Source organism: Oncorhynchus clarkii, chromosome 8 (assembly GCF_045791955.1).
Source record: "Oncorhynchus clarkii lewisi isolate Uvic-CL-2024 chromosome 8, UVic_Ocla_1.0, whole genome shotgun sequence".
Lineage (NCBI taxonomy): Eukaryota > Metazoa > Chordata > Actinopteri > Salmoniformes > Salmonidae > Oncorhynchus > Oncorhynchus clarkii.
In genome coordinates, this window is record NC_092154.1 from 14285684 (window position 1) to 14357772 (window position 72089).

The 72089-nt window shown below is 42.8% G+C and overlaps 1 protein-coding gene across 1 annotated transcript; it reads left to right on the top strand.

Moving 5' to 3' along the window:
- The first annotated feature begins 9868 nt into the window (after positions 1-9868).
- Positions 9869-58467, top strand: LOC139415537 (potassium channel, subfamily K, member 3a). The gene is made up of 2 exons (XM_071163643.1): positions 9869-10151; positions 57231-58467. Exons 1-2 carry the CDS (start codon positions 9869-9871, stop codon positions 58193-58195), a joined length of 1248 nt encoding a protein of 415 aa, XP_071019744.1. The 3' UTR covers positions 58196-58467.
- Positions 58468-72089: the final 13622 nt, after the last annotated feature.

A 72089-nucleotide genomic window follows, 5' to 3' on the forward strand; every position in this document is an offset into this window, starting at 1 on the left:
TTCTCCTACATTCCTTTCACATTTCCAGTATTTCCTTTCAAATGGTACCAAGAATATGCATATCCTTGCTTCAGGGCCTGAGCTACAGGCAGTTAGATTTGAGTATTTCAGGCGTAAATTGAATAAAAGGGGCAGATCCTTAAGAGGTTTTAAGATACAGTGCCTTGCGAAAGTATTCGGCCCCCTTGAACTTTGCGACCTTTTGCCACATTTCAGGCTTCAAACATAAAGATATAAAACTCTATTTTTTTGTGAAGAATCAACAACAAGTGGGACACAATCATGAAGTGGAACGACATTTATTGGATATTTCAAACTTTTTTAACAAATCAAAAACTGAAAAATTGGGCGTGCAAAATTATTCAGCCCCTTTACTTTCAGTGCAGCAAACTCTCTCCAGAAGTTCAGTGAGGATCTCTGAATGATCCAATGTTGACCTAAATGACTAATGATGATAAATACAATCCACCTGTGTGTAATCAAGTCTCCGTATAAATGCACCTGCACTGTGATAGTCTCAGAGGTCCGTTAAAAGCGCAGAGAGCATCATGAAGAACAAGGAACACACCAGGCAGGTCCGAGATACTGTTGTGAAAAAGTTTAAAGCCGGATTTGGATACAAAAAGATTTCCCAAGCTTTAAACATCCCAAGGAGCACTGTGCAAGCGATAATATTGAAATGGAAGGAGTATCAGACCACTGCAAATCTACCAAGACCTGGCCGTCCCTCTAAACTTTCAGCTCATACAAGGAGAAGACTGATCAGAGATGCAGCCAAGAGGCCCATGATCACTCTGGATGAACTGCAGAGATCTACAGCTGAGGTGGGAGACTCTGTCCATAGGACAACAATCAGTCGTATATTGCACAAATCTGGCCTTTATGGAAGAGTGGCAAGTAGAAAGCCATTTCTTAAAGATATCCATAAAAAGTGTTGTTTAAAGTTTGCCACAAGCCACCTGGGAGACACACCAAACATGTGGAAGAAGGTGCTCTGGTCAGATGAAACCAAAATTGAACTTTTTGGCAACAATGCAAAACGTTATGTTTGGCGTAAAAGCAACACAGCTGAACACACCATCCCCACTGTCAAACATGGTGGTGGCAGCATCATGGTTTGGGCCTGCTTTTCTTCAGCAGGGACAGGGAAGATGGTTAAAATTGATGGGAAGATGGATGGAGCCAAATACAGGACCATTCTGGAAGAAAACCTGATGGAGTCTGCAAAAGACCTGAGACTGGGACGGAGATTTGTCTTCCAACAAGACAATGATCCAAAACATAAAGCAAAATCTACAATGGAATGGTTCAAAAATAAATATATCCAGGTGTTAGAATGGCCAAGTCAAAGTCCAGACCTGAATCCAATCGATAATCTGTGGAAAGAACTGAAAACTGCTGTTCACAAATGCTCTCCATCCAACCTCACTGAGCTCGAGCTGTTTTGCAAGGAGGAATGGGAAAAAATTTCAGTCTCTCGATGTGCAAAACTGATAGACATACCCCAAGCGACTTACAGCTGTAATCGCAGCAAAAGGTGGCGCTACAAAGGATTAATTTAAGGGGGCTGAATAATTTTGCACGCCCAATTTTTCAGTTTTTGATTTGTTAAAAAAGTTTGAAATATCCAATAAATGTCGTTCCACTTCATGATTGTGTCCCACTTGTTGTTGATTCTTCACAAAAAAATACAGTTTTATATATTTATGTTTGAAGCCTGAAATGTGGCAAACGGTCGCAAAGTTCAAGGGGGCCGAATACTTTCGCAAGGCACTGTATAATGTTGTTTGTGTATGTAGGGAAGACAACTGACTGCTTGTATTCAACATTTTTGCAACATCAGAGCTTGCCATATTGGGTTAACTGAGCTTAGATGGCCCATCCCCCCTTCCACCTAGGCATTATTCTGGACTTTTTGAGTTTGTGTCACAATATTGATCAATTTACAAACTTTCATGTAAAATATTTTTTCACAACCATCCATTTAATAAATGGGAGACATTAGAGATGTGAAAAAACATGGTTGTGTTTTCTTCTACCTGGGTAGGGATATCTCAAAATCGAATCCCCTTTTTGAGGATTGGCCACTAGCCTATAAGGACTTCCTATCATCACCAATGAGAGGTGAGCATATCAGATTGATGTTTCCTTTGTTGATGGACTCTGCTGCATTTCAATTGAACTGAAATTAATCGTTTTTTGGGGGGATTTTGGATTTAAATTACTGCTTAGCTTTTTTCTGTGTTTGTGCATATTTAGATGCTCACTGTTTACATACTGTACTGCTTGCTATACTGCGGAAAGGTCAAGGGGTGAAATTATATCCTGCATGGTACCCAATCCTGCTTTAATTTAGCACATCTTTTCACGAAACAATGGGTCCTTTTGTTGTTCTACTTTTGGAGTGCTTGAAGGATCCCCACAAGAGCTTGGCCTAAGTTACACTTTATCTTGGCCAAAATACAGCCCGTAAATGTCTTGTCCTGGTTTGCACGACAGCACTCTCACTAATGTGAAAGTATTTACTGCGATGTGGACATTTTCGTGGTTTAAATTTATCACAATCGTCAAGGCTACGTGGAAAAACAATTTTTAAGAGGCACCTTTTTGGAATTAAATGTCATTGATTCATTGATCGTATCGACCGTTTCAGAGCCTGTGGTCTTTGGACCACAATGGAAAGGGCTCAGTCTCGGTTCAATACACTGAGCTGAATATTGAAGATAAAGCTATTTTTAACATGCCCCACATGTGCAATAAAACACTGACTGCACCAGGAACTGCCACAATGTTACAAAGACCATAGAGAATCAGTGTTTAAGATATGTTCTAATATTCTCTTCCATTTTTATGAATTCAGGTTTATTCCTGTTGCATTCCCAACATGCTGTGCGTGCGTCATTCATGATTGTTCATGAAATGCCTTGAGACACTAGCTAGATTCTAGGCGATGACACAGCAGGGGAAAAAAGTGTTTGTAAGCTATTATTCACTCCCAAAACTTATCGGTGCACACATCGAAATCGCCAACGTCACAGGACGAGATAAATACAGTGACATGGTGAAACAAAGGGGCAGGGGAGTGCACATCCTTATCGTAGCGGGAACAACATTAAATCAAAATGAGGACCAACAGGAAATAATAAAAGCTGATAAAGATAGCCTTCAGTTTCTATCTGAGCCCTCAGTCAGCACTCCCCTTGGGTTCAAATTGCATTTGAAATCATTACAAATACTTTAGCTTTGCTTATTTGAGCTTGCCTGTTGCAATACAACCAATAAAAATGTATCTAAAAAGTAAACCCTGCCCATCATGCACCACAGACAGGCTAAAGTAAACACTTAAAGTCTATTTGAGTGATTTCAAATGGCTTCCTTGGCAGTTGATTGAGCATCACACTCATCATCTATTGGTCCCCGGCTCCCATTGACGTATCACAGACCAGATTCTAGGATATGACACTGTGGATCCTATTTGATTGAACATTGTAATTATTCAATTTTTCTCCAACTCCCACTGACAAAGCCTATCAGAGAGCGAGAGATCCTAGGTTGTTATGACACAGTTTTTACTGGATGCTTATCTCTAACTGAACCTTCATAAGCATGACTGATGATCTTATTAACTTAGGAGCGGACTCTTAAATTGTTGGCTGATGCTTGTAGATGTACCTTTATTTGGCTTATAGACAACCTGCCAAGTACACATCTTCAACTTCCATGAATTACAAATGTAACAGAGTGGTCCAACCATTCACATATGACAATCCATGACCATCACTGTAAGTATAAAATAAAATAAAGTATGCATATCAAACAATGGCTAGTCATGTCTCTCACCCAGTGTACTGTATAGAGTTGCAAAGTGAGGCATTTCTACGAAATGTCTTGTGGATGAAATAATAGTTGACTGACATTTAGGCAGGTGTGAAATAGCCTTGAGCAAAAGCCAAGCCGAGCAGCAGGCATAAGAGATAAGAAATTACAGATTGCTTGTCAACAGGGACATGCCAGTACTGATAGCCTAGCTTTTTGTGTCTGTAGCTCTGCATGTTATGGAAGCTCATTCCTGCCACCAAAAAAGGACAATGTCAAATCAAATCAACTCAAAATTGTATTAGTCATAATAGCTGAATACAACAGTGAAATGCTTACTTACGAGCCCCTAACCAACAATGCAGTTTTAAAAAATATGGAAAATAATAAGAAATAAAAGTAACCAGTAATTAAAGAGCAGCAGTAAAATAACAATAGCGAGACTATACTGTATACAGGGGGGTATCGGCATAGAGTCAATGTGTGGGAACACCGGTTATTGGAGGTAATATGTACATTTAGGTAGAGTTGTTATAGTGACTACGCATAGATGGTAACAACAGAGAGTGGCTGCGGTGTAAAACAGTGGGAGGGGGGGAATGGAAATAGTCTGGGTAGCCATTTGATTGAATGTTCAGGAGTCTTATGGCTTGGGGGTAGAAACTGTTTAGAAGCCTCTTGGACCTAGACTTGGCACTCCGGTACCGCTTACTGTGCTGTAGCAGAGAGAACAGCCTATGACTAGGGTGGCTGGAGTCTTAGACAATTGTTAGGGCCTTCCTCTGACACCGCCTGGTATAAAGGTCCTGGATGGCAGGAAGCTTGGCCCCAATGATGTACTGGGCCGTTCGCACTGAGGGGTAATAGGTTTTGTCGTGCCCTCTTCACGAACGTCTTGGTGTGCTTGGACATGTTAGTTTGTTGGTGATGTGGACACCAAGGAACTTGAAGCTATCAACCTGCTCCACTGCAGCCCCGTGGATGAGAATGGGGGAGTGCCCAGTCCTCTTTTTCCTGTAGTCCACAATCAACTCCTTTGTCTTGATCACGTTGAGGGAGAGGTTGTTGTCCTTGCACCACATGGCCAGGTCTCTGACCTCCTCCCTATAGGTTGTCTTGTCGTTGTCAGTGATCAGGCCTACCACTGTTGTGTCATCAGCAAACTTAATGATGGTGTTGGAGTCGTGCCTGGCTGTGCAGTCATGAGTGAACAGGGAGTACAGGTGGGGACTGACCACGCACCCCTGAGGGGCCCCTGTGTTGTTACCTACCCTTACCACGTGGGGGCAGCTCGTCAGAAAGTCTAGGATCCAGTTGCAGAGGAAGATATTTAGTCCCAGGGTCCTTAGCTTATTGATGAGCTTTGAGGGCACTATAGTGTTGAACGCTGAGCTGTCAATGAATAAAATTCTCACATAGTTCCTTTTGTCCAGGTGGGAAAGGGCAGTGTGGAGTGCAATAGAGATTGCATTGTCTCTGGATCTGTTGGGGGCATTATGCAAATTGGAGTGGGTCTAGGGTTTCTGGGATAATGGTGTTGATGTGAGCCATGACCAGCCTTTCAAAGCACTTAATGGCTACAGATGTGAGTGCTATAGGTCAGTAGTCATTTAGGCAGGTTACCTTAGTGTTCATGGGCTCAGGCACTATGTTGGTCTGCTTAAAACATGTTGGTATTACAGACTCGGACTGGGAGAGTTTGAAAATCTCAGTGAAGACACTCGCCAGTTGGTAAGCGCATGCTCAGAGTACACATCCTGGTAATCCGTCTGGCCCCGCGGCCTTGTGAATGTTGACCTGTTTAAAGGTCTTACTCACATCGGCTGTGGAGAGCGTGATCACACAGTGTTCTGGAACAGCTGGTGCTCTCATGCATGTTTCAGTGTTATTTGCCTCGAAGAAAGCATAGAAGTAGTTTAGCTCGTCTGGTAGGCTCATGTCACTGGGCCGCTCTCGGCTGTGCTTCCCTTTGTAGTCTGTAATAGTTTGCAAGCCCTGCCACATCCAACGAGCGTCAAAGCCGGTGTAGTACGATTCAATCTTAGTCCTGTGTTGCCGCTTTGCCTGTTTGATGGTTCGTCGCAGGGCATAGTGGGATTTCTTATTCTTATTTCTTAGAGTCCCGCTCCTTGAAAGCGGCAGCTCTAGCCTTTAGCTCAGTGTGGATGTTGCCTGTAATCCATGGCTTCTGGTTGGGGTATGTACATACAGTCATCGGTGCACTTATTGCTGAGGCCAATGACTGATGTGATGTAGTCCTCAGTGCCATCGGAGGAATCCTAGTCTGTGCTAGCAAAACAGTCCTGTAGCTTAGCATCTGCTTCATCTGACCACTTTTTTATGGATCTTGTCACTGGTGCTTTCTGCATTAGGAGGATAGAATTATAGTCAGACTTGCCAAATGGAGGGTGAGGGAGAGCTTTGTATGCGTCTCGGTGTGTGGAGTAAAGGTGGTCCAGAGTTTTTTCCCTCTGGTTGCACATTTAACATGCTAATAGAAATTTGGTAAAACAGATTTAAGTTTCCCTGCATTAAAGTCCCCGGCTACTAGGAACGCCTCTTCTGGGTGAGCATTTCTTGTCTGCTTATGGCGGAAAACATCTCATTCAATGCTGTCAGCTTCGAAAAATACAGTTGAAAACTCTCTAGGTAGGTAGAGTGGTGGTAGATAGTGTGGTCTACAGCTTATCATGAGATACTCTACCTCAGGCGAGCAATAGCTCGAGACTTCCTTAGATATCGTGCACCAGCTGTTATTTACAAAAATGCATAGTCCGCCGCCCCTTGTCTTACCAGACTCTGCTGTTCTATCCTGCCGGTACAGCATATAACCAGTCAGCTGTATGTTGATAGTGTCGTCGTTCAGCCACGACTCCGTGAAGCATAAGATATTACAGTTTTGAATGTCCTGTTGGTAGTTTAATCTTCCGCGTAGGTCATCTATTTTATTCCCCAAAGATTGCATGTTTGCTAGCAGAATGGAAGGAAGTGGAGGTTTATTCGATCGCCTATGAATTTTCAGAAGGCAGCACGCCTTCTGGCCCCTTTTTCTCTGCCTCCTCTTCACGCAAATCACGGGGATCTGCGCCTGTTCCCGAGAAAGCAGTATATCATTCGAGTCGGGTTCATCAGACTTGTTAAAGGAAAAAAAGGATTCTGCCAGTCCATGGTGAGTAATCGCAGTCCTGATGTCCAGAAGTTTTTTTAATTCATAAGAGATGGCAGCGGCAACATTTTGTACAAAATAAGTTAAAAAAACAAGTTATCAACAACGCAAATAAACAAAATAAAAAACACAATTGTTTGGGGACACGTAAAACGTCAGCCTTTTTCTCCGGTGCCATTGTTACCTGTCAATACTATCTCAACATTTCGAGATACGTAAGGCCAAACATTTCGAGACACTTTCTCAAAATGTGGAGATGGTAGATCATACAGGATGTGTTGTTTTCATTTGTAGCATTGTGTGGGGATTTACATCTGTCCACGTTGCAGAGATCCTCACAGCAAGGCCAAAGGCAAAACATGTGGCGAGCTGACATTTGCCCCAGCACTCTTGATTTGGTTTAATAAAATATTTACAGAAAGAAAGAGGTTGTTAAGACTGTTAAGACTGATTTGCCTCATGATTTGTCAACTTGTGCACAATGAATATGTGCGTCTGTCTTATCAACTGAAACATACTGATAACAACCACAGAACAAATGTGGTATACAGTGCATTCTGAAAGTATTTAGACCCCTTGACTTCTTCCATATTTTGTTACGTTACAGCTTTATTCTAAAATTGATTAAAGAAATGTTTTTCCTCAATCTACACACAATACCCCACAGTGACAAAACAAAAACAGGTTTTTAGACATTTTTGCAAATGTATTTAAAATTAAAAAACAAAATAACTTATAAGTATTCAGACCCTTTGCTATGAGACTCAAAATTGAGCTCAGGTGGATCCTGTTTCCATTGATCATCCTTGATTAGAGTCCACCTGTGGTATATTTTATTGATTGGAAATTATTTGGAAAGACACACACCTGTCTATATAAGGTCCCACAGTTGACAGTGCATGTCAGAGCAAAAACCAAGCCATGAGGTCGAAGGAATTGTCCGTAGAGCTCTGAGACAGAATTGTGTCGAGGCACAGATCTGGGGAAGGGTACCAAAAAATGTCTGCAGCATTGAAGGTCCCCAAGTTTGGAACCACCAAGACTCTTCCTAGAGCTGGCCGCCTGGGCAAACTGAGCTATCGTGGGAGAAGGGCCTTGGTCAGGGAGGTGGCCAAGAAACCGATGGTCACTCTGACAGAGCTCTAGAGTTCCTCTGTGGAGACGAAAGAACCTTCCAGAAGGACAACCATCTCTACAGCACCACCAAGGCCTTTATGACTGAATGACCAGACAGAAGCCACTCCTCAGTAAAAAGAACATGAGAGCCCGCTTGGAGTTTGCCAAAAGGCACCTAAAGGCTTCTCAGACCATGAGACACAAGATTCTCTGGTCTGATGAAACCAATATTGAACTCTTTGGCCTGAATGCCAAGCGTCACATCTGGAGGAATCCTGGCACCATCCCTACAGTGAAGCATGGGGGTGGCAACATCATGCTGTGGTAATGTTTTTCAGTGGCAGGGACTGGGAGACTAGTCAGGATCGAGGGAAAGATGAACGGTGCAAAGTACAGAGAGGTCCTTGATGAAAACCTGCTCCAGAGTATTCAGGACCTCAGACTGGGTCGAAGGTTCAACTTCCAACAGGACAACAACCCTAAGCACACAGCCAAGACAACACAGGAGTGCCTTCGGGACAAATATCTGAATGTCCTTGAGTGGCCCAGCCAGAGCCCGGACTTAAACCCGATCGAACATCTCTGTGCAGTGACACTCCCCATCCAACCTGACAGAGCTTGAGAGGATCTGCAGAGAAGAATGGGAGAAACTCCCCAAGTCAGGTGTGCCAAGCTTGTAGTGTCATACCCAAGAAGACTTGAGGCTGTAATCGCTGCCAAAGGTGCTTCAAGAAAGTACTGAGTAAAGGGTCTGAATACCTTTTTTTTCATAGAAATTTGCAAACATTTCTAAAAAAACATTTTTGCTTTGTCATTATGAGGTATTACATGGCTGTAGCTTAACAAAATGTAGAAAAAGTCAAGGGATCTGAATACTTCCTGAATGATGTCATACCCTACAACTAGGGTCCAGAATTTTACCTTGTTAGGTTAGCCTACCAGATCAGGAAAAACTCTGGGTCCCAGGAAAACAAATCCCCCCCACCACTCTGGGATGCCACCTCTGTAATCACCACACAATGGAACAAATTAAGAAAGTTAGGTCTAATATCTTGTCATTTCCAGTCAGTATTATTACATTTTGATATAGGATCTCGCAATTTTGACTTACTTATCTCGAATTCTTTTGATATCTTGCAATTTGGACTTACCTATCTCGAAATGTTGAGATAGTATCTCACAATTTTGACTTACCATACCTATCTCGAAATGTTTTGATAAGTAAGTAAAACTTTTGAGCTACTGTCTACAAATGTAGAGATACATAAGTCAACATTTTGAGTATAAATATTTGGGGTGGCTTCAGTAGAATGTAGCTAGCTGTCTGTTCTGCATTAATTTGTTGCATGTGAGAGGGCTGCCTTATTTCTTAGCCTAAATTATAAAACGAATAATTGTGACACATATGTTTTTCCTTATAATGCATTTTCCAACAGCAGTACTATTTTAGCTAATGGTGATATTACCGTAAACTTGCCGTCTACAGTAGCCTCCCTCCCACTCTCTTCTGCATACAGACATACTGTACATACAAACGCACAGACCTTAGAACGCATTCAGGCGAGCACGCGGTGGGAGGGCGGTTGGAAGGGGTGGTGCTGAAACGAACAGCTCCGAGAGAAAATGTGCGCTTGGGCAAATAAAGTCATCAGAGAGCTTTCTGCGCGCCACTGTCCCTGTTGATAGAGCCAGCCTCGCAATGAACCAGCCGAGCTCCCCATCCTCAAGATTCGCTTTCACAATTTTGGAGTCCGTCTACTCACCCTGACCATGAAGAGACAAAACGTGAGGACCCTTGCGCTCATCATTTGCACGTTCATCTACCTGTTAGTCGGTGCGGCTGTCTTCGATGCCTTGGAATCTAAGAAGGAGACGACTCAGAAGAAGAAAGTGTACGACAGAAAACAAGAGCTTAGGAACAAATACAATCTCACTAAACTCAACTTCGATGAACTCGAGGAAGTGGTGTTGCAGCTGAAGCCTCATAAAGCCGGGTTACAGTGGAAATTCGCTGGATCATTTTACTTCGCAATCACTGTGATCACGACCATAGGTAAGATTTATTAAACAGTGACGTAAATCTTACCTGAATATGTTGCACTTGATTGTGCTTCATAAATCAAAGCAAAAACCTAGGTAGGCTATGCATAGGCTACGCTCCATCGCCTTGCAAGTTCGCTAAGTTATTTAAACTATTGCCTTTACGACCTTGTTGAAGATGACATCATGTTTCATGCTATTTTTAGTTGACAATCAATATTATTTGCTTCAGTCTATTAGAACACATTATTATTATTATTAGCAGAGGAATGGCTGAAGCAAACAGAGAAATACATTTAAAATGCATTTACAGTATATTTCTAAATGGTTGCATGAGAGTTTGCGTCAAGTTTGGGACTCGTTAAGATAAACTTTATTATTATCTGTGTAATAGTGAGATATCATCGCAAACGTGGTGTTTAATCGTGTTATGACCCTGCTGCTTTTTGGATGGACTTCACAAAACAGAACACTAACACTAAAGCTGTGGAGTATGTCTTACAAAGCAATCCGTCACAACCCTAGAACAAATGTGATCGTTAACAGGTTGCAGTCCTAATCCTCTCAAGAGCCGTTGGACTAATAATGGCTGTTCAGCAGCATCAGGTGCAAATGCTCAGCCTAACCAAAAGGTGGTCTTCTAAAAGTCTCTACGAATAATATTTTGTATGTTAATCAAAATCATCTCATCATAATATTTAAATTTGAACGTGCTAGTAAAAACCAGGCCCAGTGTATTATAAACTCAGTAGACAGGCTAATGTCAACTGCCCCCTTTGGATATTACCCCTAATGACATAAGGATAGGAACATTTTTGAAATAGAAGAGAATAGTCTGGTCTCCTTTTTCACAGACCAAGAATAAAAAGGAGTCAATCTTTGGAAAATTACTGGACATGTGTAACCATTAGGGGTCTTGCTACAGTATTTGTTTTCCGCGGGTGATTTGTTTTTACTGCCTAAAGACAAATGTAGCCTACATGATTAGGAAAATACACTCACCCTCATCCCCCACTCACCCTCATCCCTCACTCACCCTCGTCCTTCACTCTCCCACATCCCTCACTCATCCTCATCCCTCACTCCCACATTTCCCACTATCACCTGTTATCCATCAACCTCACTAACTCACTCACATTCTCTCTCATGCACACATAAGCTCACCCCTATCATCACCCTTTACCACCCTTATACCTCACCCTCACTTTTATTCCCCGCCTCACTCTCAAACCCCCCCTCCCTACCATCACCCTCACCCCCAGCCTGTCCCATGCCCTCATCCCAGTCCTCACTTCCACCTCAGCCTTCGCTCTGTATTGAACCTCTTGGGCCAGTTGTAGCTGGTGACCCAGGGTGGTGATGGTAACCCTACCATTACGGCATGCTGTAATTGTGAGCCCACCGGGCTGGCAATGACACAGTGTTTGGCTTTTCACTCCGCCATTAAATATTGATGGCAACACCAGAGCTGTAGTGTTTAACTGGCCTCTCATCCACTCTACTATATTGTGTTGTGTATACTGTAGTCACACAATGACACACAGTCATGACCCCTCTCACTGACACAATGACACACAGTCATTATGACCCCTCTCACTGACACAATGACACGCAGTCATCATGACCCCTCTCACTAACACAATGACACGCAGTCATCATGACCCCTCTCACTAACACAATGACACACTGTCATGACTCCTCTCACTCACACAATAACGCAGTCATGACCCCTCACACTCACACAATAACACTGTCATGACCCCTCACACTCACACAATAACACAGTCATAACCCCTCTCACTCACACAATAACACAGTCATGATCCCACACACTCACACAATAACGCAGTCATGACCCCTCTCACTCACACAATAACACAGTCATAACCCCTCTCACTCACACAATAACACAGTCATGACCCCACACACTCACACAATAACGCAGTCATGACCCCTCTCACTCACACAATAACACAGTCATAACCCCTCTCACTCACACAATAACACAGTCATGACCCCACACACTCACACAATAACAGAGCCATGACCCCTCTCACTCACACAATAACACAGTCATGATCCCACACACTCACACAATAACGCAGTCATGACCCCTCTCACTCACACAATAACACAGTCATAACCCCTCTCACTCACACAATAACACAGTCATGACCCCACACACTCACACAATAACGCAGTCATGACCCCTCTCACTCACACAATAACACAGTCATAACCCCTCTCACTCACACAATAACACAGTCATGACCCCTCTCACTCACACAATAACACAGTCATGACCCCTCACACTCACACAATAACGCAGTCATGACCCCTCTCACTCACACAATAACGCAGTCATGAACCCTCACACTCACACAATAACACAGTCATGACCCCTCTCACTCACACAATAACACAGTCATGACCCCTCTCACTCACACAATAACGCAGTCATGACCCCTCTCACTCACACAATAATGCAGTCATGACCCCACAAACAATAACACAGTCATGACCCCTCTCAATCACACAATAACGCAGTCATAAACCCTCACACTCACACAATAACGCAGTTATGACCTCACAAACAATAATACAGTCACGACCCCTCTCACTCACACAATAACGCAGTCATAAACCCTCACACTCACACAATAACGCAGTCATGACCCCACAAACAATAACACAGCCATGACCCCTCACACTCACATAATAACGCAGTCATGACCCCTCTCACTCACACAATAACACAGTCATGACCCCTCACACTCACACAATAACGCAGTCATGACCCCTCTCACTCACACAATAACGCAGTCATGAACCCTCACACTCACACAATAACACAGTCATGACCCCTCTCACTCACACAATAACACAGTCATGACCCCTCTCACTCACACAATAACGCAGTCATGACCCCTCTCACTCACACAATAATGCAGTCATGACCCCACAAACAATAACACAGTCATGACCCCTCTCACTCACACAATAACGCAGTCATAAACCCTCACACTCACACAATAACGCAGTTATGACCTCACAAACAATAACACAGTCACGACCCCTCTCACTCACACAATAACGCAGTCATAAACCCTCACACTCACACAATAACGCAGTCATGACCCCACAAACAATAACACAGCCATGACCCCTCACACTCACATAATAACGCAGTCATGACCCCACACACAATAATGCAGTCATGACCCCACACACAATAACGCAGTCATGACCCCACACACAATAACACAGTCATGACCCTGTGTGTAGTCACACCGAACCATATCACAGAAGACGTAGACACACAGCTACAACTATAGTGAAACCCCATAACCTGGACACAGAGCCCCAAGGCACATTTGTTAGTGTTTAGGAAACGGAGGAGACGAGCATCCAGCATGGTGGTGAAAACCTGTGCATTACACACTCTGCTCCTCTATTGTACATGCAATGATGTGCAATGATATCAGAGGGATATAAACCTAAACCTAACCTATTGTATGAAGTAATTTCTTTGTTCATTTATTTGCAAATGGATGTGGCAGTTTCAGCATTACTGATTCCAATTGTAAGATTTATTTAGTTGGTAAAGCCACAGTCTCTTTATATGGACTTATTGCGGTCAGGACCAAGCAAAAAAAATAAAAAAATGAAGATATAATATAATAAAAGTACATTTTTTATCTTTATTATTTTTATGCACTGATGAAAGAAACATCACATGATGCAAAATGTCTCACATTTCACAACTTTAATTAGTTAGTATATGTATGAGCAGTGTTGATATATATGCTGAACAAAAATATAAACGCAACATGTAAAGTGTTGGTCCCATGTTTCATCAGCTGAAATATAGATCCCAGACATTTTCAATACGCACAAAAAGTTGATGTCAAATTTTTTGCTAAAATGTGTTTACATCCCTCTTAGTGAACATTTCTCCTTTACCAATATAATCCATCCACCTGACAGGTGTGGCATATCAAGAAGCTGATTAAAGAGCATGATCATTACACAGGTACACCTTGTGCTGGGTACAATAAAAAGCCACTCTAAAATGTGGAGTTTTGTCATACAACACAATGCCACAGATGTCTCAAGTTTTGAGAGAGCATCCAATTGGCATGCTGACTGCAGGAATGTCCACCAGCGCTGTTGTCAGAGACTTGAATGTTAATTTCTCTACCTTAAGCCGCATCCAATGTTGTTTTAGAGAATTTGCCAGTACACTACTGTTCAAAAGTTTGGGTCCCTTAGAAATGTCCTTGTTTTTCAAAGAACATCCATTTTTTGGTCCATTAAAATAAAATAACATAAAATTGATCAGAAATACAGTGTAGACATTGTTAATGTTGTAAATGACTATTGTAGCTGTAAACGGCTGATTTTTAATGGAATATCTACATAGGCGTACAGAGGCACATTATCAGCAACCATCACTCTTGTGTTCCAATGGAACGTTGTGTTAGCTAATCCAAGTTTATCATTTAAAAAGGCTAATTGATCATTAGAAAACCATTTTGAATTTATGTTAGCACAGCTGAAAACTGTTGTCCTGATTAAAGAAGCAATCAAACTGGCCTTCTTTAGACTAGTTGAGTATCTGGAGCATCAGCATTTGTGGGTTCGATTATAGGCTCACAATGACTAGAAACAAAGAACTTTCTTCTGAAATCGTCAGCCTATTCTTGTTCTAAGAAATGAAGGCTATTCCATGCGAGAAATTGCCAAGAAATGTAAGATCTCGTACAACGCTGTGTGCTACTCCCGTCACAGAACAGCGCAAACTGTCTCTTACCAGAATAGAAAGAGGAGTGGGTGGACCCGGTGTACAACTGAGCAAGACAACAAGTACACAAAAATGTGCTTTTCTTTAAAAAATAAGGATATTTCTCAGTGACCCCAAACTTTTGAACAGTAGTGTACGTCCGACCGGCCTCACAACCGCAGACCATGCTTCACCTTTAACCACGCCTCACCTTTAACCACGCCTCACCTTTAACCACGCCTCACCTTTAACCACGCCTCACCTTTAACCATGCCAGCCCAGGACCTCCACATCCGGCTTCTTCACCTGCGGGATCGTCTGAGACCAGCCACCCGGGCAGCTGATGAAACTGTGGGTTTGCGCAATTGAAGAATTTCACAAACTGTCAGAAACGTCTCAGGGAAGCTCATCTGCGTGCTCGTCGTTCTCACCAGAGTCTTGACCTGACTGCAGTTCGGCGTTGTAACCGACTTCAGTGGGCAAATGTTCACCTTCGATAAGCCACTGGCACACTGGAGAATCATAGTTTCAACTGTACCGGGCAGATGGCAGACAGCGTTGTATAGTGGTGTGTGGGTGAGTGGTTTGCTATTGTCAGTGTTGTGAACAGAGTGTCCCATGGTGGCGGTGGGGTTATCGTATGGGCAGGCATAACCTACAGACAACGAACACAATTGCATTTTATCAATGGCAATTTGAATGCACAGTGATACCGTGAAGAGATCCTTAGGCCCATTCATGCCATTCATCCACCGCCATCACCTCATGTTTTAGCATGTCACAAGGATCTGTACGCAATTCCTGGAAGCTGAAAATGTCCCAGTTCTTCCATGGCCTGTATACTCACCAGACATGTCACCTTTTGAGCATGTTTGGGAAGCTATGGATTGATGTGTACGACAGCGTGTTCCAGTTCCAGCCAATATCTAGCAACTTCGCAGAGCCATTGAAGAGGACTGGGAAAACATTCCATATACCACAATCAACAGCCTGATTAACTCTATGCGAGGGAGATGTGTTGCAGTCCATGAGGCAAATGGTGGTCACACCAGATACTGACTGTTTTTTTTATCCACGCCCCTACTTTTAAAAAAAGGTATCTGTGATCAAGAGATGCAAATCTGTATTCCCAATCATGTGAAATCCATAGATTAGGGCCTGATGAATTTATTTCAATTGACTGATTTCCTTATATGAACTGTCAGTAAATCTTTGGAATTGTTGCATGGACTCTACAAGGTGTTTGAAAGCGTTCCATAGGGATGCTGGCCCATGTTGACTCACACATCTATTTAGGCGAGGTGCTGGCTAGCGGAGTAGAACACTTGAAAAATGAAAGGAGAGCCGCACACTCTAGGAGCTCAGATGCAATAATTGAATAACCTAATATCCAACGTTTCGACAGACAAGCTGTCTTCATCAGGGTATAATGGCAAACACTGCGGGGTGACTAGTTTATATAGTGTCAAAGGACACACACAGGTGTCTGTAATCATGGCCGGGTGTGGCCTGATATTATTGGTTATTTCTCAGATATAAAATAACATACCAAAAACATGAATGGATAGCATACGATCGTAGATACAATTTGGCTACAGAGGCCTACAAACAATCACAATAATCACAAGAATGGCTTCAGATTTAAAGTCTATGTTGAGACCGAAGGGAGCAAGGGTCTTTAAATTAAAGATCCAGGCAGCCTCTCGGTTTAACAATAAATTCTCGAGGTCGCCCCCTCTCCTAGGGAGGGTGACATATTAGATGCCGATATAACGTAGGGACGAAATCGAGTGGTTTGCTTCTAAAAAGTGGGCCGCAACTGGATAAGTTGAGTTTTTGCACCTAATGGTGCTACGATGCTCCGAGATTTGTACTTTTAATTCACACTTTTCACACTCTTTTTGCGAGACTGTCCTTGAAAAAGATCATGTCTCGGTTTGTTTAGGATTTTCTCAATGGCAGTATTAATCTGACCATTTTTGTATCCCCTCTCCTTGAATTTTCTTTGCGTCTCAGACAGATTTCTGTCGAAATCTGATTGTTTTTTTGCTAATTCTTTTGACTCTACCGAATTGGCTGTAGGGAAAACTGTTTTTCAAGGGAATAGGGTGACAGCTATCAGCCCTGAACAAACTGTTAAGATCAGTAGGTTTCCTGTAAAGATAAATGTATAGAACATTAACCTCACATAAACTCAGAAGATCAAAGAAACTGATTTGACGTGTGTCAGCTTGCATAGTAAATCTCAGATGCTCAGAACAGGAGTGAAGAAAAGCATGGAATGCCTGGAGCTGTTTTGCATCACCCCTCCATAGAACAAAAATATCATCAATATACCATTTCCAAATAATGATGTGAGGCAAGAAAACATTCACTGCAATGCTTCCCACAGTTGTCAAGTTGGCTGGATGTCCTTTGGGTGATTGACCATTCTTGATACACACGGGAACACACGGGAAAACCCAGCAGAGTTGCAGTTCTTGACACAAACCGCCTGGCACCTTCTACCATTGTCATGGTTCCACCTGTCAACAGAGGGCGGCAGAGACGGTCCTAGAGACATTAATTGACACTCAGGTGTGGTTTCCTTTGCAAAAGCTTGAATTGTTTACCGTGTTTGTTTGTTTCCTGAGTGAGTTTTTGAGATTAAGTGTTTGTTGTTTTTCCCAATGTACTGTGATCCTGTGGCTACTGTTTATCAGTGAAGTATTCATGTTTATCTTTAACCACTGATTCCTTGTCTGGTCTCTTCTCTGCACCTGGGTCCGACCTCACCACGTCACAACCATACTCAGTTCAAAGGCAATTCAATATTTTGTCTTGACAATTCACCCACTGAAGGACACACACACACAATCAATGTCTCAATTGTTTCAAGGCTTAAAAGTCCCTTTTTAACCTGACCCTCCTTTATCTACACTGATTGAAGTGGTTTTAACAAGTAACGTCAATAAGGGATCATAGCATTTACTTGGTCATGGAAAGAGCAGGTGTCCTTCATTTGTTGTACACTTTGGTCTGAATGCCAAGCGTCACGTCTGGTGGAAGCCTAGCACCATCCCTATGGTGAAGCATGGTGGTCGCAGCATCATGCTGTGGGAATGTTTTTCAGCGGCAGGGACTGGGAGATTAGTTAGGATCGAGGCAAAGATGAACGGAGCAAAGTACAGAGAGCTCCTTGATGAAAACCTGCTCCAAAGCGTTCAGGACCTCAGACTGGGGCGAAGGTTCACCTTCCAACAGGACAACGACCCTAACCACACAGCCAAGACAACGCAAGAGTAGCTTCGGGGCAAATCAAATCAAATGTATTTATAAAGCCCTTCTTACATCAGCTGATATCTCAAAAGTGCTGTACAGAAACCCAGCCTAAAACCCCAAACAGCAAGCAATGCAGGTGTAGAAGCACTGTGGCTAGGAAAAACTCCCCAGAAACGCCAAAACCTAGGAAGAAACCTAGAGAGGAACCAGGCTCTGAGGGGTGGCCAGTCCTCTTCTGGCTGTGCCGGGTGGAGATTATAACAGAACATGGCCAAGATGTTCAAATGTTCATAGATGACCAGCAGGGTCAAATAATAATAATCACAGTGGTTGTCGAGGGTGCAACAGGTCAGCACCTCAGGAGTAAATGTCAATTGGCTTTTCATAGCCGATCAAGTCTCTAAATGTCCTTGAGTGGGCCAGCCAGAGCCCAGACTTGAACCTGATCAAACATCTCTGGAGAGACCTGAAAATAGCTGTGCAGCAACACTCCCCATCCAACCTGATAGAGCTTGAAAGGATCTGCAGAGAAGAATTGGAGAAACTCCCCAAATACAGGTGTGCCAAGCTTGTAGCGTCATACCCAAGAAGACTCAATGCTGTAATCTCTGCAGAAGGCGCTTCCACAAAGTACTTAGTAAAGGGTCTGAATACTTATGCTAATATGATATATATATATATATATATATATATATATATATATATATATATATTTTTCCCTCATCAATCTACACACAATGCCCCATAATGACAATGCAAAAACGGATTAGATATATATATATATATATATATATATATATAATCCGTTTTTGCATTGTCATTATGGGGTATTGTGTGTAGATTGATGAGGGAAAAAAAATTCAATACATTTTAGAATAATGCTGTAATGTAATAACATTTGGAAAAAGTCAATGGGTCTGAATACCTTTCGAAGGCACTGTATGTACATGTGGACCAGTGGAATCTATACTGAATATAAATGCAACATACAACAATTTCAACGATTTTACTGAGTTACAGTTCATATTTTCATATATAAGGAAATCAGTCAATTGAAATAAATTCATTAGGCCCTAATCTATGGATTTCACATGATTGGGCAGGGGCACAGCCATGCGTAGGCATTGGAGGGAATAGGCCCAGCCAATGGGGCACAGACATGCGTAGGCATGGGAGGGAATAGGCCCAGCCAATGGGGCACAGCCATGCGTAGGCATGGGAGGGAATAGGCCCAGCCAATGGGGCACAGCCATGCGTAGGCATTGGAGGGAATAGGCCCAGCCAATGGGGCACAGCCATGCATAGGCATTGGAGGGAATAGGCCCAGCCAATGGGGCACAGCCATGCGTAGGCATTGGAGGGAATAGGCCCAGCCACTTAAAAAAAAAATATTTAACCTTTATTTAACTGGCAGCCAGTTAAGAACAAATTCTTATTTACAATGACGGCCTAGGAACAGTGGGTTAACTGCCTTGTTCAGGGGCAGAACGACAGATTTAACCTTGTCAGCTCGGGGATTTGATCTAGCAACCTTTTGGTTACTGCCCAACACCCTAACCACTAGGCTACCTGCCGCACTTGGGAACCAGGTCCAACCACTGGGGCACCAGGCCCAGCCAATCAGAATGAGTTTTTCCCCACCAAAGAGCTTTATTATAAGACAGAAATACTCCAGTTTCATCAGCTGTCCGGGTGGCTGGTCTCAGATGATCCCGCAGGTGAAGAAGCCGGATGTGGAAGTCCCGGGGTGGCGTGGTTACACGTGGTCTGCGGTTGTGAGGCCGGAGACCACGAATTCTCTAAAATGACGCTGGAGGTGGCTTTTGGTAGAGAAATTAACATTCAATTCTCTGGCAACAGATCTGGTGGACATTCCTGCAATCAGGTGGATGGATTATATTGGCAAAAGAGAAATGCTCACTAACAGGGATGTAAACACATTAATGCACAACATTTGAGAAAAATAAGCTTTTTGTGCATATGGAACATTTCTGGGATCTTTTACTTCAGCTCATGAAACATGGGACCAACCCTTTACACGTTGCCTTTATATTTTTGTTCAATACACATCACTATAAGGTTCAAGAGTTTGGAGGAAAAAGGAAAATGACACATGTGGTCCTTTGTAAATGCCTCTGAGAGAACATCTAAGGATGATCATGGAAAATGTTTCAGTGACCTCTCCACGGAACACAGAAGGATTCTGTGATAGAACCATACATCTGTGAAACCCCCCCAAATAACAGGGGGAGTGTCTTGCTCTCTTGAGTAAATCTCTGTTCCGCTCCCCCTTAAAGACCCATTTCTAAGAACTCCTTTATTAAATCATCCTGACATAGTATTAACCTGCTAAAGATAAGTATGTGTTTCCACCATTGGAAAGATTCAGTATCCACCTCCTGAGAAAGATTGGTTCCAGCATGTTACTAATAACTCAGTATAAATGCCTGTCTGAAGTGGGGAAGGGAGAGAAGACAGGAAAGGAGTAAGTCTAAGTAAGGCTGCTAGTAGGAATGAGTCTTCACTCTGACGATACTAAGAGAGGGGGAGGTGGTGTCCACTCATCTCCTGGGAAAGATTGTTTCGATGGAAGGAATCCCACAAGGGGAGAATAAATAAGCAGCCAGTTGGAAAGCACTCTGCGAGTCTCAGAAGAGCAGGAGAGAGCTGGGGAGAGAGCTGGGGAGAGAGCTGGGGAGAGAGCTGGGGAGAGAGCTGGGGAGAGAGCTGGGGAGAGAGCCGGGGAGAGAGCTGGGGAGAGAGCTGGGGAGAGAGCCGGGGAGAGAGCCGGGGAGAGAGCCGGGGAGAGAGCTGGGGAGAGAGCTGGGGAGAGAGCCGGGGAGAGAGCCGGGGAGAGAGCTGGGGAGAGAGCCGGGGAGAGAGCCGGGGAGAGAGCCGGGGAGAGAGCCGGGGAGAGAGCCGGGGAGAGAGCCGGGAGAGAGCTGGGGAGAGAGCCGGGGAGAGAGCCGGGGAGAGAGCCGGGGAGAGAGCTGGGGAGAGAGCCGGGGAGAGAGCTGAGGAGCGAGCCGGGAGAGAGCCGGGGAGAGAGCCAGGGGGAGAGCCGGGGAGAGAGCCAGGGAGAGAGCTGGGGCCTCTTGGCACTGGGACGGTTTTGATCAAGTCTGGGGGAACGTTCACATCATAAGCCCCCGCTGGCATCACAGAGCCATGCCAGGCTGTCATTCCCACATCACTTAACACTGGCTGGCTGAACACTGACTGAATGAACACTATTGACTGCCTATAAGCAACTCGGGCCTATAGAGCATCCATCCATCCATGAGGCTAGGAACAAACTGAACATAGCAAATAGCAGCGGTGTCGAAAGCAGAGCTGGTGCTTTGTTTCTTTTTACCCCCCCGTGTATTGTGTTACAATAGATGGCAGGGCTCACCTGCGACTGTGCCTATGATATAAAGGAGCTATGGCTGTGTGATAGAATAATTTACAAAAACAAGGTGATTCCAGGCCACAGACTCACTGGGTTATTCTCCCTGGGCAGCTGTCTCTGCTCTGCCTATCCCTTTGATATAGCAGTAATTTCATGCTCAGCAAAATGTGGAAGTAATTTGCATTTGTTTAATTAGGACAGTTTTTTTTATTGTGGGTAAGGCCTTTTCTGTGGTACATTATATGCAGAGACAGTAAATGGTTCATAATAAATGTAAGATGAAAACATCTCCACTGTGCTGCTTTTAATTCAGTGACGCTGATTCAAGGAAATTATCAAACCCCTATCCCCTCACCTTTGACCTTTTGTTTTGTCTTAGTAACAATTAGCATACAGAACCAACAAATTAGCCATGTAAATACACTCCACGTTTATTCATACATAAGTGTCACCGTGTTCATTTATCATCATAGAGCATAATGGATTGTTTCAAGTCATGAACTGAATTTAAATTATTGTTCTGAATATTCGGGAGTAATAATATAATAATATGCATTAATAATATACAGTAATAATCTACTATGTTGCTCATTTCACTTTAACTCATGGATAGACCAACTCTTCCATCCTGCATTTTGTTTTTACATGCAAGGTCCATTTCTATGTTAGTCTTGCACTGTGCATATGTTCTATGCTGTATATGTTAACTGTAATGTACATGGCTGAATACATCATGCTCAGATGTCTGTATGCTTTAGGTCCAGTGTACAGGAGTAACTGGTACCCTTTTGATCACATGACGGCTCAATATGTTAAGAGATTTCTGCCAATCAGAGAGATGCTGCTGTTGATCCATGACAATCTAGTCATCTGTTGAGAGATGAGAAAGAGGGACTGGGTCCAAGTGAAAACAGGTGGTCTGCTGAGGACTGGCAATAAGGACTGACAATGAGGACTGTTTAGGAATGTTTAGGTATGACGTATGATAACCTCTATCCATACATTGCTTTTGTTACATGTGTTATGTAAACTATACCAATTATTTAGCTTTTCATTCTTGGTTCCAAGTCATTATATTGATGGAGTATGCAGATCAAACATTTTCTGGGGGCCAAAAATGTTAATAATAGTGGCTTGTTTAGAAAAACAAAGTCGGGATTGCAGTCACTCTTTGTTCCTAGCCTGCTTTCAATGTAGGGCTATCTAAATATGTAATTTTCTCTAATCTATACTTTCAAGACTTTAAATGTTAAAAAAACACTTTCAGCGGTTCCATTTCGATGCCAGCACCTCACCCCATTAGCTGTACCATCCTCTTTCCTCCTGAATCACATCCAAAAGATGACAAGGCACTTATCCTAATTTCAGAAAATAAAATGATAACCGTGAGTACTTGCTGAGGCATGATGAGTGAGCATTATATTATCAGCTGTATTATTAAGAGCCGATAGTGGCCTCCTAGCCCTGGCTTCCTCAAGCCTTTACATAAAGTCAAATGAAAAACATAACAAATAACCTTGTTTAACCTGATGCTGTGCTCTCCAGCGAGGCACTGCCCCCTTTTGCTAATGATCAAGACACACTAAGATTAAAAGTGACAAGGCCTCAGGAGCTCTGAGTGTCAGTGGCACTAGGCTGGAGAAGAACCAGTCAGAGTCAGGCAGTACCCACTCCTAATACTGTACCAGCAACAAGCCTGGCATAGCCCTGGCATGGCAGAGAAGGGCCATCGTCAAATAGATGAAAACACATTCACACCATGGAGGGTCAAAATGACACACCTCTCATGTAACCCACTGAGAGCTTAAAGGAAATTAATCCTTGTCACCTCAGTATCTGATTTGTCAAAATATTTAATGGATTTTCAGTGTCATATTTTCAGTACAGTGGAGAGCGAAAAAATAATGAAATGATGCAGACTATTTTGGGCTGCGAAAGCTCGTTCTGCCGAGAGACACACGTGTGAAACTGAGTATATCTGGAGAATGTGCTCATGATCAGCTGACATGTTAGCAGAATGTCTGTCTGTTGTGTTTTTTCTTTCAACAAAGAATGAGTTCTTGATTACCTTGTTAAACAAAAAAAGGACCATGTTCATTCATAAGACTATGAGCTAGTGGGATCTGATCAGCTTTAAACTAGACAAAATAGGATCTAAATCTCTCTGAGACATTTACAAATTCAGGTTTGTTCAAGGGATAAGTAAATACAATGCATCAACTGCAGTCAGGCAAATCACCATAATATTGTGTCATTTTCTAGCCTTCCAGTTCAGTCTGTTTAATCCGATTTAAGAACTTGGTTTTCCATGTGGCGTTTTCTGAATGAAAAAACGGATATAATCTCATGGCCCCAGAATATTGAATTATGGGCCGCTCGTCTACCCAGAGCTTACACACACACTCTCTCTCTCTCTCTCTCTCTTAGTGACTCCTGGACAGGTATAGCTAGCGATATGATTTATGTGCTAATCCTTTGAGTGGAAATGTGATATTAAGAGAGTGCCGTCACAGAAACAAGATATGTCTAGAAAACGCAAAAAGTCAGTAAAGTACACCATGCGTTATATTATTTTCTGGGAAAAATAAAAACATTTGATTGATTTGATGGAGGGGGAGTTTTTTGATACCTTACAATAGTTTTTGGCAGGTAATGTCCTCTATAAACTGTCCTTCATGGAACGTAACTATATTGTACCTGAAAGTACAGTACAGAGCATTTAAAATATTAAACCCGTATCTCAAACTTTCCTTTGGATTTGTGTCGTAGATATTAGAATGTTTTAGTGTAAGTAGCCATTGATTGAAAGCCACTGAACAGAACATACCCTAGGGCTAGACAATGTAAGCCTTTTGTTGTCTGTCTGTCCAGCTACGCTCACAGTAATCAAATGACTGTCTTTGGGATAACATTTGGTTCCTCTGTAAAGTTTCTCCTCCTGTGACCTTAAATGGAAAGGTATTGGAAACTTATACAGTAGCTTACAGCCAGTAACAAATTGTAAGTAGCAACTGAGTAGAACAGTGTTTTAGGACAGTGTTTTCCACACGTTTTCTCGAGTACCCCCAGCCAGTTCCACAATTGAAGTATCAGCAGCACACCTGATTAAACAAACCAAGGGCTTGAGGATAAGTTGAGCAGTTGAATCAGGTGTGCTTGTAATACAACAACACAACACAACAGTGGTAGGCCTGATCACAGACAACGACGAGACAGCCTATAGGGAGGAGGTCAGAGACCTGGCCGTGTGGTGCCAGAATAACAACCTATCCCTCAACATAGCCAAGACTAAGGAGATGATTGTGGACTACAGGAAAAGGAGGACCGACGGGGCTGTCATGGAGTAGGTTGAGAGCTTCAAGTTCCTCGGTGTCCACATCAACAACAAACTAGAAGGGTCCAAACACACCAAGACAGTTGTGAAGAGGGCACGACAAAGCCTGTTCCCCCTCAGGAAACTAAAAAGATTTGGCATGGGGCCTCAGATCCTCAAAATGTTCTACAGCTGCAACATCGAGAGCATCACTGGTTGCATCACTGCCTGGTACGGCAATTGCTCGGCCTCTGACCACAAGGCACTACAGAGGGTAGTGCGTACGGCCCAGTACATCACTGGGGCTAAGCTGCCTGCCATCCAGGACCTCTACACCAGGCGGTCAGAGGAAGGCCCTAAAAATTGTCAAAGACCCCAGCCACCCCAGTCATAGACTGTTCTCTCTACTACCGCATGGCAGGCGGTACCGGAGTGCCAAGTCTAGGACAAAAAGGCTTCTCAACAGTTTTTACCCACAAGCCATAAGACTCCTGAACAGGTAATCAAATGGCTACCCGGACTATTTGCATTGTGTGCCCCCCCAACCCCCCCCAAACTCTCTTTTTACGCTGCTGCTACTCTCTGTTTATCATATATGCATAGTCACTTTAACTATACATTCATGTACATACTACCTCAATTGGGCCGACCAACCAGTGTTCCCGCACATTGGCTAAAAGGGCTATTTACATTGTGTCCCTCCACCCACCACCCGCCAACAACTCTTTTACGCTACTGCTACTCTCTGTTCATCATATATGCATAGTCACTTTAACCATATCTACATATACATACTACCTCAATCAGCCAGACTAACCGGTGTCTGTATGTAGCCTCGCTACTTTTATAGCCTCGCTACTGTATATAGCCTGTCTTTTTACTGTTGTTTTATTTCTTTACTTACCTATTGTTCACCTAACACCTTTTTTTCACTATTGGTTAGAGCCTGTAAATAAGCATTTCACTATAAGGTCTGTTGTACCTGTTGTATTCGGCGCACGTGACAAATAAACTTGTATTTTATTTGAATAGAACACATCAAGTACATGGATTTCTCTGGGGGAACTTGGGAAGATGTTTGGGAAACACTGGAGTAAGATAGATAGCAGTGGTGGAAAAGTACCGTATTGTCATACTTGAGTAAAAGTAGAGATACCTTAATAGAAAAAGACTCATGTAAAAGTGAAAGTCACCCAGTTAACTACTACTTGAGTAAAAGTCTAAAAGTATTTGGTTTGAAATATACAAAAGTATCAAAAGCAAATGTAATTGCAAAAATATACTTAAGTATCAAAAGTAAAAGTACAATTATAAATCATTTCAAGTTCCTTATAGTAAGCAAACCAGATGGTACCATTTTCAATTTACAGATAGCCAGGGGAACACTCCAACACTCAGAAATAATTTACAAATGAAGCATATGTGTTTAGTAAGTCTGCCAGATCAGAGGTAGTACAGTGCCTTGCGAAAGTATTCGGCCCCCTTGAACTTTGCGACCTTTTGCCACATTTCAGGCTTCAAACATAAAGATATAAAACTGTATTTTCTTGTGAAGAATCAACAACAAGTGGGACACAATCATGAAGTGGAACGACATTTATTGGATATTTCAAACTTTTTTAACAAATCAAAAACTGAAAAATTGGGCGTGCAAAATTTTTCAGCCCCCTTAAGTTAATACTTTGTAGCGCCACCTTTTGCTGCGATTACAGCTGTAAGTCGCTTGGGGTATGTCTCTATCAGTTTTGCACATCGAGAGACTGACATTTTTTCCCATTCCTACTTGCAAAACAGCTCGAGCTCAGTGAGGTTGGATGGAGAGCATTTGTGAACAGCAGTTTTCAGTTCTTTCCACAGATTCTCGATTGGATTCAGGTCTGGACTTTGACTTGGCCATTCTAACACCTGGATATGTTTATTTTTGAACCATTCCATTGTAGATTTTGCTTTATGTTTTGGATCATTGTCTTGTTGGAAGACAAATCTCCGTCCCAGTCTAAGGTCTTTTGCAGACTCCATCAGGTTTTCTTCCAGAATGGTCCTGTATTTGGCTCCATCCATCTTCCCATCAATTTTAACCATCTTCCCTGTCCCTGCTGAAGAAAAGCAGGCCCAAACCATGATGCTGCCACCACCATGTTTGACAGTGGGGATGGTGTGTTAAGCTGTGTTGCTTTTACGCCAAACATAACGTCTTGCATTGTTGCCAAAAAGTTCAATTTTGGTTTCATCTTACCAGAGCACCTTCTTCCACATGTTTGGTGTGTCTCCCAGGTGGCTTGTGGCAAACTTTAAACAACACTTTTTATGGATATCTTTAAGAAATGGCTTTCTTCTTGCCACTCTTCCATAAAGGCCAGATTTGTGCAATATACGACTGATTGTTGTCCTATGGACAGAGTCTCCCACCTCAGCTGTAGATCTCTGCAGTTCATCCAGAGTGATCATGGGCCTCTTGGCTGCATCTCTGATCAGTCTTCTCCTTGTATGAGCTGAAAGTTTAGAGGGACGGCCAGGTCTTGGTAGATTTGCAGTGGTCTGATACTCCTTCCATTTCAATATTATCGCTTGCACAGTGCTCCTTGGGATGTTTAAAGCTTGGGAAATATTTTTGTATCCAAATCCGGCTTTAAACTTCTTCACAACAGTATCTCGGACCTGCCTGGTGTGTTCCTTGTTCTTCATGATGCTCTCTGCGCTTTTGACGGACCTCTGAGACTATCACAGTGCAGGTGCATTTATACGGAGACTTGATTACACACAGGTGGATTGTATTTATCATCATTAGTCATTTAGGTCAACATTGGATCATTCAGAGATCCTCACTGAACTTCTGGAGAGAGTTTGCTGCACTGAAAGTAAAGGGGCTGAATAATTTTGCACGCCCAATTCTTCAGTTTTTGATTTGTTAAAAAAGTTTGAAATATCCAATAAATGTTGTTCCACTTCATGATTGTGTCCCACTTGTTGTTGATTCTTCACAAAAAAATACAGTTTTATATCTTTATGTTTGAAGCCTGAAATGTGGCAAAAGGTCGCAAAGTTCAAGGGGGCCGAATACTTTCGCAAGGCACTGTAGGTATGACCAAAGTTGTTTGCTTGATAAGTGTGCGAATGGGACCATTTTCCTGGCCTGTTAAGCATTCAAAATTTAGTGGTGTAAAAGTAGAAGTTGTCTAGTAAAGTACAGATACCCCAAAAAACTACTGAAGTAATACTTTAAAGTCGTTTTACTTATTAAGTACTTTACACCACTGATAGATAGAGATGGAGACAGACAGAGGTGGAGAAGGATGTGGAGATGGAGGTGGAGGAGAAGTGGAACTAGAGATAGAGGTGGAAGAGGAGGAAGTTGAGATAGTGCTGGAGATACCTAGTCAGTTGTCCAAATGTGTCTTCTGCATTTAACCCAACACCTCTGAATCAGAGAGGTGCAGGGGGCTGCCTTAATCAACATGCATGTCTTCAGCTCCTGGAGAACAGTGGGTTAACTGCCTTGCTCAGAACAACAGATTTTTACCTTGTCAGCTCAGAGATTTAATCCAGCAACCTTCCAGTTACTGGCCCAACACGTTAACCACTAGGCTATCTGCTACCAGGTGGAGAAGGAGATAGTGGAGATAGAGACAGATGTTTAAGTGGAGATGGAAGAGGTTGAGACAGTGGAAATAGAGGTGGTGGTAAGCAACCTAGTCAGTTGTCCAAATGTGTCTTCCACATTTAACCCAACCCCTCTGAATCAGAGAGTTGCAGGTGCCCAGGAAACGGTGTGTTAACTTCCTTGCTCAGGGGCAGAACGGGTGTTCGATCCAGACACTAGGCTACCTGCCGCCAGGCGGAGATAGAGGAGGAGGAGATAGAGGTGGAAATAGAGATATAGAAGTGGAGTTGGAGATAGTGAGATAGAGGTAGAGGTGGAGATAGAGGTGGGGTGGAGATGGAGGTGGAGATGGAGGTGGCGATAGAGGTGGAGGAGGAGATGGAGGAGGTGGAGTTGGACTTAGAGGAGGTGGAGATACAGGTGGAACTAGAGATTGAGGTGGAGATTGAGGTGGAGATAGTGGAGATAGTGGAGGGGGTGGAGGTAGAGATGGAGGTGGAGGTCGAGGTGGAGTTCGAGATAGCAGTGGAGATAGAGGTGGACATAGAGGTGGCGGTGGAAATAGAGGTGGAGGTGATTATAGAGGTGGAGCTGAAGATAGAGAGGGAGGAGGAGATAGAGGTGGAGGGGGAGATAGACGTGGAGATATATGTGGAGATAGTGGAGGAGGTATATATAGAGGTGGAGGTGGAGATAGAGATGATGATAGAAGTGGAGGTGTAGATAGAGTTGGAGATAGAGGGGACGTGGAGGTAGAGATGTAGGTGGTGGAGATGAGGTAGAGGAGGTGGAGATAGAGGTGGAGAGAGGTGGATATACAGATAGAGGTGCAGATAGAGGTGGAATTAGAGATGGAGGTGGAGATGAAGGTGGAGATAGAGGTGGAGATAGAGTGGAGGTGGTGGAGGAGGAGGTGCAGATAGAGGTGCAGATAGAGATAGAGGTGGAGATAGCGGTGGAGATGGAGATAGAGGTGGAGATAGAGGTGGACATGGAGGTGGAAATTGAGGTGGAAATTGAGGTGGAGGTGATTATAGAGGTGGAGCTGAAGCTAGAGAGGGAGGAGGAGATAGAGGTGGAGGTGGAGATAGAGGGGAAGTGGAGATGGAGGTGGATATGGAGGTGGAGATAGAGTGGAGGTGGTGGAGGAGGAGGAGGAGGTGCAGATAGAGGTGCAGATAGAGGTGCAGATAGAGGTGGAGATGGAGATAGAGGTGGAGATGGAGATAGTGGAAGAGATGGACGAGGGGGTGGAAGGGAGGTGGATATAGAGATGGAGGTGGAGATAGATATGAAGAAAGAAGTGGAGATAGAGATGAAGATTGTGGTGGAGATAGAGGGGAGATAGAGGTGGAGGTGGACGTGGATGAGGTGGAGTAGGTGGTGATAGAGGAAGAGAAGGTGGAGGTGGAGATAGAGGGGGAGGAGGAGATAGAGATAGCCCATGAGTAGAGGGCTGGATTGTGTAAACGAAAAGGAAGAATATTACAAACTGCATGCTGCTGAAGATGGTGTCAGAAACCGCAGGCGATGTTCGTGTGTCTATCAACTGAGTCTCTGTCCACAAGTTTTTAGGCAACGCCTGAGAGAGGTAATATACCCTGCATATACATATTTAATCTCCAGCCCTCTTGCTGGTTATTTTTCCAGACACGTTCAACCACGCTTCATCTGAAATTCTGAATGATCTAAAGCACTTCTGTTTTACTGTGCTGCAAATGTTTGTGTGTCTGTGTGTGTCTGTGTGTGTGTGTGTCTGTGTGTGTGTGTGTGTGTGTGTGTGTGTTTCTGTGTGTGTTTCTGTGTGTGTGTGTGTGTGTGTGTGTGTGGCTCCTGAGTGGTGCAGTGGTCTAAGGCACTGCATCTCAGTGCAGGAAGCGTCATTGCAGGCCCTGGTTCAAATCCAGGCTGCATATCATTTGGCCGTGATTGGGAGTCCCATAAGGCGGCGTACAATTGGCCCAGCGTCGTTTGGGTTTGGCCGGGGTAGGCTGTCATTGTAAATAAGAGTTTGTTCTTAACTGACTTGCCTAGTTAAACAAAAAATATACTCAGAGCTGTGAATATGTGTGTTCTGCAAGTGATGTCTTTCATGAAGCTAGGGATGGAAGGGTGTTTGTGTTTGGGATGTTGGAAAGGACTATGTGGCGTGCTGTAATCCCTAGGAACAACTATCTCTCTCAGCACAGTGCATCAGCTGGTTAAAGAAAACAGTGGGACATTATAGTGTGATGGAATAAATCATTCTCTCACACAGACAGGCTGCTCTCATTTCACTTTTAGCAAGCAGCTGGCCTTATCACTATTAGCTAGAAACTTTTTGTGTCTATGTTATTCTCTATCACACACACACACACACACACACACACACACACACACACACACACCTCTCACACCACTATCAGCCAAGGCAGTTTTAATATCGATGCAATTCTGTGGTCCTGTACCTCAATGTAATAGAGTTGGCAAGTTAAGCACACTATCCCAGTGCTTGACTATCCTCACAAACCCTCGTGCTGCAAAACAGAGTCTGCCCCATAGTGTGTGTGGAAAGCTGTTAGACGTCTCTGAGACGTTGCCCCTCACTGCATCCCAAATGGCAGCCTATCCCCTATATAGTGCACTACCCATAGGGCTCTGGTCAAAATAGTGCATTACATAGGTGATAGGGCACCATTTGGGACGCAAACCCTGTGTGTTTATGATCCAGTAATGGACGACCATCATTTGCTGTCTTTATCATAACAAACCTGGGATGGCCTTCTCACAACTCACCACCTTGTACACAGTTTCAACTGTCTACAGGTTCACAAGATGTTCAATGTTAAAAACGAGGTTGTGTTCGGTCGCTATGGTAACAGAGCGTATTTTCCCTATCCTTTACAAAGTGCAATGCATTAGAATGATTTTTCCTAATTCCTCGTTAGGTTTCTTCCTAGGACCCTGCCTTCTAGGGAGTTTTTCCTAGCCACTGTGCTTCTGCCTCTGCATTGCTTGCGCTTTGGTGTTTTATCTGTAAAACATTTTGTGCATTACAGCTGGTGATGTAAAAAAGTGCTTTATAAAATAGATTTGATCAATTAGGCCTGGGGTGAAAGTAGAGTTCATTTATCCCTGTTATGAGACCTATATGTAAGCGCACTTGCATGTACACCCCCAAAATGTATTGTCCTAATCATAGGATCTCTGTGGACCTAGTCGTAAAGATTTGTCATTTAACTTTTAAAATGGATGACCTTTTATTGTGTCATAAACACAACCAGTCATGATGTTTTCATCTGATAGTCAAACAATCACTTCAAAGGTGCTCCTTTACTAGGCATGTTCATCCACTCGCAACATATTTCCAGCCTCCAAACAGTGGTTTACACAAAACACCAAAAAGTGTAATGACATTAGGCCAGAATTTATACATCCACTGCTGTCCGTGGGCATCTCGGTGTCAGCCACTCGTCTTTGCCTTGGCAAAAATGTTGTGTTCTCATCAAACCACATCGCATTTTGGAGCGTAGAATTTATGCGTCCACAAATTAACAGGTCATCTATGGCACTCAATGGTAACTTTGGTAATTTATACTTAAGTATATATATTTTTTAATGTATTCATATGGTATATTTTTTTATATGTGTGTCCATATTGTCCTTGAGTTTCTAGGTAGAGCATATGGTTCAAGAGAAAAAAGCCTAATTAATGAAAAAAGCATCTTATCAACTATGGTATTATTTTAGAATAATTCTGCATCTCTTCCAACTATGAACTTTTTTCACAACTGCCACCAGTTTGGCACTAAAACATTTACAACAATGACATATTAACATAGTAAAATAAATAAAAGTGTGTAAAAAAAGAAGAAGTTTATAATTTGAATAATGTTTTTACAGATTATTTTATATATTTTACATGATAAGGCCACATAGATGGCCAGAGATAATTACACACCTGTGATAATCTGAAGTACCCCAAAAGGCCACTAGATGTCATGTGGTAAAATTCCCTAAAAACCTTGAAAGTTACCAAAGTTCTGATAGTTCACTAGTAAACTTCAAAGTTACCAGTTATATACCCTCCCTTTGAAAGTTTCCAGTAATATACCCTCCCTTTGGAAGTTACCGGTAATATACTCTCCCTTTGAAACCTTAGCTGCGATTGTCTTCAACAACTATATGTTCCATTTTGTTTTTGCATTTGATTTAAGCTCTGTGAGCCACCTTTGATGCAGGAGACCGTCACACACACTAATGATAATAGCAATAACAATAATAGGTGAACGGTGTTTACCCCTGGGGGCTGAGGGAGTAGGGAGCTTATGAACACATCGATTTTATGTGACTGAAAGGGACAAAGGAAAAGGAGCACTGACACACAGGCCTAACTGAGATGTTATTGGGTTCCAGTAGCGGTCTGGAAAATCCTGGATTGAAATAGTATTTGTTTATGTTTGTGTATTTTATCAAATACGTTAACTACGGTTGATTTAGCATGTTTGGCGCAATGGAACACAATGGAATAGTCAGAAAAGTTTAAACCCCGTCCATTGGGCACTCTAGGCAGGCTCAATCAAACGCTCAAAGTATTTTAAGGAAAACAAATACTGTTAGGACCCAGATGTGGGCTTGGAGACCTCCATTAGATATCACTCTGATATCATGGCTGTGGATAGGAGAGAAGCGGTGAAAGTGGCTTGTCCATTCCTTTATTCCCTGTCTTTTCATCCATTTGGATATGCATGGTGGTGAAAAAAGGGTGTCAGGGTCAGGGCTTGTCCCTAGTAATGCAATCAATTAATCAATCAATCAATCACATGTATTTATAGAGCCCTTTCTTATAACAGCAGTTGTCACAAAGTGCTTATACAGAAACCGAGTCCAGAGACCGAGCCAAGACCGAGACCGGGAGTGGGACAAGGGGTTTGAGACCGAGTTAAGACCAAGACCAGAAGAACAAGACCAGAGTCCAATTTAAGACCATGATTGTAATTTTGTCAAATCACCTCCATAATAAGAGTTCAAAATGTCCGGTATTTCTGTGTTCATATTTCAGAACAACATATGGATTCTTTAGACATTCAGAATAGTGAAAACATGCATTCTGAGGTAACCCTATGCCTCCAGAGAAGGGCTAAGGATTTATAAAATAATTATTATAATAATAATTTGAATTCTATAACTATTGTCAATGATGTTCTGATTTAATTTCTTCAGTTTTTGTTGGAAAGGAAAGGGTTAACACCGAAGAGAAAGAAATATCCATTCAGGATTTTTCTTTGCTGTCTCTGGGGAGATCAATCTAGCTAGCTAAGTCAGCCATTGGCTAGGCCTTTAGAAGCTAAATAAAGACATCTGCCATTCAACTGTATGAGGGCAAAAATGTTTGGAAAGTTCTGTCTTCTTGAAGGCCAACGTGTCATTGCGTAATAGCGAGCAGTAGTTTTCCCACGGTCTAGCTAGCAGCTGCAGAAGGTGTTGTTGCTAATTTGTTAGCCCTTTTCAAGAACAACGTTCAACAAGACGTTAAGTTTCAAATGATCATCTGGTGAGTGGAACTGTGTTTTTTATTGCAGTGCGCTCGCTGTTGTTAGCCATCTCATTGAAAGTAACTTATGTGTGTGAAACATTGATGCATTTAATTAAAGTGGAACTGACAGCAACATGAAATCTTATTCAAATCTGCTCATATACTGTACACCCCCAGGAAGAATATAACACTTTCTTAAACATTTTCTGACAAGCGACAACTTAAAAGGTTGCAGCTGTACATAGTCTATTGGTAAATAGCCCACCCATTTTCACCTACCTCATCCCCATACTGTTTTTATTTATTTATTTTTCTGCTCTTTTGCACACCAATATCTCTACCTTTACATCTGCATAATTGTAATTATTTGCCTACCTTCTCATGCCTTTCGCACACAATGTATATATAGACTCCCCTTTTTTCTACTGTGTTATTGACTTGTTAATTGTTTACTCCATGTGTAACTCTGTGTTGTCTGTTCACACTGCTATGCCTTATCTTGGCCAGGTCGCAGTTGCAAATGAGAACTTGTTCTCAACTAGCCTACCTGGTTAAATAAAGGTGAAATAAAAAAAAAAATAAAAAAAAAATTACCATATATAAGTGTTCATAAATTCTTATGTTTAGGAATGATCTATACTAATGCGTTTGCGAAAGTTCTATAGCAATATAGAATGGTAAAGCAGCCATGTATTTGGCCAATTAATAGACACTGCAGTAAATAAAACCGAATAAAAACATCTGACTTGTCCAGGAACGGAGTCAACACAGACGGGTTCGCTATAACCAATCAGAGGTACCGTAGGCCTTTTTACAAACAAGCCATTTGCCACACGGACCTGCCATCATTCATTTGGAACTGGACTGTGTGTTTACAGGCAGATGCAACAGCACAACTTTAGATCATTAGAATGCATTCGCCAAAAGCCACAAAATACACCTGAATAGATTTCTGCAAATATGTAAACATCATGGGAGACCTCTTACATTTGGGAACTTTACAGTCCTATTGTTCAAACAACCATGAAAAGGTTGTCTCTCTCTCCCTCAGTTATGCACCTCAACAATACCTAATGCTAGCCAGAGAAAGATGAGCTAAAATCTAACGAAGGAATATTAGATAAACACTTTTTCAACTTGTTGGCTGTCAAAATTGCACTGATAAGCGATGGGGAATTGTAGCCTCCTTGTCCTTCTGCAGCTTGCCTGCCAATGCATGCTTGTCCCAACCAATCACCCAAGCAAACTGGCTAAAGTCGGCTAGCTTGTTAGCTAGCTACTTCCAGATACAAATGAGAGAACACCTCACTCTGACGATTTTACGAAGCAGAGCTGCTGGCTGTTTACATGTTATTTAGAGTGTACTTGACTAACTATTACTTTTTTGCCTGTTTACTGACACCGGTCATAATCAGCAGGTGTTGCGCGTTCGTAAATGAATCAGTTCTGCGCTCTGGTACACTCACACAGAGTGCTTTGAAATCAGAGTAGATAGCCAAAGTGAATTTGTGAATGCGAGAGATATGCTAACTGGACAACAGTCACTCAAGTTCTTGCTAGCTAACCAAATGACACCGGCATCTATAGCTGTGTATAGCCACCAAAAAAAACATATGAAGAGAAAAATTCAGTCACTCACCCACTCCTTCAATGGCATGACATGACATCCTCCTAGCAGCTAGCTATGTAGCTAATGTTAGGCTCCGTGTTTTTAGTTTGTTACATAAAAAAATATGCTAGTTTATTAGCACCGTTATGAATGACTTGGGTTCATTGCCCTTGCTAGTTTGATTGTATTGACTTTCCCAGCCTTAGTTACATTCGTTAAATGTTTTTTTGCAATGGGAAGTAATAGTTGTAAATTTCGATTAATGGTTGTGTTTTTGTATTCTTATGATTGGGACCTACTGGCTTATTATGTCAGAGTTTATGGACTGCTTATCCTTTAACATCACGCTGTGTGTGACTGCTGTCTTCCCATCGGCACTATGCAGGGGTGTAGTGGTGCTTTAACATCACGCTGTGTGTGGCTGCTGTCTTCCCATTGGCTCTATGCAGGGGTGTAGTGGTGCTTTAACATCACGCTGTGTGTGACTGCTGTTTTCCCATCTGCTCTATGCAGGGGTGTAGTGGTGCTTTAACATCATGCTGTGTGTGACTGCTGTCTTTCCTACTGCTCTATGCAGGGTGGTGCCTGGAGTGGTGCCTGGAGAAGTGGGTATAGTTTTGCCACAAAGTTCCCAAACAGCCCCCCAGTGAAGGAAAGGCACCCTGGCACCCTGTTTTCCTATGTTTTTTTTAATGAGTTTTCTTATAATCTAAGTCCACAATAATGCTTAAACCACATCAATCTGATTGGGTGGGCCTGTCAGGGCTTGGCTCCCCAGTGGGTGGATTGCGATTGTGTTGGCTACTTTGTGCATGATTTCTCCATTGTACTACATAATTGACAAGTCTTATACCTCCACTACACTACTTTGATGCACATCAGTAGGGATTAAGAAATTAGTATATGCAATGCCCACTGACAAAAAAGTGGGTATACAGTTTATACCTGCATATACCCTCCACTACACCACTGACCAATTGTGTTTTACAAAAAGTGCTCTGTCCTACATGAGTGCGCTGGTATTACCGTTTGCTGTCCTTTCAGAATCACGAACCTGTCACACAGCCCTTATGAAAAAAAGATTGCAGTTTTGAAACTGCAGTAAAAGTGCAGTAATTGCAGTCGACTGTGGTGTTTTGGACGCATTAATTGCAGAATAACTTCAGTTTAGTGCAGTTGAACTGTAGTTTACTACAGTTACACTGCAAAATTACGGCAGTAAAAAAAACTGTGCTATATTTCTGCAGTATTTGCAGCATACTGCAGTTACACTGCATTCTAACTACAGTGTACTGCAGTTACACTGCATTCTAACCACAGTGTCCTGCAGTTACACTGCACTCTGACTGCAGTCTTTCTTGTAAGGGACTGAAGGCCTCTAGGTTCGCCACTGCGCAAACATGTCTATAATAGATAAGGCTGTTAAGATATTAATGTTTCAAAAAAGGAGTCTATATATTTGGCCTGCCGAAGGGGTTGTATGCGCTAACAGAATGGAAGCTGATAATTAGGAGTTTTTTACTCCGCTGGTCTCAGAAAGAAATTAAGAGTCCTCGCTGTCCGAGACCAAGTCAAGACCAAGTACAAATGTATCCGACACCGAGACAAGACCGAGTCACTCAATATGTGGTCTCGAGACAAGACCGAGTCACTCAATATGTGGTCTCGAGACAAGACCGAGTCACTCAATATGTGGTCTCGAGACAAGACCGAGTCACTCAATATGTGGTCTGGAGACAAGACCGAGTCACTCAATATGTGGTCTCGAGACAAGACCGAGTCACTCAATATGTGGTCTCGAGACAAGACCGAGTCACTCAATATGTGGTCTCGAGACAAGACCGAGTCACTCAATATGTGGTCTGGAGACAAGACCGAGTCACTCAATATGTGGTCTGGAGACAAGACCGAGTCACTCAATATGTGGTCTCGAGACAAGACCGAGTCACTCAATATGTGGTCTGGAGACAAGACCGAGTCACTCAATATGTGGTCTCGAGACAAGACCGAGTCACTCAATATGTGGTCTCGAGACAAGACCGAGTCACTCAATATGTGGTCTGGAGACAAGACCGAGTCACTCAATATGTGGTCTGGAGACAAGACCGAGTCACTCAATATGTGGTCTGGAGACAAGACCGAGTCACTCAATATGTGGTCTCGAGACAGGACCGAGTCACTCAATATGTGGTCTGGAGACAAGACCGAGTCACTCAATATGTGGTCTCGAGACAAGACCGAGTCACTCAATATGTGGTCTGGAGACAAGACCGAGTCACTCAATATGTGGTCTCGAGACAGGACTCGAGTACTACAGTACTGTTACATGTGTTAGACTATAGACAGAGGAGGAACAATTGCGGTTCATATAACCGCTAAATAAGATCCGTTGCTTGATTTAATTGCATGTCAAGTCATTATGCAGGGGCCCTATAATAGGCTTGTGCAATGCAATGTGATAGCTTTTACATTTGCCACAGAGCCAAGCAAGAGAGGGTTTGGGTATCCATGACTCTGTTATAGAGCCTTTGTCATAGAGCATCAGCCAGCTGTCATGAATGTGAGTATTTGTGCGTGTGTGTGTGCGTCTGTGCCTGAGCCTGCCCGCCTACCTGCTGTCGGTGTGTGTGTGTGTGTGTGTGTGTGTGTGTGTGTGTGTGTGTGTGTGTGTGTGTGTGTGTATGTGTGTGTGTGTTAGGGATGTGTCACGCATGTGTCTGTTTTGGTACAGTATATGCCCCTGGTGCTACCCAAGCCGCGTAGCCTAGACAACTGTCATGGCTGCCTGTCTATGTGTTGATACACCGGCTCATTGATCTAAAACATTGAACCCATCCACTCCTGAAGAGACCTGCTGGCACCAGTCCACCCACTCAACCAACCACTCTGGGTCCGTTTTCCATCCCAATTCCCAGACCCCTCTTCCCTGTCCCCACTACATCCAGTGAAGGTGTAAGTACTATTAGCTACCTATCAACCTTGGAAACCGTATCTCTTTCATCCAGGAGAGCTCTACATTGTTTTTATTCTTATATTTGTGACAAGAGTAAAGTGATCCGAAGGATCGGAGTGTGTCTGCCAGACTGCCAGAGAGAGGGAGAGGGAATGAAAGGGGGAGTGAGAGAGAGAGCATTGGAGAAAGAGCGAGCCAGAGAGAGGGAGAGAGACAGTGAGAGAGAAAGAGTGAAGCACTATCCATTTTTTAAAGCATTTTGACTGAATAAAACATTAACCGGCTGCACAGTGAAAATTACTCAATCACCAATCAGCCGGCCTGTGAAGATGTCAGCCATTAGACTTGCTACTTCATTCCTCGGTTCCCTATATTTACATGTGCGTGATGCACGCCATGCATGTTATGTTAGCGATCACGTGTGTCACAGTCAAGGGTTCACAGGTGGGTGCCTGCCATGAAAAGCCTGCTGGATGCGTTCAATGATAATGGGTACAACACACATGTGCACATCACCGCTCAGCCCCACATGTAATCTGTGACAGGGCTATGCTGATGTAACAGTATAGCTTCCATTCCTCTCCTCGCCCCTACCTGAGCTTGAACCAGGGACTCTCTGTACACACCGACAACAGCCACCCTCAAACCATCGTTACCCATCGCTCCACAAAAGCCACGGCCCTTGCAGAGCAAGGGGAACAACTACTTCAAGGTCTCAGAGCGAGTGACGTCACCGATTGAAATGCTATTAGCGCGCACCCTGCTAACTAGCTAGCCATTTCACATCGGTTACACTGTCACTGCAGGAAAACAGGGGTCACTTATTACTCAACATGGGTAGGTGCTTATTAAGGTGCTTTTTTTCAAGTCTTATAATGCATTATGACTGCATTATATTGTAATATAAGACATGAGTGCCTATGATCTGTCATACGTGTCTACGACACTCCTGTAATGTCAGGCAGTTGAATGTGTTACATAGAGACAATGCCCTTTTATTATAATCAAGCATTCTACATGTCAGATTTAACTAAAGCTTTACCATTTCTTAGTATCATGTCATAATGACCCTGACTAAATTACAGCTATGTTCAGTCCATTGTAGAATTGCTACAAGCCTTATAAAGAGACATTATAAGGGCTCATAAGTGCTTATAACAAGTAATAAAACATACCTGTCAACGTTAACTAAAGTGTTGCCAATATTGGCAATGCTTGAAGTGGAGTGTAGTGCTTACAATGGCCAGAAGGCTTTAGGCATTACTAACTCTGCTGTAATCCTGAAGAAAAAAATATAGTGACTTCATCTCGAAATATTATAATGCAAATATTATTATAGTTTGATATGATTCTATGCAATCAAGGTCCTTAAATGTAGAACTCAGTTAAGCATGTACATATGCTTTCACATACATACACAGTGCCATAACACATATTTTCATTTAAAACATTATTTTTATTAATTAATTCATATTATTTCATCCTTCCACAAGATATAGTCCCGACACAAATCTAGGGTTGCTAGAGATGTGACCCAGTCGTTCAGTGTTTTTGTTCTGTATCTGTGGACCTTACCCAGTCGTTCGTTCTAAATGTTCCACTGGCTAGCAACGTTCTTATCCCTTGCTTGCTAGCTAGCCAACTTCAGCTAACTTACAGTCACGTCAAAAAGAATAACAGCAAAGTAGCTGCATTTGCTTTTATTTAAGCTTTTTTCAAGTGACATTTATTTGCATACGTCCATAACAATGAGCGAATAAGGTGCGATTTCGACTGACATGGGACATGTGCTCACTCGTCAGGACACTGTTGTTCAGAGGAGCTAGCCATCCACACAGCTACAGTATCCCCAATCACTTCAAACAGAAGCCGGAAAGAATGCAAATTAGCTACGTTTCATTGTACCTTTTTTCAATTGATTTTTTGTTGTTGTATATATCCGTAAAAATGATGCCGGCTGATTCATGATTTCGACTGGCTGAGAAACGCTGCCTGCTTGTCTGTCTCGTTCATGGGACAGCAGGAGATCGAATTTGAATATTGAAACACTGTTGCAAATGTCGGAGAAACAGACAGTAAGATTTATACAAATCTCTGCTGTTGAAAACTAAATGTTAGTCTAACAGAAATGTGAGATAATTTCTAGATGCTTTTATTAGTGGAGGTCAAGTTTATAACTTCCCTGCCTGGGCTGATGAGACAGTGAATTGCGCAGTCAGATGGAACAGAGTAACTAGGCATTTTAACGTCATAGATTTAGCCGGTGGTAACTTGTGGAATAGACACCGGCTGGAATGAGGTTTTAACCAATCAGCATTCAGGATTAGACCCTCCCATTGTATAAGTGCACGCACGCACACGCGCGCACACACACACACACACACACACAGGATGTCACAAATGGGATGCTTGAAACGGAAGTGGCCATCAAGATACCTGTCTAAAAGCCTGTAAAGAAACCTCTACACACAGTCAGTACAATACATAAGAAATGACAACAAATTTGAGCCTTCCTCACTACTAGATTGAGTGGTTAATAATTAAAGTAACTACTGCTTTGTATGGAAATAGAGAGCGAATTATAGAACACGATTATTTACTGTTTTTGGACTCTATTTTAGACTGACTGGAACTATACACTTCTTCCTATCTTCTCCCCTAACCCTCCCTTCTCTTCCCCATCTTTCCACCATCTCTTTCCACCTCCTGTCTTCTACGTACGTACCTGAGCCTTAAATGTACCCTGGGCCTTGTACCGGTGGATGACAACGTGTCCCAATCCACTGTGTGTCAGGTCTATAAATCATGTGACTGATTAATCACTTAATCCTTCCTGGGATCTCACACTCTGCTCGGAATGCCTGGCTTGATGACCTCATGGAAAACCGGGATCTGCCAAGGTTTCCTCTTTTATTCCCTGAAAAGGAACCGAGGGAGAAAGTGCATGGAAATAGCCCCCTGTCATTTCATCATGTTTTCATAGTGACTGTAGGAAATAATGGCCCTGCCTGATTACTGATCTAGACTACTAGAGGACAGACTGACACAGCCTGATCTAGACTACGAGAGGACAGACTGACAAAGCCTGATCTAGACTACTAGAGGACAGACTGACACAGCCTGATCTAGACTACTAGAGGACTGACTGACACAGCCTGATCTAGACTACTAGAGGGCAGACAGCCTGATCTAGACTACTAGAGGACAGACACAGCCTGGTCTAGGCTACTAGAGGACATACAGCCTGATCTAGACTACTGAGGGCAGACACAGCCTGATCTAGACTACTAGAGGACTGACTGACACAACCTGATCTAGACTACTAGAGGACTGACTGACACAGCCTGATCTAGACTACTAGAGGACTGACAGACACAGCCTGATCTAGACTACTAGAGGACTGACTGACACAGCCTGATCTAGACTACTAGAGGACAGACACAGCCTGGTCTAGGCTACTAGAGGACAGACAGCCTGGTCTAGACTACTAGAGGACAGACACAGCCTGGTCTAGACTACTAGAGGACAGACACAGCCTGGTCTAGACTACTAGAGGACAGACACAGCCTGATCTAGACTACTAAAGGACATACACAACCTGGTCTAGACTACTAGAGGACAGACACAGCCTGATCTAGACTACTAGAGGACAGACACAGCCTGGTCTAGACTATTAGAGGACAAACAGCCTTATCTAGACTACTAGAGGACTGACTGACACAGCCTGATCTAGACTACTAGAGGACTGACTGACACAGCCTGATCTAGACTACTAGAGGACTGACTGACACAGCCTGATCTAGACTACTAGAGGACTGACTGACACAGCCTGATCTAGACTCCTAGAGGACTGACTGACACAGCCTGATCTAGACTACTAGAGGACTGACTGACACAGCCTGATCTAGACTACTAGAGGACTGACTGACACAGCCTGATCTAGACTACTAGAGGACTGACTGACACAGCCTGATCTAGACTACTAGAGGACTGACTGACACAGCCTGATCTAGACTACTAGAGGACTGACTGACACAGCCTGATCTAGACTACTAGAGGACTGACTGACACAGCCTGGTGATGAGAGCAACATGGGTGCTGAATGGTCTGCTGTAGGAGCCTGGAGACGGCAGAACGGGTAACTGAGTTAAACCTAACCCAAAACAGTGCTGTCTCTCCTCTCGGCTTCACATTCGCTTGCAGATAATAAATGCTCCTGGTGGACCTTCACTGGCCCCTGAGGTCACAGATCACTGGCTGGCATAAACATGAGAGCCATCCGGCCCCTGGCTCCTATCAGCTGAAGTCACTTGTGTACATGGAAAATTATGTGGGCTTGGAAGGACTACTTTCTACTAGCGTCAACAGATATGTCATGAAGGAGGTTGGTTTCATCATTGAATGACCCAGTGGGCAAAACTAGTTGTACAGTTTCTGGTTGTAACGACCCCAGGCTGGTATTTGTCATGTCTGGTTGAATGAGCTGAACCAGGGAGTTGATGACAGAACAACTCAGTTGACACTAGTATTTAATAAATACTAGTGTCAACTTTTTCTCCTGGATCATTGTGTCGCAATGTGTAACTGCGCTTCATAGAAACTATATTACATAATTCATGTTTTAGATATCCTACCTCTAAAAAGACCCTCCCGCCTCTCCTTTTTCCTCTTTTAGCTGATTGAACATTAATGAAGCCAGTAAAAGTTTGTACAGTTTAGTTTTTTACTCAGGATACATGATTAGACTCATTGACTCTCGAAGTGAATTATTATTCCAACTAATCCACATTCCAAGCGTTCTTGGTCTCACAGTGTATACGTGGACACCACCGAGAGCCCTTTGAGAGCAGCTGTTTTGCAAGGTCTCTTATGGGTCAACATCTCGCTGGGCTAATGGAGTGAAGGGAAGGGGGTGAGAGGGGAGGGAAGAGAGGGCCAGCGCCGTGTTGGAGTGCATGAATAAACAATCAGGGGATTGTTTGGAGTTTGAGTTGTCCATGATTAGAAATTCATGTCGGGTCTCCTCCGGGGTCTATTGTTTAAATTGGTGAGGGGGAGACACATTCGGTCTGGGAATGCTATACTTAATTTGTAATGTTTTCGTGGCAATTCGAAGTTCTTAGCCGAAGTCTACGCACCTTTATCGGTCATTGGTCAACAGTAGAGATTCTTCAATTAAGTGTTTGTTTTCATGCAACGATAGACGACTCGTTTTCATGCTAATTTATTCAGTTGAGAATAGTGCACCAAACATCTTAGATGTAAAATTGCGCAACTAAGCGCAACTAAGATCTTCAAAATTAATGACAGATTTCTTGAGTTATCTGAGATTCATTCTGGCTACTGGACAAACAGTACTATTGTCGCTTTTTTTCAAAAAAAGGTATTTTAAGGAAGTACTGTATGTGAGCTCACTTGTTCGGCTAAGTGCCAGTCGAACCGAGCATTTGGAGCAGCTACCATAGAGCGATACAGTTGCTAGGCAGGCGCAACTGGCCTAGGTCCCAGCCTGGGTCTCATGTACACTGTACATGTTATAGTCATTCTAGCATTGTCATACTACACTGTGCTGTTTAGCATGGCACAATGAACCAACACAGAGAGGAGTTGTCTGAAGCATAAACGGACTGTAGCACCAGGCCAAAACACAACAGACTGGAGCACCAGGCCGAAACACAACAGACTGGAGCACCAGGCCAAAACACAATGGACTGGAGCACCAGGCCAAAACACAATGGACTGGAGCACCAGGCTAAAACACAACAGACTGTAGCACCAGGCTAAAACACAACAGACTGTAGCACTAGGCTAAAACACATTGGACTGGAGCACCAGGCTAAAACACAATGGATTGGAGCACCAGGCTAAAACACATTGGACTGTAGCACCAGGCTAAAACACATTGGACTGGAGCACCAGGCTAAAACACAATGGACTGGAGCACCAGGCTAAAACACATTGGACTGGAGCACCAGGCTAAAACACAATGGACTGTAGCACCAGGCTAAAACACAATGGACTGGAGCACCAGGCTAAAACACAATGGACTGTAGCACCAGGCTAAAACACAATGGACTGTAGCACCAGGCTAAAACACAATGGACTGTAGCACCAGGCTAAAACACAATGGACTGGAGCACCAGGCAAAAACACAATGGACTGGAGCACCAGGCTAAAACACAACAGACTGGAGCACCAGGCTAAAACACAACAGACTGGAGCATCAGGGTAAAACACATTGGACTGGAGCACCAGGCTAAAACACATTGGACTGGAGCATCAGGCCGAAACACAACAGACTGGAGCACCAGGCTAAAACACAACAGACTGGAGCACCAGGCTAAAACACAACAGACTGGAGCACCAGGCTAAAACACAACAGACTGGAGCACCAGGCCAAAACACAACAGACTGGAGCACCAGGCCAAAACACAACAGACTGGAGCACCAGGCTAAAACACAACAGACTGGAGCACCAGGCTAAAACACAACAGACTGGAGCACCAGGCTAAAACACAACAGACTGGAGCACCAGGCCAAAACACAACAGACTGGAGCACCAGGCTAAAACACAACAGACTGGAGCACCAGGCTAAAACACAACAGACTGGAGCACCAGGCTAAAACACAACAGACTGGAGCACCAGGCTAAAACACAACAGACTGGAGCACCAGGCTAAAACAATGGTCTGGATGTTGCATGATGAGAGTTTAAAGATGGTGTAGGTTTGAAGACAGGGCGTATAACATGTTAAATGGGTGTGCTGTTATAAGATTACACGTTCCCACTAAATACGGTATCTCACATGGGTCAAATGTAAACAGGTCACAGTGACAATATGACCAGACTAGATTGAAAACTGGGCTAGCTAATATGGCTGAGCAGCATCGTAAAGCTATGGGACCTCCTAACAAACTCCACTATTATTGCAGATATTCTTTGTTTATTGAACCAACAGGTGTCCCATATTTTTCAGTCCCTCTGACGTCTAGAGTTGAACCAGCCACCGCCACACACAGATTATTTTAGCTTCCCGCTGTGGCAGTTAAACATCCAGCGTCCAGTCTGGCATATGTCTCTAGGGAGCTCCAGATGTCTGAGAACATCTAGTCAGGGTTGAAGTCCAGAGTCAAATATAATAAAATCACATTTATTTGTCACGTGCTGAATACAACAGGTGTAGAGTGAAATGCAGTGAAAATCCCCAAAATGTAAGAGATAAGAACAACAAATAATTAAAGAGCAGCAGTAAATAACAATAGCGGGGCTATATACAGGGGGTACTGGGGCTATACTGTATACAGGGGAGTCAATGTGCAGAGGGCACCGGTGTCGAGGTAATTGAGGTAATTATGTAGAGTTGAAGTCGGAAGTTTACATACACTTAGGTTGGAGTCATTAAAACTAGTTTTTCAACCAATCCACAAATTTCTTGTTAACAAACTATAGTTTTGGCAAGTCGGTTAGGACATCTACTTTGTGCATGACACAAGTCATTTTTCCAACAATTGTTTAGAGACAGATTATTTCACTGTAGCACAATTCCAGTGGGTCAGAAGTTTACATACACAAAGTTGACTGTGCCTTTAAACATCTTGTAAAATTCCAGAAAATGTTGTTATGGCTTTAGAAGCTTCTGATAGGCTAATTGACATCATTTGAGTCAATTGGAGGTGTACCTGTGGATGTATTTCAAGGCCTACCTAACTTTGCTCGACATCATGGGAATTTTCAAACGAAATCAGCCAAGACCTCAGAAAAAATTGTAGACCTACGATCACGTTGAGGGAGGGGTTGTTGTGCTTGCACCCCACGGCCAGGTCTCTGACCTCCTCCCTATAGGCTGTCTCATCATTGTTGGTGATCAGGCTTTTGTGTCATCAGCAAACTTAATGATGGTGTTGGAGTCGTGCCTGGCCGTGCAGTCATGAGTGAACAGGGAGTACAGGAGGGGACTGAGCACGCACCCCTGAGGGTTCCCCGTGTTGAGGATCAGCGTGGTGGATGTGTTGTTACCTACCCTTACCACCTGGGGGCGGCCCGTCAGGAAGTCCAGTATCCAGTTGCAGAGGGAGGTGTTTAGTCCCAGGGTCCTTCGCTTACTGATGCTATTTGAGGGCACAATGGTGTTGAACACTGAGCTGTAGTCAATTAATATCATTCTCACATACAGCGGGGAGAACAAGTATTTGATACACTGCCGATTTTGCAGGTTTTCCTACTTACAAAGCATGTAGAGGTCTGTAATTTTTATCATAGGTACACTTCAGTTTACATTGGTGCGTTACGTTCAGTAATGTTTTGCTTCCAAAACATCCGTGTCACGTAGAGTAGGCCAGAAGGCTATACTGGAAAACCTAACCTCTATCAAAATAAAAAGATGGCGTAGCCGCAAAAGTTCTTCTGTGCAAGAGTGTTTATTTACAAAGTGATTCCGGAACAAAAACAACCGTACTGCCATCAAACATATACCTTATGGGACAGCTAAAAACAATGATGCCACATCCACAGCGCAATCCAAAATGCCTCTCCATGAACTAAAAGAGAGGCTCCTTTTGTAGGGCTAGCCCCTCCCCTCAGATCAATTAACACTAATTAATTAAGCAATTACCTAGTCAAACCTACATTTTCAATTAACTAAACATACTAAAGGATATACCTTGCAACGCGTATTTATGAAACAATATCCCAATATAACATTTACAACATTACATCACTACTGACAGTGTCTTTCAATATGCCCATTTACATGAATGAACCATTCGGGACAGGCACTACAAAGTCAGCCCAATTCCCTTAGCTCGGGTCCTTATCCAGCATACCCGGAAGTTACAGAGTTGGAGAGAGAGAGGAACAGAACAAACAAACAACGCGCTCATCCATAACATCGATAAGTAAAATACATATTGCTTATGTTAAATATGAACATTGACATAAGTGTGAAATGTATGTACTAAGATAGAGATGTCAACTTGTGTGTCGACCCACATTGTTACCTTATCTGATAACGGATCAGGGATGAGTGATGAATGTGTGCGTGCGTTAAAGAACCAAAAGCTGCCCGCGGCCAGTGACGGACTTCTACGTCACAATCCGGTGATTTTGAAGAGAGCCACATCAATTTACAGAAATATTCATAATAAACATTGATAAAAGATACAAGTGTTATTCACAGAATTAAAGATATACTTCTCCTTAATGCAACTGCTGTGTCAGATTTCAAAAAAACTTTTCGGAAAAAGCAAACCATGCAATAATCTGAGTACGGCGCTCAGACAACAAATCAAGCCAAACAGATATCCGCCATGTTTGTGTCAACAGAAGTCAGAAATAGTATTATAAATATTCACTTACATTTGATGATCTTCATCAGAATGCACTCCCAGGAATCCCAGTTCCACAAAAAATGTTTGATTTGTTCGATAAAGTTCATCTTTATATCCAAATACCTCCTTGTTGTTAATGCGATCAACCCAGTAATCCAATTTCATGACGCACGAGCAGACGAAAAATAAAAAAGTTCCGTTGCAGTCCGTAGAAACATGTCAAACGAAGTATAGAATCAATCTTTAGGATGTTTTTAACATAAATCTTCAATAATGTTCCAACCGGAGAATTCCTTTGTCTTCAGAAATGCAATGGAACTCAAGCTAACTCTCACGTGAACGCGCGTCACCAGCTCGTGGCACTCTGCCAGACCACGACTCAAAGAGCCCTTACGAGCCCCCACTTCACAGTAGAAGCATCAAACAAGGTTCTAAAGACTGCTGACATCTAGTGGAAGCCTTAGGAAGTGCAATTTGACCCCAAAGACACTGTTTTCAATAAGCCAAGTGTTGAAAAACTACAAACCTCAGATTTCCCACTTTCTGGTTGAATTTTTCTCAGGTTTTCGCCTACCATATGAGTTCTGTTATGTTCACAGATATCATTCAAACAGTTTTAGAAACTTCAGTGTTTTCTATCCAAATCTACTAATAATATGCATATATTAGCAACTGGGACTGAGTAGCAGGGAGTTTACTCTGGGCACACTTTTCATCCAAACGTGAAAATGCTGCCCCCTATCCCAAACAGGTTAAACATGCTGATAGAAATTAGGTAAAACTGATTTAAGTTTCACGGCATTAAAGTCCCCGGCCACTAAGAGCGCTCCCCTGGAAGAGCGTTTTCCTGTTTGCTTGTGGCGTAATAGTGTGTTCAACAGCTTATCATGAGATACTCTACCTCAGGCGAGAAAAACCCTGAGACTTCCTTAGATATTGTGCACAATCTACGGTTTACAAATATGCATAGGCCCCCACCCCGTGTTTTACCTGAGGCTGCTGTTCTATCCTGCCGATAGAGTGTATAACCCGCCAGTTGTATGTTGTTAATGTCATCGCTAAGCCACAACTCGGTGAAACATAAGATATTACAGTTTTTAATGTCCCATTGGTAGGATATATGTGTTTTCATTTCGTCCTATTTATTTTCCAGCGATTGAACGTCAGCTAGCAGAACAGAAGGCAAGGGCAGATTAGCCACTCGTCACCTGATCCTCACAAGGTATCCTGATCTCTTTCTGCGAAACCTACGTTTCCTTTTCCAGCGAGTCACGGGCATCTGGGCCTGGTTGGGTGTCCGTAGTATATCCCTCGCGTCCGACTCCTTGAAGAAGAACTCCTCTTCCAATTTGGTATGAGTAATCCCAGTTCTGATGTCCAGAAACTCTTTTCGATCATAAGAGACGGTAGCAGCAACATTATGTACAAAACAAGTTACTAACAATGCAAAAAAACTAACAAAACAGCATGGTTGGGTAAGAGCCAATAAGACGGCAGCCCTACCCTCCGGCTCCATCTTTTTTCATGACCCTACCTCGGGCACTTCTGCTGTCATGGTCCCCCCCCTCCTCTAGGGCTTGTCTATACTCCCTCTTATTGTATATTGATGGCTTAATACCTTAACATACCTAATGCCTATTAAGCATAGCCTAATGCCTGCAAATTCATGTTATGCCTTGAGCACATGGACAAGGTTATTTGAGTTCCAGCTCCTTGCCAGACCTGGGTCAGTATGTAATTTCACGAATGTCTCCTAAATGGATTTTTGATAGATTCATCACCCTCTTTGAGAATCCCGGTCCACTATGCAAGGTGATGTGCTCTGCGGGTTAATAAATAGGTTGCGTTCCTCGTCTTTATGGCGAGAACAAAATGTGCTCCGTAATCAATGGAAATGTAATAGAGTGACCGGGGCAGAGGGTCCTAACAGGCACATAATGCCCTCCTTTGATGTGATTTCAAAGCCTCTTTTTATCTCCATCCAATTAATCAGGATAATCAAGACGGTTAGATGCGTCAGGTGGATGCCTCGGAAAAGCACACATCACATGCAAGGGAACCAGTCTCTACACTCTTATGTGTAGACCAGGCTGAACCTTTGAACCCACTGACATAGCCACAAAAGGTGACCAAAGTCCCATATACAGATCACATTGTTTCAAACCCGACTCCAGGTTTTGTAGGGAAAACGTTTTGGGAGATATCAGAAATTTAGTTGAGAAAATCCGCATGAAGGTTAATATGGCTCAACGCTGCGTAAAGCCGAGCACAGGCCTGGTAAAATGAATATGGCGGATTAAAAATTGTGAAATCAGAGTGATTGCATAACAACGCAGTCCTGTACCTCAAGGCTAAGGGTAAAGTGGCACGCAGACTCTTAGGGCTGCCGAAGCTATTTGGTCTCGCTGAAATCCTTCGTATCGCTTTGCCTATATGATGGTATAATTTTAGGAGTTTTTCTCTGCTGCCCCATGTATGACAAATATATCGTCGTCCTTACAAAATCTTTCACCTAACCTACACAATAAATTGCAAAGTCTATTAACTTCTCTATAAGGCTGAATCATCATAATACAACCACTTCACTGTTTTAGGTCTTCCAATAAGGGACTGCTCCATTGCTGGGGTGAAGACAAGGTGGTGTGTAGGGTGCACCTGGGTGTTGTGACCTTCATCAAGTCCTTTCTTCTCCTAACTCTGAGCCCCTAATTAGTATTTTTAAGGCCCCAATTGCGTTTAGCCTGTTTTCACAATTTTCATACTTTCATTCAGATGGTAATTGTGGAAATTGTATAATGACACAATCAGCTCTGGTGCCCCATTTGTGGCGTCTCGCTTTGATGTGTCGTGTTTGGTTAGTAATTCAGAAACTAAGTATATAGTTCATTTTAGGACAAAGTGGCCTTTCTTTCACTGGTAATGAACATTCCCAGATGGTTATATATGGTTAGTATAGTTAGGTAGGTGTTGTCTATTTCTTTTTCTTTCCACAATGTGTCTAAATTCCTTTTTGGTTTCTTTGGTCATACTAATCTGCTGTGACTGATGTGATAAAGCCCGAGGAGGTGTGGTACTGTATGTGGCCAATATACCACAGCTAAGGGCTGTTCTTTACGCAAGAGTACCTGGACACAGCACTTAGTTGTGGTATATTGGCCATAAACCACAAACCCCAAAGGTGCCTATTGCTATTATAAACTGGTTACCAACGTAATTAGATCAGTAAAAATAAATGTTTTGTCATACCCATGGTATACGGTCTGATATACTACGGCTGTCAGCCAATCAGCATTCAGGGCTCGAACCACCCAGTTTATACTGTTTCAATAAGTACTGAGTAAACAATCGATGGAATCTAATGCTTTTGCTGGTCATTTAGAATTCCAACCCGAGTTAAGCGTGCGTAAATGGAACATGATTCCAAATGTATACACTTTTCTCTATATGCCTATGCTGACCTTGCTGGCGCTATTCGTTCGGGGTGGAGATCTAAGAAATGAACGTCTACAGTTATTCTGACCATGACTTAATTCCCTCTTAATTCCTCCACCAGGTCGAGCGAACCTGCCGGGTTCCAAGTGGAAAAAGCATCTACCCTAAGTTTTCTAATAGAAATAACAGCATTCTCCATGCACTGTAATTTATACATTGATAAGCTATTTATAATAGCTAGGTAAATTAGTATCTGTCTTGGAGAAGGGGATTGTAAATACACATAACAATTGTTTTAGATGATTTTTCCTTATGATTCCAGGAGACGAATGTGAAGCCAGTCATATGGAAGCCAACTGAAAATCAAACCAACATGACTTTCCACTGTGAAGTAGGCTATAAAAACCTGTGCCGTTTTTCCGAATTCTTATTGCGTACCCTCATAATTTCAGTGGATGAAATGTGGACACCCAAGCTATATGTTTCTGTAGGGCTGAACCTGCTGAGTTGATGAAATGTGGACACCCAGGCTATAGGTTTCTGTAGGGCTGAACCTGCTGAGTTGATGAAATGTGGACACCCAAGCTATAGGTTTCTGTAGGGCTGAACCTGCTGAGTTGATGAAATGTGGACACCCAAGCTATAGGTTTCTGTAGGGCTGAACCTGCTGAGTTGATGAAATGTGGACACCCAGGCTATAGGTTTCTGTAGGGCTGAACCTGCTGAGTTGATGTATGCGCTTTAGAATGTTATAATTATATGCCGTCTTTTCTCTGTTTTATTTTACAATTTGTATCATGTTAAATATTAGCCCCTATTGGGAGCCATTTTCAGTGATACGTTTAGAACTGTCACTTTAGTGTTAGTTTCCTTACATTTTTAGCTTACGTTTTGAAACATTCCCTTTGGTTTACCTTTCTTTCCTCTGTCACGTAGTTGTTGCTGAGGGTCGCTAGCATTAGTGGATCATGTTAGTCTAACGTTGTGTAATAATTTGAATCATTATGGAACTCAGACCATGTAGCAGGTTAAATGTGGAGCCTGGAGCATGGTTCACCATGACTGGGCCGTTGTCATACAGTTCCATGATTAGTGAGGATTAAGGTAGATTTATAGGACTATTATTCAACCTTTATTGTACACTTTTTTTCTACTTTCCAATATTTCATGGTTGAACAATTGATTATGGCAACATTCAGGATGAATCAAACCACTATTTTTGATTGACCAATGTATTTTGTGCCTAAAGGATCTCCAAATCTTTTTAAAAATGTATTATTCATAAATACTTTCCTAACCCTAAATAATATACAAGATCAGAGTATTTTTTTAAATCCACCAATTGGTGCTGAAAACAAGACGAATATGTTTGTATTTACATGTCTTTCTTTCATTGATCCCTAATATTCTGAACCTCTCTCCATATATTCCAGTGAGTCTGTCAAGAATATTCCAATTAAAGGTACACCAAATTTAAAGGGATGGCTTTAGATGAATGTACTGAAAACCCAATTGAATGAAAACTACACGAAAAGATCTGTTGGCCAGCAAGTGGGATGTTTTTTTATCGGATTAATGTAATTTATTTAGTATGCACAAGGGAACCACACCTGCAAAGTCCGTTCAGGTAAGTCTGAATATCAACTACTGAGAAGGAAAGGCGTGCGTAGGAAAGGCATAAAAAATGGCTGAATCAAATCAAAGGACCTTTTTCTGCATCCAATAGCTGGTCAAAGGTTCAGTGACAGCATCCAATAGCTGGTCAAAGGTTCAGTGACAGTATCCAATAGCTGGTCAAAGGTTCAGTGACAGCATCCAATAGCTGGTCAAAGGTTCAGTGACAGCATCCAATAGCTGGTCAAAGGTTCAGTGACAGCATCCAATAGCTGGTCAAAGCTTCAGTGACAGCATCCAATAGCTGGTCAAAGGTTCAGTGACAGCATCCAATAGCTGGTCAAAGGTTCAGTGACAGCATCCAATAGCTGGTCAAAGGTTCAGTAACAGCATCCAATAGCTGGTCATGGGTTCATAGGTCGGTCGGATGGTCAGTCAGTCAGGCAGGCGTCAATCTAATCTCTTAGTCGACAGTTAGTGGACTCGTTACCTGCCATTTAGGGTGATGGCGCACTTCTCCTCTCCCAGTGGCTGTAATCAGTTTGGACAATGTGAGTGGGCCCTGGAGGAGCAACCGCTGCGTGCCTGCCAGAGTCAGCCAGAGCCACTGACACATCCTGAGTCATCATGTCTGGGCGAGGGGACACAGGCACAGGGTAAAGGGGGCGTGTTGTTGTGTAACAGGGGCCTCCCCACACTCCCACTGCGGGGGCTCCCAGCCCTGTCGCCTCCAGCTTCACTGCCCGATAGTGACGAGCCGCCCGACTGTCACTCCAAACCTCCCTGTGTCCTGTGGAGTTGTTCCTTGGTCGTGACAGCTCATGACAGCCCCGGGATTCAACCAGCGCCTCCTCAACTGTCACCTGAGAGACTTGGTTCAGCAGCACAAGATGCCCCCGAGGCCTGGGAGTACTTATACTTATTATACTTATCTATAGTGTACAGTGCATTCAGAAAGTATTTAGACCCCTTGACGTTTTACGTTACAGCCTTATTCTAAAATCGATTAAAATGTTTTTATTGTCTCATCAATCTGCACACAATACCCCTATTTTAAATAAATTTGCAAACATTTCTAAAAACCTGTGTTCACTTTGTCATTATGGGGTATTGTGTGTAGATTGATGAGGATTTTTTGTATTTACTCCATTTAGAATAAGGCTGTAATGTAACAAAATGTGGAAAAAGTCATGGGGTCTGAATACTTTCCAATGCACTGTACACCCTGGTTGAAGGACTGTGTGCACTGTGCATTACAGAGTCTAACAGAGTACTTAGACTGTGTACCAAGCTCTGCAAGGTCATTTACAGAGCAGTTCTACAGTTATCCGTAGCCTACAGTATACCATCCTGGGTGAAGAACTCTGAAGAGTAGTACCCAGGACACAAAGGATATACAATATAAATATTTCCGTAGTAGTTATGTTGGCGCAACACAGCCATTTCCATTCGACCTCGGTTGAGGAACTGTGGAAGTGAACATTGACATGGGGGGAAAACCTTGAAACCCTCGGCTAGGCTGAACACCAACATCAGCAGACTAGACATAAGGCATTCTGCATGAGCTACTGCTTAGCGGTCTAATGATGCATGTGGATTGCCTGGCCAGGAGGGAGTTTGTCGTCCAGACGTAAGGTAACAACAGCAGCTTTGACTAGGGGCTATGCTGAATTATGAATACAGCAATGAGTTAATACATCTAATGTTGCAAAGGAGAAGTAAAGAATAATTTACATAACCACGACAGCAGTACAATTTTCTTGAAAAGACCAATCGAGGTCGCACCCAAGGTTATTGACAACAGAACCTGTTGATCAGTTGGTGAAGTAATCCCACATTCATCCCTTGGTTTTACAGTCCTTCTCAAGGTTGACAACAGGGAGCATATCAATGGAGTGAGGGAAACGGTGTGAGATGGGTGGAGCTGCAGGGAGCGACCTGTGACATGTGGTGCCCGGTGTGACAAAGCGTGAGGATTAGAAGACAATGAGAGATTAGGACTGGCTGGCGGATGGTTGACACAACAGCCCTGGCTGATTGAGCCGTTACATTCAGTACATTTAGTGAATGAAACATAGAACATTACGTGAAAATATTGCCATTTACTTGATAAATTCCAGTGTCGATCAATCTCATTATTCATTTTTGTTAAACAGTTTAGTTCCTACAGATGTGGTCAAATATATTGGCATATTTGCACGATTCACTATTTCTTCCTAAATTAATTGAAATTGAAAACTTTTGTTGTTCACCTGTATTTGTTTGATTTACAACCACACAGGGCCCCACAAAAATTATAATCTTAACTGAAATTGAGATTTATTCACTTCAAACCAAATTAAGTTATCGCACCTGGGGTAAGTGGCAGGTGCCTACAGTGTAGAAATATCAATTCAACACGTTTTGAAAAGAGACAACAGAACATTCTGCTCCATTAAAGCCTCTCCATCTCCCCTATAGGACAAGGTGAAGAAAGATAGAGATGGAAAACTCATTGGAAAATAACACAAGATCTCAGGATAGAGAGATAAATGCTTTAACGCACAGTAGATGGAACTAAAAATAGCTAAGTGTCGTCAGGAGGTTAAAGTTATGGCTTCTCATTTCGGGGATGCAGAGCCAAAGCCCAGGACAGCTTTCCCTTTCCAAGAGGCAATGTATCATTCGTAATGGTTGTCTTTTTTTGGCAGCGTGGCGGGTAAGGCTTTAAAGTGATTTGCCTTCAGAGAGACAGATTAGTTAACCACACAGGTTGGTGTGACAATAAAACCATATCCCTTGAATTTAAATCAAACGGCAAAGTAATTACTTTCAAACAATTGGACAGTGTTTTCCATTTGCAGCGTCATTGTTATCTAAGACCGGGTTGCAAGGCTCTCGCATGCAACGGGTCTTCTGCTTAGTTGACAACCATGTTATATTACACGTGTGTGGGACAGGATGTGTGTGGGACAGGATGTGTGTGGGAGAGGATGTGTGTGGGACAGGATGTGTGTGGGACAGGATGTGTGTGGGAGAGGATGTGTGTGGGACAGGATGTGTGTGGGAGAGGATGTGTGTGGGATGGAGGTTGGCTGCACTTTTGATGGTCGGTTAAAGGTAGATTTTTTTAACCTGAACAATACTTCACCTGAAATGTGTCAGGGTGCATGGCAGATCACTGGTTCGGTGGGTTTGTAAGCTCGGCCAGCTCAGCAAGTGTCCACGGGATGACTCATTTCTTAGGAACTGCTGTGAAGTGTTAAAAAAAACGTATTCCATCATCTCAAGTGGTTTTAAGTGTCTCTCTAAATAAGTGCAAGATCACAAAAATCGGTTTATCATCTCCTAGCAACCCTTTTAAGAGAACTGTGCCAATCGTCGAATCATATGTCATTATTTCATTATGACATTGACTTCTAGAGTTGGGCTCTCTGCTTAATTTGGGACTCTCCCTCTGGTATTTATTTGTCTTGGACCAATCCTGTCACAGCCTGTTCAGTTGGCCTGGTAATAGTATAATTAATGATAATACAAACCTTGTACACCTACCTGTAACATGATCAAAAACAATGCCCCTAACTGATCTGTATTCAAAAAGAATGAGCATTCATATTGAGAGCAAGTGCATCTCCTCCAAACCCCATGGCTCTCGATCTTATTTAAATTTCATAAAAAATGTAAAGTGCTAATTAGAAGCAACTGTCCGTAGTGGTCTATACTCGCCAAACCCCAGAGAGACTGACTCGTTATGAATAATTCAAGGCCTCTCTCTCCCACAAGACATCAATACTGAGCCAATCTCACCACCACTACTGCTGTGCATTCATAACTCCCTTGCATTCTCCCAGAGCCTCTCAACATTAATCAGATGGGCTGTTTTAAGAATATACAATTGTAGTGAATTGGCATTCTCGACCTTCACCTATCTGACCGGGTTTACTATCTCAATTGACTAACTAACTCAACTGACTAACTCGACTAACTAACTCAACTGACTAACTCGACTAACTCAACTGACTCAACTAAGTAACTCAAATAGCCCAACTTTGTAACTCAACTAACTCAACTCAACTGACTAACTCAACTGACTCAACTAAGTAACAACTAACTCAACTGACTAACTCAACTGACTCAACTAAGTAACTCAAATAGCTCAACTTAGTAACTCAACTAACTCAACTCAACCTACTAACTCAACTGACTCAACTAAGTAACTCAAATAACTAAATTGACTAACTAACTGAAGAAACTGCCTATATTTAGTCTTTTCCATCCCACTGACTCTCTACCCCTGTCTCTTCTCTGTCCTAGGTTACGGCCATGCTGCCCCCAGCACAGACGGGGGGAAGGTGTTCTGTATGCTCTACGCCCTGCTGGGCATCCCTCTCACCCTGGTCATGTTCCAGAGCCTGGGCGAGCGCATCAACACCTTGGTGCGCTATCTGCTGCACCGCCTGAAGAACTGCCTTGGCATGCGGCGCACCGAGGTCTCCATGGTGAACATGGTGGCCATCGGCTTCATCTCCTGCATGAGCACGCTGTGCGTGGGTGCGCTCTCCTTCTCCCACTTTGAGGGTTGGAGCTTTTTCCATGCCTACTACTATTGCTTCATCACGCTCACCACCATCGGCTTTGGAGACTACGTGGCGCTGCAGAAGGACCAGGCTCTGCAGACAAACCCCAAGTACGTGGCCTTCTGCTTCATGTACATCCTCACCGGCCTGACTGTGATTGGCGCCTTCCTCAACCTGGTTGTGCTGCGCTTCATGACCATGAACGCGGAGGATGAGAAGCGGGATGCCGAGCAGCGCGCCCTCCTCTCCCAGAATGGCCAGGCAGGAGGGCACAACCACCCAGGCTGCGCCCCCGACCCGCCTTCCTCCTCCTCGGCCGCCTCAGGGTGCAGTGGGGGAGCTGGAGGAACGGGAGGACCAGGAGGGGGCGGAAACGGTGGTGTTGGGGGAGCGGGGCGGGGGCTGCGTAACGTGTATGCGGAGGTGCTCCACTTCCAGTCCATGTGCTCCTGCCTGTGGTACAAGAGCAGGGAGAAGCTGCAGTACTCCATCCCCATGATCATCCCCAGGGACCTGTCCACCTCTGACACCTACATGGAGCAGGGGGAGGCCTTTTCCTCCGACGCCCTCCACCCCCTTCACTCCAACGGCTGCGTCTACAGCATGCACCACCCCCATTCCGCCATCAGTTCTGTGTCCACGGGCCTGCACAGCCTCACCCCGTACAGACTAGGACACAGCAAGCGGCGCAGCTCCATCTAGAATTCTGGAGGACTCAATGCTTAAAAGAACCAACCCACACCTCTTGTCTACCGCATGGAAGGACCCTAATACTGTGGGACTATTTTCGATGGACTAAACCAAGATCTAAATCAGGGGTGCTCAACTTACAGTCCTCAGGGGATCCCTGTCCTGGGGTGATGTGTTTTTGTCTGGCACTTTTAAATGATCGATTAATGCCACTGATTTTCCAAAAACAAGAATAGGCCTCGAAGACCGAAGTTTTGCACCTGTGAACTATGTCCCTGCTATATTTTCAGCATCCCTTCACCGTTTGCCGTATGTAAGGTTGAAGTTATTGCTCTTCACCATGTGCAGATTTTTTGAACGATAAGATGACACGTTACACTGTGAGAGAAAAATATTTTTATGCGAAATAGAGGGATTATGTATTTTAAGAAACTGTGCATCATGATAAGTCACATGACTTAACAAAACCTGATTTTAAGTTTGGTGAGTGAAGTTTGTCTCTTTTTCACAAAGAAGAAAGGGACGTATTGAAGTGTTGCTCCCAATAATCATCCATTAAATAAATGTAAATATATTTGTAACATGGATACTGTATTTAAGCAATGTACTTACTAGGGAAGAACCAATTTTATTAGTGAAAGTGTTCTAAAAACTAAATTGGCTCAAGCCAAACTTTTGATTTGCTTTAGTTTCTTACTGTATTTATCTCTCAAACCACAAAACCATACAGTGGCCATACATTGTGCTACGTTTTGTCATTTTCTTTTTAATGCTTTTTTCTTTGTGTGTATAATTGTTTTACTGTATGTTTGCTATTTATCTGTTTTATGTTTTCATAATAGGGTTTTACTCAGATCATGTGGGCTCACTTTGTGCATAGTAGACAGTCTAATCTTGTTCACTGCTGCACTTTATAACATTATTGTATGCTTTAGGGCGCTGGATACCAGTGCATTACATGGAATTGAAGATCCTAATTTATGCTAACTCACCTGATGTTTTGGTACCTAAATAATATATTCCTATGGATGTCATGCTCTTAAATGTTGTCAGAGGGAGATTTGAAATGGGTTAGTTTGGCTCGTAGCCCAGCAGGCAAAAGTGGGTCCAGTTACAGTGCCTTTAGAATGTATTCATACCCCATGACTTATTCCACATTTAGTTACGTTACAGCCTGAATTTGGTATAGATTAACAAAACAAAAAACAGACATGTATCACCTACACAATACCCCATAATAACAACATGAAAACGTGTTTTTATACATTTTTGCAAATTTATTGAAAGTGAAATACAGGAATATCTCATTTACATAAGTATTGATACACCTTTGCTATGACACTCCAAACTGAGCTCAGGTCCATCCAATTTTCCTTGATCATCCTTGAGATGTCGCTACAACTTGATTGGAGTCCACCTGTGGCCAACTGAATTGTTTGGACATTATTTAGAAAGAAAAACACCTGTCTGTAAGGTCCCACAGTTGACAGTGCATGTCAGAGCGGAAACTATACCATGAAATCCAATGAACAGTCCACAGATCTTTGAGATATAATTGTGATGATGCATATGTCTGGGGACGGGTATAAAACCATTTCTAGAGTGTTGAACGTTTTCAAGAGCACAGTGGTCTGCATCATTGGGAAATTGTACCCAGACTCTGCCTAGGGCTGTCCGTCAGACCAAACTGAGCAACCGGTCAAGGGAGGGGAGGTGACCAAGAACCCAATGACCACTCTGACAGGACTACAGAGTTCCCTGTCTGAGATGGGAGAACCTGCCAGAAAACAACAGACTCTACATTACTTCACCAATCTGGGATTTATTGGAGAGTGGCCAGAATGAAGCCACTCCTGAGAAAAAGACAACAGCACGCCTGGAATTTGCTAAATAACATGTGAAAGACTCTGAGATCTCTTTGGCCTGAATGCAAAGCGCTGTCTTGAGAAAACCAGGCACAGCTCATCACCCGTCTTACACCATCCCTACCGTGAAGCATGGTGGTGGCTGTATCATGCTATGGGGATGATTTTCAGCTGGCAGGGACTGGGAGACTGGTAAGGATAGAGAAAACAATGAATTGAGCCAAATACAGGCAAATCCTTGATGTGAACCTGATTCAGATTGCAAACAACCTCAGACTGGAGCGAAGATTTACGTTCCAAAAGGACAATGACCCCAAGCATACAGCTAAAGCAACACTGGAATGGCTTCAGAACAAGAATGTGAAAGTCCTTGAATGGCCCAGCCAAAGCCCAGACTTGAATCCCATTGAAAATCTGTGGAAAGATTTGAAGATTCTTTTTCACCGCCACTCCCCATCTACCTTAAAACAGAGCTTGAGAAAATCTGCAAGGATTGGAGAAAATTGGAGAAAATCCCCAAATACAGATGGGTATCAGCTTTGCACAAGACAACTCAAAGCTGTAATTGCTGCCAAATATGCTTCTACAAAGTATTGCCACAGGGGTGTGAATACTTATGTAAATTATATATTTCTGTATTTCATTTTTAATAAAAGAATGTTTAAATCTAAAAACATGTTTTCATCTTTTCATTATGTAGATTGCCGAGGAAAAACAATAGTGTAATCAATTTTGAATTCAGGTTGTAACACAACAAAATGTGGAATAAGTCAAGGAGTATGAATACTTTCTGAAGGTGCTGTATGTCTTTGTTTGGGTTGGTTGAAAATAGATTTTTCAATGCCTTTTTAGGATCCAGAAAAATGTCTACAACTGGCTGTAATCTAGTTATTTTACTATATAACAACCAACATATGACTTCTTGATGACATCAAGAAAAAGGGTGTCTTTAACTGCTTGTAATCTGTTTATTTGCTGACTCCTCAACTAGAAAACAAATGTATAACCAGAAAACAGCATCTTCATTTTCATCTTAGGGATAGCCCCCTTTTTTTCAATTTTCGCCTAAAATGACATAACAAATATAACTGCCTGTAGCTCAGGCCCTGAAGCAAGGATATGCATATTATTGGTACCATTTGAAAGGAAACACTTTGAAGTTTGTGGAAATGTGAATTGAATGTAGGAGAATATAACTCAATAGATCTGGTAGAAGAAAATACAAAGACAAAAACAACCGTTTTTTTTCTACCACCATCTTTGAAATGCAAGAGAAAGGTCCCACTGGTTGCAATTCCGATGGTGTCCACAAGATGGCAGCATTGTATGTGCAAAGTTTCCAAAGGATATCTTGAAGTATGAGCGAACTACATGACATTTAGTGTGAAGTCACCCAGGTACATTTGGGCAAGTCGTGAAGGTGACATTTGCATTCATATGACATTTTTCTGCAAGAATATCGTACAATCTGTATACTTGTACTTTGATTTAGCTTTTCCAGTATTAGTAGCATGTTATAAGTTCAACATTTGCAAAACAACCAGTTTTCATAACTTCATAACTCTGAATATTCTTATAATTTTTGTCCAAAAGGAAAAGGCATGCTGTCGCACAAGGTTAATAGCTACATTTTCCAACAGATACATGGTTTCTGGATACTCCCATAAAGCCCAGCTCATTGGCTATCTAGCTGGATTGGTTTGACCCCGATTGGTGCTTATTTGGCAAATTAGGTCGTTCAAGTGAAGACCGCCCGCTTCTTCAGCGTGCCATGAAGGTTTCGCTCTCTGACCAAATATGTGTGAAGTCTGGTTACGTTCTAGGATCTCTGACGAATACATACGAACGTGATTTGACTGGCTGAAACAATGTTTAGGGTTAGAGTTTCACAGATTCCTTTCTTTGCAAATTGAACGAGTGGAAAAACAAAATTGATCATATGGACCTTTTTAGGATATGAAAAATGATTTTATCTAACAAAGCAACACTTCATGTTTTCTCTGGCACCCTTTGGATGATAAATCAGAGCAAGTTTTCAGAATGTAAGTACACATTTCACCTTCAGAGGTGAATTTATCAAAACTATCGCAGTGAAAAAGTGTTTTGTTGTTAGGAACTCTCCTCAAACAATAACATGGCATTTTTTTGCAGTAAGAGCTACTGTAAATTGGACAGTGCAGTTATATTAACAAGAATTTAAGCTTTCAGCCGATATAAGACACTTATATGTACCGACATTTGTTGTTTCTATAAAATCTGCAATCGTGACACAACTGTCCGGGATGGGACGGGATGCCGATCCCTAAGAAGTGTTTTAATTCAAATCCATCTGAAGTGATTCAATCAAAACAGTTTCAATGAACCTTAGTGAAATGCTTTTAAAATCCTTCAAAAATATAAGTAGCATCTCATGATGTTTTAAACAACGTCTCATTGTTTGACCTCTTCAGCATAAAGACTATTCAGTAAATCACATATTTGTGATCCAGATATCACCACAGACACTTTTAAGACTGTCCTATTTCTTTATGAGTTGGATTTTTTTTTATCATTCTACCACTGATTCGTCTAATCTTCTTAATAAAGTTTATTAATTGGAAATTGACTACAATTTTTTGTTGTTGTCATTTATATTTATTTGCATCATGATTCGGTGGTACTGGTTACCCAAGTTGAAAGTCAAAATCTCAGTTCATCACATTATTTCTTAACTGCTTGGTGAAACAAAACGGAGACCCACATTGCCTCAAATAGAGCCAGTCATAGACATCTCCTTCACACCTTGAGATCAGCAGAAGGTCACAACCATAGGTGCTGCTGCATCAGGAAGAGGGTCCATCCCTCCTATGACTACAGCATCTGCCGTCCAACACCTTCCACACGCCTGCACACCCGTTGATACCGCCCCCAGACGAATAGCAGTAGGATCTTCAAACAAAGTTGTCAGCTGAGTATACAAGTCTATTCTCTGCACGTTTGGTGTCTTAAATAGACACTCCAGTTTGTCCAGAAGTAGTGTAATAATGGTCATTTTTAACAGCTTAGCTAAACAACAAGCTAACTTATAAACTCTGAACAACAACAACCATTTAAAAAACAATTGCATTGAGGATTTTACATACTGTAGTTTGTATCACAATCCTACATTAGAAACTAGTTACACTTTACTTAGGGTGTACATTTATAATGTATTGTTACTTGTTTTAAGAATGTACTGTATGAGTCCCTTTAGAATGTATTATAAATCAGTTTATATACCATTTTCTTTGTGTATTATAAGCAGTTCATAGATACTTATGACTTATAAATCTAATGCATTATAACAGAATCAGCATGTTTCTTCAGTAAAGTTTTACAAACCTTTTTCGATAACTTTTTCATAATGTTACGGAAATATGGTCAAGGCAGGGCAAATAAAAGTTTAGGCAACTCCTCCTTAACTGGCCAAGCCCACGCCATGACACATTTTACGTAAGCCCATGTCAAAGCGCTGACAAAGTCCCACCTTGATTCGAGTGATTCTCCTCTCCACTCCCCTCGTCCTCTTTTCCGCTCCATTTCCTGTTCGACCTGCCTATGCTGCGACAGGCTTGGCTCCTCCTAATGCGTCTTATGCCATTACCTTGCATCCTTCACTCACTGTTGTCCCGGACCATCGCTCGGTCCCTGTTGCTGTTTGACTTCCTCTCAGTAATCATCAAGGTTGGTTGTTTGACCTCTCTGTCTTTGGCTCACCTCTCACCACCTCACAAACCCAGGGTTGTCATTTTCTTGGAAGAACGAGGAAATGAATTCTGAAATTCTTCCTTTCATCATTCTCCATTGCTTAAGGATGGAGAAAGTAGCTCTGGACAAAGAAAAAGTTAATAAAATCATCACAAAATCGTTATAAGAGGGGACGTTCAGGATTCTTCAAGTTGATGTAAAAACATGCACATATCACTCACATTGATTTTTAGCTAGCGGTGGCTAAAGTTAACTGAAGTTTGTAGTGGCTGTTTAGAGAAAAGTGAACCATGGATTACAGTTTCCCCTGGTCCATAGACTACTTTCAGGGTTAAAAACCATCTAACATCAAGTTGTAAAATATTTTTGTAAAATCCTTAACTTCCCTTTTAAGCAACAAGTAACAGCAGACATTTAGTCTTGGTTCATAATAGTCTCTACTAGTCTAATTTGTGCATAGCTCTTGTCAATAATGGATATAGTCGGATTGTACTGTAGCTAAGTACATTCTTTGCTCATTTTAAGTCTGTTCATAGGTTTCAACTCTCCTATTTCAAATGTGCTGGTTATTTTACAATGCCATTAAACATTTGCATTCCTAGAACTGCCAGAAATCCTTATTTGACAGAAAGCACATATCCAAGGCCACACAGGTTAAATTCCAACTGGAAATGAAAATGTTCGATGGATGTGATAGTTGTTGATCCAATGGGAGCTGGTCAGAGTGCTAGCAGTTGTTTCAAGCAGCTACAGAGAAACCAGCTGGAAGGCATAATATTTTCACTCTTATTTGATAAGAACAATCTGAAATCATACCATCAAAGAGACATGGCCATAATATCAAATCCCAACATTAATTTAGTGAGTGTAAGGAACAAATGTGGAGAAGATAGATTAGTTAATTTTTTCCCCTTCTCTCTCTCTCTTTCTTTCTCTCTCTGTCTCTTTCTTTCTCTCTCTCGTTCTCTAACTCTCTCTCTGTCTCCGCTCCTCCCCTACTTTCATCCCTTGTTGCAACTTCAGAACAGGCTATTATCATTTCACAGAATCATCTTAGCAATGCATCCTTTCTTTTGCGAGTCTCCTAAGAAAAGTGGGAAAACACATTCATTGGAATAAATGAACGCTGGGAGGGTGACGGTGTGGTGAGTGTTGCGGCACTGGTACATTATGGCAGCTTTTAGTTAACACACACAACACAGTGATTTATCTGGAGCCTCCACTTGTGACTGTTGATGATTCAGCTCCTCACGTTTCCAGTCTCCAGGCTCGTTGCGTTTAGCCAACTCATTTTCCACAGGAAACAGAAAAACATGTCTGTCTAGGCCTTTATTACAGCAGCACTGAATCTCATTAATGACCTGGCTCTTCTCATTGCCGTTAATCATACAGGCACAAAATAGTTGCTTCAACCCCTGAAATTCATCCATCCAGGAGAATGGGCCAGATTGGGGTGTAATAACTAATCTTTTCAACACCCACAAATCACACCGTCTTCTTAGTTTTACTCGATTCTCATGTTTTATGTCTTTGTGTTGGGAGTTTTGGTCCTCACACAAACATAAAGCAGATCATTTGTATGCTGTCGTCATTTTCTTGAGATGAGAAATTCTTATTCGCATTTTTATTCTTATTCAGGATTAATATTCATATTGATATAGAAAGTGAAGAAAGTTTGAATGATTCTACAGAAACATTTGTCATTCACTTTAACAGATAATTGAACCTAAAATTATATTTGGTCTCATAAATTTGCAATGCATAAAGTCCTGTTTCTGCATATATTCACAGAACAAACTCAGAAAAAACGTATGTTCACTATGTCCATGTGAAGTCAGATGGGCATTAGGGGATTGGGGAGACTCTGGGGACTGAATGTGTCCCTGTATTGGCAGAGGAGTGGGGAGTCTGGGGAATTAATGTGTCTGTCTCTGTCTCTGTCTCTGTCTCTGTCTCTGTCTCTGTCTCTCTCTCTCTCTCTCTCTCTCTCTCTCTCTCTCTCTCTTGCTCACTCTCTCTGTCTCTTGCTCACTCTCTCTCCTTCTCTCTCTCTCTCTCTCTCTCTCTCTCTCTCTCTCTCCTTCTCTTTCCTCCCTCCTTCTCTGCCCGCCTCATCTTCTCCCTCTGGCTCCCTACCTCCTCTCTTCCTTCTCTCTCTCCTCTCTCTCTCCCTCCCAGCCTCCTCTCCTTCCTCCCCTCTCTCTCTTTCCTTCTCTCCTCCCTTTCTCTCCCTCCCTGCCTCCTCTCCTCACTCTCTCTCTGCTCTCTCCCTCCCTCCTCTCATCCCTCCTTCTCTCTGCTCTCTCTCTCACTCCCTGCCTCCCTCTTCTCTCTCTCTCACTCCCTGTCTCCTCTCCTCCCTCCCTCTTCTCTCTCTCTCTTTCACTCCCTGTCTCCTCTCCTCACTCTCTCTCCTCCCTCACAGTAGAGTTCCAGTAGCCTGATTTCCCACTGATGCCTTTATATGCAGAGGATCCACTGGACCAGGTATGTGTGTGTGAGTGTGTGTGTGTTTGGCATACATGTGTGTGTTTACTTGTCTGTGTGTGCACAGGGGATACGGAGGCTCAGGACAAATACATGTCATATACAGAGAAGTGTTAAAATAGATCAGATGAATAAGGGCACGTTGACCCCATTCAATCTTATCCAACGCTGCTATTTACTTTCATTTCACACCCATTCAACTGAGCAGGCTGGTCTCGGTGACAGAGTGCTTGGTCGTGAAAGATGGTTCAAATCAGCTGTAATGGGTGATTGTTTAGCTGATGCCTCGAACTCAGAGGGAAAATGGCAGCCAGCGTCAAGGATCCCGGGGAGGGTCTCATCTCATGCAATGGGGTTGACATTAGCCGTGTTATGCAACCGTAACCTCCAGCTTTGAAGTGGGAGGGAGTGGCAGGGGGCTTATGCTATACTGACACAAGATACAGCACAGCATCTGCCCCCTGCCACTCCCTCCCACTCCATTCTCCCCAGCCCACCCCTAGCTGTGTGTGTGTTTGTTGCTGCTGCCTGACACCTCCCCCCACCCATCTTCTCCAGATCCCCCCCATTCTCGCAATCATTCTGCTCCCCTGGCTTCAGAGACGAGCCCAGTGCGGCGGCCCTATGCAGCAAGTTTTTGGCACTAGGCAAAAAAAAAATTAAGTTTGATAACGCATGTAGCTCGCTCACTCAGCTGAGGTTTGGGGACCACTTACGCACATGATCAAATGGCGGGCATGGTTTGCAATACCGTCACCACAAGCATTTCAACATTCAGTCGAAGCAGAGGATTATAAGGTAAACATCCTCCAGGACAAATAAATAGAGGTCAGTCGATGTGTCAAAACTGAGTCATACCCAATGAACGGTCTAGATTTACTATCAACACTCTACTGTATGGAACCCTTAAATTAACCACTACACTGTCAGGGACCCCTAAAGGAACCACTGCACTGTCTGGAACCCCTAAAGGAACCATAGCACTGTCAGGAACCCCTAAAGGAACCACTGCACTGTCTGGAAACCCTAAAGGAACCACTGCACTGTCTGGAAACCCTAAAGGAACCATAGCACTGTCTGGAAACCCTAAAGGAACCATAGCACTGTCAGGAACCCCTAAAGGAACCACTGCACTGTCAAGGACCCCTAAAGGAACCACTGCACTGTCTGGAACCCCTAAAGGAACCACTGCACTGTCTGGAAACCCTAAAGGAACCATAGCACTGTCAGGAACCCCTAAAGGAACCGCAGCACTGTCAGGAACCCCTAAAGCATTTTTTAAAATAAATAAATAAAATATTATTGATTTTTCAAAAAATTAAAAATGACATTTTCAGACAGTCCATATATATTTTCCAAAAGGGCTATACATTTGGGTGAGTTTTTTGTCTCGCTTGAGTAGCCTTGTTTCACATCCAGAAATAACATTAAACCATCTAGTGTTCAGTGAAATAACAACACAATGTCAAATACAGGTAGCCTAGTCAAATAATTAACATCCAATCACATTAACCGTTACTCTCTCGTGGGAATTCCACTAACGGTCCTAACACCCATTCACATGAACCATTACTCTCTCGTGGGAATTCTACGTATGAAGCCAAACGTAGCTGCTGCTCATTCCATTTGTTCGAAAACGGATAAATGGTTAAGAAAAGTAAGGCCCATGTCCATAGAGACACATAGCAGCTCTACCAGTAGTACTGCTACTACCAGCAGTACTACACCTGCACCTGTCGACGACACAAGTTGTTCTGCTTCCACGAGTACATCCAATGCTAGTATCAGTAATTCTACATTTGTTGTAAGTCCAGCTAGCATTGACACTGACAGTTGTGAATCTGATGCAGCCAAAGAGCTACTGCCCACTTACCTGGGAAAGCGCCGAACAACAGACAGGGACGTTGGACCATCAGAGGCACAAATATGATGAGAACTGCATTGATTTGGGGTTCACTTATATTGGGAGTAATGCCTTTCCTCAGCCACAGTGTGTTATATATACAAAAGTACTATCTCACCAAGCGTTGAAACCTTCACTCTTGTGCAGACATTTAGAAACCAAACATGCCAATTTGGAAAACAAGCCACAGAGGTTTTTTGAGTGAGAATTAAGACTCGTTTTGAGTAGTAAGACATGTATAAAAGCAACAGATACCATTAATAAGAGGCTAGAAGCGTCTGATATGGTGAGCTACCGAGTGGCTAGGACAGGCAGGCCCCATACTATTGTGGAGAATTTGTCCTGCTGCCACAGATATGGTTGGGACAATGCTGGGGGAAAAGGCCCAAAAACCTGTACAGACAATGCTTTCATCAAACAACACTGTTTCACGACGCATCAGTGACATGGCAGGAGATGTTTGAAACAATTATTGCTTTGCATACAAGCCAGTGAATTCTATGCATTACAGCTGGATGAGTAAACCGATGTGGTGGGCCTGGCACAGCTCCTGGTATATGTCTGTTGCGTTTATGGGGGGTAAATTAAGGAAGACATCCTCTTCTGCAAACCACTGGAAACCAGGACAACATGAAAGGGTATTTTTAAATCCTGTTAAGCACAGGCAAAATCCTTCCTGCTGTAAGATTAAATAATCTTACAGCAGGACAATAACCTAAAACACAAGGCCAAATCTACACTGGAGTTGTTTATCAAGAAGACAGTGAATGTTCCTGAGTGGCCGAATTACAGGTTTTACTTAAATATCCTTGAAAATGTATGACAATATCCCTCCTTGTAACACAATAAAATGTGGAAAAAGTCAAGGGGTGTGAATACTTTCTGAAAGCACTGTTGGTCCACTATATTTGTGACCTTACAGTAGCTGGTATTCAGTCCAGTAGCCAGTACAAAAAAAAATTTTTTTTACAAATTAACTTTTTTTTAACCACACACACTTGTCATATTATTATTATTAATTTTATTTATTTCACATGTATTTATAAAGGAAGGGTAGGGTTAGCTGGTATTCAGTCCAGTAACCACACACCCTTGGTAGTTTAAGGAAGGGATAGCTGGTATTCAGTCCAGTAACCACACACCCTTGGTAGTTTATGGAAGGGTTAGCTGGTATTCAGTCCAGTAACCACACACCCTTGGTAGTTTATGGAAGGGTTAGCTGGTATTCAGTCCAGTAACCACACACCCTTGGTAGTTTATGGAAGGGTTAGCTGGTATTCAGTCCAGTAACCACACACCCTTGTCGTATTATGGAATGGTTAGCTGGTATTCAGTCCAGTAACCACACACCCTTGTCGTATTATGGAAGTATCTATTGTACCTGTGAGCAGAGCAAATCAAACACAACTGTACGTCTTGCTCTACACTTCAGCATAACCATCTATTGGAAGCACTAGCAATGGACACAACCCCCAAAACATACAGTGGGGCAAAAAAGTATTTAGTCAGCCACCAATTGTGCAAGTTCTCCCACTTAAAAAGATGAGAGAGGCCTGTAATTTTCATAGGTACACTTCAACTATGACAGACAAAATGAAGAAAAAAATCCAGAAAATCACATTGTAGGATTTTTAATGAATTTATTTGCAAATTATGGTGGAAAATAAGTATTTGGTCAATAACAAAAGTTTATCTCAATACTTTGTTATATACCCTTTGTTGGCAATGACAGAAGTCAAACGTTTTCTGTAAGTCTTCCCAAGGTTTTCACACACTGTTGCTGGTATTTTGGCCCATTCCTCCATGCAGATCTCCTCTAGAGCAGTGATGTTTTGGGGCTGTTGCTGGGCAACACGGACTTTCATCTCCCTCCAAAGATTTTCTATGGGGTTGAGGTCTGGAGACTGGCTCGGCCACTCCAGGACCTTGAAATGCTTCTTACGAAGCCACTCCTTCGTTGCCCGGGCGGTGTGTTTGGGATCATTGTCATGCTGAAAGACCCAGCCACGTTTCATCTTCAATGCCCTTGCTGATGGAAGGAGGTTTTCACTCAAAATCTCACGATACATGGCCCCATTCATTCTTTCCTTACACGGATCAGTCGTCCTGGTCCCTTTGCAGAAAAACAGCCCCAAAGCATGATGTTTCCACCCCTATGCTTCACAGTAGGTATGGTGTTCTTTGGATGCAACTCAGCATTCTTTGTCCTCCAAACACGACGAGTTGAGTTTTTACCAAAAAGTTATATTTTGGTTTCATCTGACCATATGACATTCTCCCAATCTTCTTCTGGATCATCCAAATGCTCTCTAGCAAACTTCAGACGGGCCTGGACATGTACTGGCTTAAGCAGGGGGACACGTTTGGCACTGCAGGATTTGAGTCCCTGGCGGCGTAGTGTGTTACTGATTGTAGGCTTTGTTACTTTGTTCCCAGCTCTCTGCAAGTCATTCACTAGGTCCCCCCGTGTGGTTCTGGGATTTTTGCTCACCGTTCTTGTGATCATTTTGACCCCACAGGGTGAGATCTTGCGTGGAGCCCCAGATCGAGGGAGATTATCAGTGGTCTTGTATGTCTTCCATTTCCTAATAATTGCTCCCACAGTTGATTTATTCAAACCAAGCTGCTTACCTATTGCAGATTCAGTCTTCCCAGCCTGGTGCAGGTCTACAATTTTGTTTCTGGTGTCCTTTGACAGCTCTTTGGTCTTGGCCATAGTGGAGTTTGGAGTGTGACTGTTTGAGGTTGTGGACAGGTGTCTTTTATACTGATAACAAGTTCAAACAGGTGCCATTAATACAGGTAACGAGTGGAGGACAGAGGAGCCTCTTAGAGAGTCTGTCATAGTTGAAGTGTACCTATGATGAAAATGACAGGCCTCTCTCATCTTTTTAAGTGGGAGAACTTGCACAATTGGTGGCTGACTAAATACTTTTTTGCCCCACTGTATGTGCCAACGTTTTCCAGAAACTCTACAGAAAGAATGTGGTGTCAGCTCTGACATGGCACCTTGAGTATGAAAAAAATCCCTTTGGTTATTGAACTACAGTAAGTGAAGTGGATTTACCTCCAGTAACAGAATTACGGTAACGGAATTACATCACAGCTCCCTGATCTGTAATACACAGAAATGTAAAATTATGGATATGAATGCAATTCTCCTCATGTTTCACAAGTTTGGACATCACAGAGCAGCACACCAAAGTGAAGTACAGTGTAGTGCAATACAGAAGAGCAGAGCACAGAAGAGTAGAGTTCAGTACATTGCAGTAGAGAACGGTAGAGTAGTGGTTCCCAATCAGGGGTACTAGGCCCCCTGGGCGTACTTGGCCTATCCACATGGGCTACTTGAGACCATAGGCTTACTGGTAAAATGCACATGTGGGAGTACTTCAAAGGTACTCCGGGCAGAGCAAAATTAATTTGGGTGCACAGTAATCAAAAAAGTTTGGGAACACTATACTGTACTCTACTGTACTATACTCTACTTTTATTTACTGTACTATATTGAATTGTATTGTACTGTACTGTATTGTACTGCACTACTGTATTGTACCGTACTGTGCTCTACTCACTGTACTGTATTGTACTGTATTCTACAAGGCTCTACTCACTGTACTTGTACTGTACTAAACAATTTGTCAAACATAATGTATGTCTATCATAGGTTCAGATTCGACACAGTCTGGTCCGGCCAAGGTAGACTGACCAAATTTCTACTACTTTTCAATATCCATGGACATCCTTTGTCCGTCGGTGCACAGTCAGCAGTTGAGGATGCTGGTTACAGTAAAGGAAAAGAGAGGGGGCTCATGGGTATGTGCGAGAGCTGGAAAAGGTGACATTAACTGGAGTGTGAGAGTGAGAGTCAGAGAGAGAGGGGTTGTCCAGACTCAGACTGTTTCAACACTCTTAGTTTGACCAT

Coding starts and splice junctions, on each gene's coding strand:
- LOC139415537 (XM_071163643.1), top strand. CDS start 9,869: ATGAAGAGACAAAACGTGAGGACCCTTGCGCTCATCATTTGCACGTTC. Junction 10,152..57,230: donor CACTGTGATCACGACCATAG/GTAAGATTTATT, acceptor TCTCTGTCCTAG/GTTACGGCCATGCTGCCCCC.